This window comes from Hyperoodon ampullatus (assembly GCF_949752795.1).
Source record: "Hyperoodon ampullatus genome assembly, chromosome: 1".
Lineage (NCBI taxonomy): Eukaryota > Metazoa > Chordata > Mammalia > Artiodactyla > Ziphiidae > Hyperoodon > Hyperoodon ampullatus.
In genome coordinates, this window is record NC_136914.1 from 213,346,092 (window position 1) to 213,416,720 (window position 70,629).

The 70,629-nt window shown below is 50.9% G+C and overlaps 2 protein-coding genes across 11 annotated transcripts in view; one reads left to right on the top strand and one right to left on the bottom strand.

Annotated features, from left to right (window-relative positions):
- VWA2 (von Willebrand factor A domain containing 2) overlaps positions 1–189 on the top strand; it is a gene marked incomplete at both ends in the record, with an annotated part of 52,183 nt that extends 51,994 nt beyond the window's left edge. Inside the window, 1 exon segment of the mRNA XM_079712061.1 lies at positions 78–189. Coding sequence (XP_079568187.1) covers positions 78–189 — 112 coding nt within the window.
- A 4,583-nt stretch (positions 190–4,772) lies between these two features.
- On the bottom strand, positions 4,773–35,880 carry AFAP1L2 (actin filament associated protein 1 like 2). 10 transcript variants are annotated; one of them, XM_079717508.1, is made up of 18 exons: positions 35,814–35,880; positions 34,351–34,445; positions 26,833–26,923; positions 24,068–24,151; positions 21,141–21,346; positions 19,805–19,984; positions 18,969–19,058; positions 17,405–17,489; positions 16,791–16,895; positions 13,819–14,030; positions 11,769–11,914; positions 10,807–10,918; positions 8,344–8,583; positions 8,085–8,250; positions 7,635–7,790; positions 6,003–6,184; positions 5,752–5,874; positions 4,773–4,881 (listed from the first exon to the last, which is right to left on the bottom strand). In XM_079717508.1, the coding sequence occupies exons 1-18, from the start codon at positions 35,863–35,865 to the stop codon at positions 4,855–4,857; spliced, it is 2,352 nt and encodes a 783-aa protein (XP_079573634.1). In that variant the 5' UTR covers positions 35,866–35,880; the 3' UTR covers positions 4,773–4,854. The 10 variants fall into 10 exon arrangements, with proteins under 10 accessions (XP_079573634.1, XP_079573632.1, XP_079573630.1 ...); XM_079717506.1 differs by having other exon boundaries at positions 5,991–6,184; XM_079717504.1 differs by having other exon boundaries at positions 5,991–6,184; positions 8,085–8,259.
- Positions 35,881–70,629: the final 34,749 nt, after the last annotated feature.

Consider the following 70,629-nt stretch of genomic DNA (forward strand, 5'->3'; position numbering starts at 1 on the left):
GGGCCCTTGGGGCAGCTAGTTGGTTGAGAAGAGGACTCACTCCTCGTGTCCTCAAAGTTCGCTTCTTTCCCGGGGGCCCTGAGAGGAGACGCCCCCAAGGCACGTGGCCCCAGCCGAGAGCCTGCAGGAGGGCAGCAGCTGCCCCCCTCCCAGCTGCTACCAAGAAGGCCTGGGTCCCCTGGGCGCTGAAAGGGGGCCTGCCCTCAGCGGAGCATCCTGTCTCGTGGGGTCCTTTGCGTGTCTGCCTTCAGCCCTGTCCAGAACCCTCCTGCCCTCTCTCCTGACCCAGGGAGAAGAGAGGGCCCAGCTGCAGACGGTGCCGCCTAGGGACACAGTAGCAGCGGATTTCCTCCCTAACGAGGATGTTGAAAATTCTTCAAGTGTAAGTACTTACTTTGCTGACCTAGTTGAGCGCTGCTGAGCTGGTGTCATCTGCCACCTTTCCCCTGAGGAGGAACAGAGGGACCTGGAGACTTTTGATGGCCTGTTTGAAGCTCACTTTTCCCACAACAGATGCTAAGTAGAACGTTGCTGAGACAGCATGCCCAACAGAAGGCAGTGATGAGAGTGTCACTCGGACCCCTGACGTGGTGGCATTTCAAGATAGACAAAGGGTGGACCTTTAAACACATCTTTCTCCTAAGATGTCCTAGACGGATTCATTCTTAGTTTGAAAAGGGGCTTGAGTGGCATTTGTGACTTGTTTTGGTGACTGGATCTGCGTGTGGGAGTTGGAAAGGCCCCACACTGCAAGGTGACTGATTAACCAGCTGTTTGCCCTTTGGGGGGGGGGGGCGCTGAGTGTGCAAACGGCCCTGGTCTCGAGGGGCCACGTGAGCTGGGCCTGGGTACTGGGCAGCATTCCTTTCGAGGGGCTTCTCAGCCTTTACTTAGGAGGGTTAATTGTGGGGTGTTTCTTGAGTGCTTGTCTTACTCTGCCCTTTGGGGGCAAAAAGGAGTAGAATTCTTAAACTCAATATAGAACAAAGAAACTTGGAGGAGTTTTGTTTTTTTAGGCGTAGAGCTTATGCTGCTTGGTTTTAGGGGTTTTTTTTAGACCTCGTTTTGAAAGGAATATTTCAAGAAGTAATGTTGGTTATTTATTTAACAGGAGTTTTTGTACATAAATGGCAAAGAGGCTTAGTTGGAATATTTTTTTGGTGAACCGGATATTTCCTTACCCCACAGTATTTAGGAATCAATTATACCCCTGGGTGGTCGTGTTGGGAGTTGGGTTTTTGGTAGAAGCCTTTGTAGATCTCTGATTTAAATCCAAATACTTTATCACAGTTTTTATTTTTAAAGTAAATACCTTAATGTGATGTTTTATAGGCAAACATTCAAGGCTACCTTGGTTTAAGTATTGCTTAGCTTTAAGAACTTTAGGATTTCTGGTGCAAAAGTACTTGAAAGGTCATCACCATGGTTCTGTTAGACGTTAAAAAGTCCTGTGTGCCGAGCACTGTGTATGACAGTCACTTGCGTTCAAGGGATATTTTCATTCCTATTACTGCTTTTGCCTTGGCAGAAGGTGACATCAGAGCAGGGTCACATGCCCACCTGGCAGGTGCTGATAGGTGATGTCTGAATTTACATGAACCCCTTGTCTTTATATTAACAGCAGTTTAATCGTTTCATAGTGTAGGCTTTTTGTCTGGTTCAGGGCTGACATTTTGATGTCCCATTTGAATTGGACTTAAAAAACCCCCCACAAAACTGTGGTCCCTGGGCTTACATATCAAAGGCTTTACTGTTTCTATTTTTAGGTCCCAGCCCTTGAAACTTAACCTTTTCTAGTGAAGGTGTGAAGAGTTCAACCCTTTTGGGGTCCCAGTAGCGGCAGAGGGAATTCCTAACAAGATAGCCTTAAGTGATCTTTTCCCAGCCAACCCTTTTTCTTTCTTTTAAAATAAATTGGCTTGGGCTTCCCTGGTGGCGCAGTGGTTGAGAGTTCGCCTGCCGATGCAGGGGACACGGGTTCGTGCCCCGGTCTGGGAAGATCCCACATGCCGCGGAGCGGCTGGGCCTGTGAGCCATGGCTGCTGAGCCTGTGCTCCGCAATGGAAGAGGCCACAACAGTGAGAGGCCTGTGTACCAGAAAAAAATAAAATAGAATAAATTGGCTTTTAATTACACATGTAATATATAAATATGTTCTCCTTGGAAAAACTTAAACACTGCAGATAGATCATAATTCTTTTATTTTCTCCAAATGATCCTTATTCCAGCCAACTTGCTAAATGCTCTAGTTCTAATAGTTGATTATTTGATTCTCTTGCTTTTTTAGAAAGACAGCATTTACAAGTAATAACAGGTTTGTCTTTTCCTTTTGAAATCTTATACTGCTTTTTCTTGTTATCTTGCATTGTCTAGAACCTTCAGAATAATGTTTTAAAAAGTAGTGGTAACAGCATGCATCTGGTTCTTGACTTGAAGGGACTTTTTCATCATTATATGTTATTTTCTGTGGATTACTTGATAAGGAATGTTTACTTCTATTCTTAGCTTACAAAGAGTGTTTATTAGGAGTGTTGAGATTTGTGGTTTGCTTTTTCTGCTTCCTTTCAGAAGATGTTTTTTCACATTTAATTGGTTAATATGATAAATTACCCATTAGTATATTTTCAGTTGTTGAATCACCTTTGATTTCTTGGATGAATGCTGTCTGGTCGCAATACCTGATTCTTTAAGCACTGCTGAATTTCATTTGCCAATACTTTAAAGCTTTTTTTCATCTGTGTTCAAGAATGAGATTTTCTTTTGCAATGTGTGTTAGCATAGCTCTGATACAAAATTCTAACTTTCTAAAATGAAAAATATATAGTCCTCAAACTTTCAAGCTGCTATATTCATAGTGTTTTCTTGTAATTTAAAACATCTTGTCAGTATCTGTACTTAAGGCCTCCTTTTCAGTTCTGCCATTTAATACTGCCCTAGGCTGTCTTTTTATTGTATTCGCCTTTTCAATGAGCCAGAAATTTGGTTTCGTCATTTTTTTAAAAAATTTATTTATTTATGGCTGTGTTGGGTCTTCGTTTCTGTGCGAGGGCTTTCTCCAGTTGCGGCGAGCAGGGGCCACTCCTCATCACGGTGCGCGGGCCTCTCACTATTGCGGCCTCTCTTGTTGCAGAGCACAGGCTCAGTAATTGTGGCTCACGGGCCCAGTTGCTCCGCAGCATGTGGGATCCTCCCAGACCAGGGCTCGAACCCGTGTCCCCTGCATTGGCAGGCAGATTCTCAACCACTGCGCCACCAGGGAAGCCCTGGTTTTGTCATTTTTAAAACCAGCATGTTTATGCTATAAACTTTCTTAATTATTACTACTAAGGCAACTTTCCAAGTACAGGTACCTTTTTTTTTCCCCCAAGAATTATTTCGGAGTGTGTTTAATTTCTAGGAGTACTGATTTTCAGTCACTTATGTATGATCAGCTTCTAAAGATGTTTCCCTTGTGTTAATTTTACTATTAAGATCTTTTTTCAGCCTTACCTATGCTACTTGATTTAAGGAAGCTTAAAGTCTCCTGCTAAGATCCCACCTTGTAATTAATTCTACCAGTTTTTACTGCACATAGTTTGAAGTTCAGTGCATAAAGAACCATGATGTTTCCCCCCTTGAAGTAGAAGTCTACCAGGCCTTGCCCCACGTCGTTCCATGAAATACAAGAAAATCCAAAATACAATTAACATTTTATTAAAAAAAAAAAATAACTAACTCACCACTTGGGACACCAAGTGTTTATGACAAACGAAATAAATGCCCTGGGATTAGAAAGACAATAAGACTCAAAAGACCTTTAGTTCTCAAGAACCAGTGTTAAAGAACTCTGATTCAGAACCCCCAGAAATGAGGCTGAGAGATGATAGGTGAAATGTTCCAACCTGTGTTAACCAATGCCATCAGAAGAGAAGAACGGGCAACACAAAGAACGGCACTGGCAATTTTAAGAGAAGAAAGAGACCACCAGACACGAAATTTGCCCCTTTTTTCTTGGAAAGGGCCTGGACATCGAGCACAACTTAAAAAAACAGGGACTAAGAACATTATACTAAATAACTCTTCTCTTAAAAATCGCCTCACCACAGGACTGACTCTGTAAACACAGGGTAATCTTGTTTCTATGGTAATGTAAAATGTCAGTTAAATCTCAAAAGACACTTTTCACTGTTCTAAATTACAGGATTTGAAACATTTTTTTTCTATGTAATACAGCATCACTTAAAATTTTATTTAAAAGCAATTGGTTCTGGCCTGCTTTAGCCTGAAAAAAGTCCTTAATTTACTGGGAACAGTGCCTCAGCTTGGTCCCAAATGTTTTCCCCGTTACCGTTTCTCAAAAAACCATAGATGGTTTTACACAGTTGAAGACAAGGACAGTTTAACCCCTGACGCTGCTAAGAATCAGATAGGAGATGACAGCCAGGAGTTTAGACCTTCTCAATCACCAAAGCCATGTGATCAGAGGGACAGGGCCCTGCTACCTTCACTTCTCTTCCACCAAAGTCTCCACATCAGAATCTTTTCACTTAAAAAGCTTGATAAAGCAACTGCTGAAAACTTCAAGGAAGAGACACAGAATACCCCTCAATACAGCAATGTAATGTTTACAACCAATAGACTTCGGTCTCCAAACAAGTCTTTTTTGTTGTTGTTGTCGTATTATTTCCTTTGGCTCTGCAAAGGGACAGAGCCTCCTCTTAGCTGAAGTTTCCCTTCACAGAACCCCAGTCCTTCCTTTTGCTTGTAAACAGACTCACCCTTTTACAGAGTTGCTGCTTTAACGAAGACTGTAACGAAGCAGGATTGTCACCAAGGTCCATATTGACAGGAGAGTCTCTAGATGAAGTTTGTTTCCTAACTTGCTCCTTTCTTCTCCCATTCCTAGGGTACCATTCAAACACCAGCGTCCCCCCAAAAGAAGAAAGTTAGTTATCCTCTGTAGCCAACCTACGTATTCCTAGAAGAAGCTAGGAATAGAGACGCCAATTAAGTAAGGTTCAACCCCTGTGTGTCCCCCACTGCTTGGAACACGCGTTCAGAGATTTCTGAGGCCACGGAGCAGCAGAGAGGGAGGTGAGTGATGTCTGCCGTGGCAGTGAGGTGGCAGTGGCTCATGTGCTTGCATGGATTTAATACTTAGTCATTGGTGCAGGTGCCTCAAAATATCTCTTGCAGGTAATAAGCAGGATAAAAATAAAGAGCAGAGTTTGCCAAAAACACAGGCAGCTCTAGGCATGCTCTTGACTGTATAAATGAGTCAAGGATTCATAACACTTTTTGTCTAGCCCTCAGGCAAAAACCCAGCAATGGGCATCTGCTCCCTGTTTACGCCTTACTGAGCCTTTGCCACCAGCTGGCCGGATGGCTTTAGGCAAATCTGCTTCTTTAGTTTTCATGGCAGAAGTCCTTCAGAGTCACTGAGGTTTTTTTTAATTGGAAAACTGTCCAGCCCCAGTCTGTCTCTGAACTGCAGCTCTCCCCTGGACTCTACTGATAATCACGTGGCGGGCAGTGCAGGGATTCATGCGCCCTCAGGCTGACTCGTAAGGACACTGAACCAAGCGCAAGCACCTTTCTGCTTGGTCAATGCCAAAGACACAGCAAAGCCCCAGCCCCTGCCTCTTCCTGCTGAGAGCAGAGCCCTCACTCGAAGCAGGAAAGTGCCACCTGCATCAGAAGGGGGCCCCCCACCATAGTGACAGTTCTGCTGCCCACCCGTGGCCCTGAAGGAGACCGGGAATGACCGCTTACCTTGGCTTTCTGGAGGACGGTGCCTTTGCCCGTGACCATGACCGACAGAGGCCTGTTCTTGAGCGCAGTTGCGGAGTTGACTGGGGTACAGTCCGGGGCAGGAGTCGGGGTGGCAGCTTTGGGCTGTGGTGACAGGAGAGAGGGAGGGCTGAGTTCAGCGCGGGGAGGGTGACCCAGTCCCCAAGCCCAGTCCAGGAGGCCCTGCAAGCAGCTCAGAGGAACGCGGCTCCCGAACTCACTCGGGGGCTCACGTTCTCCAGGTGGGTGGTGTCTACAGTCGTGCCCAGCGTCACGGGCCCAGCCTCCGCCTTCTTCAGGCTGTCCTTCACCTCCACGATGCTGAGCTCCAGGTCCACGCGCCTGCGCTCCTCCACCCTGCACTCCTCGTCGATCTCCTTCAGCTTCTCCTCCAGGCTGGCCGCCGCCCCCTTGTCTGCAGAGAGAAGCCAGTCGGCTGCAGGGAACAAACAGCCCTTCAGCCAGAAGCCCCACCAGGGGGAGGGCAGGATTCGCACACGCTGTGCTGGAACAGGACCCCAAGTGGCCCTGGACCACAGGTCTGGCTCCAACACTCAGGGCTGGGATGGGCCTCTGGGTGATGGGCGGCCTCCCAGCCCAGGTCCTGTGTCTGCACTCTACAAAGGCTGGGGAGGCCCCAGAAGAAGAGCTCTGCCTTCACAAGAGGGCCCGAACCTGAGTCCTAAGTCGCTTCTGGTAGAGAGACTCTCAGTTGTTTGGATACCTGCTGTTGTGACAGTGACCCCCAAGGGACAGAGAAGCTTAATTAATGACCCTTGGAGGATGGCTGGGCCGTTGCAGCCTGCCCCACACGGTTCCCTCCATCCTTCTGGCGCGTGCTGCTTCCCTGGGCCTAGTGGAGCAGTGGTCCTCAGCCCTGGCACCTTCTCAGCCCTGTTTTATGCTTCCCTCTTCACCCTGGAGTTCTCAGGTTGGTCCTATAGCACCAAGAAATGACGACTTATGAAGAGTCAATCCTAGGAGCTCGCTGCTAGAGGAAAGGATGGTACCACGTGTTCAATATAGAATCCTGAGCATGAGCGCCTGCTAATGAGGAGTGATGAAAGTGCTCTGAAATGGACTGTGGTGATGGCTGCACAACTCTGTGAATACACTGAAAACCACCTGTAAATGGGTTATCGTATGGTCTGTGAATTCTCTCTCGATAAAGATGTAATATTAAAAAAAAAAAAACAAAAAAAAAAAACAGCAGGTCACTTTGTGCCCCCATGACCTTCCACCACCAATCATGCTATAAGCTTCCCAGAGAGCCCAAACCTGTTTGTTAGTGTGAGTCTGCAGTTTAAATATTAAATGAGCCCAGAGTTACTCTCTGAAAACGAAGTCAAATGCTGCTGAAAGGTCTTGGGAGAGACAAGGTGCTAGGAAACGGCTGAAGAATCACATGAGGATGACTTGGAAAATAATCTACAAGGATTCAGATTTCTTTCAAATGAACACAAACTTAAGGTGCTTGTAAAGAAATGACCAGATGAGGCATGAGGGATGTGGTTAATGTGGAAACCATGACCCAGGGCTCCCGTCAGCCAGCCCAGATGGCAGGAAAAGACCTTGGCACTGCATTAGAAGATAGGCCAAAAAATATTCATTTGTTTTAAGTGAGAATCAAACATTTCAGGTCTAAACACAATTTTTAGAGAATTTCCTCCTTTAACCAGCTTTTCCAACTACGTCCTGGTACAGGACAGCGACCCTTCAGACAGGCTGGAGGGGGAGGACTTTGCAGGGAGCATCCACCTGTGCCAAAGGCTGACGGGGCTGCAGCCCAGGTGCATAGATCCGGATTCTTCCCCCGGAAAGCCCAGGCCCCTCCGCGGGCCCTCTCTGCTGGGGGGCCCCCTTACCTGTACACTTCAACAGGGTCTCCTTCAACTCCCGTTTCTCCCTCCGGAGCTGAGCCAGGTGCCCCCGGATTTCTTCCTTCTTCTTCTCAAGCCTCTCCTTCTCCTCTGTGTACCGCTTCACCTCGGCTTCTGTCCTGTTCTTGCCAAGTTTGATCTCTACAGACCCAGAGAGGGGAACCCCCGGGTCAGCCAGGCTGGCCCCTGAGGGCTGTCCCACCCCACTCTACAGGCTCAGATGGAACCCAGGGCTTTGGCAGTAGATTAGAGCTGGATGCCAAGCCGGCCTAGCACAGACAGCAAAGGAAATGGGGCCCACCCTTTCTTGGCTGTGTGACGTTGGGCAAGTCCTTCACCTCTCTGAGCCTCTGTTTCCTCATCTGAAAGGGAGGGAATTGGGCTAACTTCTCCAAGCCCTTTCCAAAACCTTCAACTCTTATCTAGCACAGGCACCTGCACTGGTTGCCTTCAACCTGTCTTTCACAGGTGGGCTGGCCCCGGCTGGGGCGACGGGCACAGTGTCAGGGCAGCTCGGTGGGAAGGAGATCTTCTGCTGTTCAGTCTGGATTCTGACTGCCGTGATTCCCAGGGAAGGCTCCTCAGGTTCCTGACCCTCCTGCTGCATCTGCTTTGGGAGAAAGCAAACAGGACCCAGCTGGCTGAGGCACCCCAGAAGGTGAGGCCAGCTCACCTGCTGGGGGACCCCCTGTACCTGCAACTCGGGGTTCTCTGGAGACTTCACGAGGGGCTCATCGGGGGTGGGGTTCAGGTCTGCAGGGAGGGCCTCGGCCGGAGGGTCCGGCTGGGGCAGCGTGGGCGAGGAGGCCTGGGCCTGTGCACCACCGGAGCCGTGCAGGAAGGACTTGACGGGCGTGAGGTCCAGGTATACACGGTCGGGGTCAGGCTCACTCGGAGCGTCTGTCGCAGGAGCGGCTTCCTCAGGGGCCTCCCCCTGCATAGGGAAGAGACGGGGGGCTTTCTCCACTGCCTCGGCTCCCTGGGCTCTGGAGGGGGCCCTGCCGCAGGCCTCCTGTCCCCTCCCTTGTGCCGGAGTTCACAGGGCCTCCTTCCCAGGGAGCCTCCTGCTGAGCTGGAGTTAGAAGGCCTGGGTCTGCCATTCAAGAGCTGGGGGACCAGGAGACAGTACTTCATCTTCCCAACCTCACTTCCTCATCTGGAGAGAAGAGACTAGTAGTACCTCCCTATCAGGTGGCTGGGATTAAATGAGATAACCCACAGAAGCCCTGAGCACAGAGGCCCATGCCCAGTGAAGGAAACCTGCTGTCAGGGGGATTATTCCACCACAGCTGTGAGCCTCAAAGGCTAATGGTGTCTGGACAGCTACAAGTAAAAGAATGAGATAGAACATTTCCTCATACCACATACAAAAATAATCTCAAAATGGATTAAAGACCTCAGTGTAAGACCTGAAACCATAAAACTCCTAGAAGAGAACATAGGCAGAACACTCTTTGACATAAATCATAGCAGTATCTTTTTGGATCTGTCTTCTAAGGCAAAAGAAATAAAAGGAAAAATAAACAAATGAGATCTAATTAAACTTAAAAGCTCTTGCACAGCAAAGGAAACCACTGATGAAATGAAAAGACAGCCTATGGAATGGGAGAAAATATTTGCATATGATATGACCGACAAGGGGTTAATATCCAAAATATATAAATAGCTCATACAACTCAATATAAAAAAATCAAAAAACGGGCAGAAGTCCTGAACATTTTTCTGAAGAAGACATACAGATGGCTCATAGGCGCATGAAAAGATGTTCAGTATCACTAATTATTAGAGAAATGCAAAACAAAACCACCACAAGATACCACCTCACACCTGTCAGAATGGCTATCTTTACAAAAGCCTATAAATAACAAATGTTGGCGAGGATGTGGAGAAAAGGGAACCTTTGTGCACTGTTGGTGGGAATGTAAACTGGTGCAGCCACTATGGAAAACAGTATGGAGGTTCCTCAAAACAGTAAAATAGAACTACCATCTGATCCAGCAATTCCACTCCTTGGTATATATCCAGAAAAAGCAAAAGCACTAATTTGGAAAGCTATACACACCTCAGTGTTCATAACAGCACTATTTACAGTAGCCAAGATATGGAAGCAACCCTAGTGTCCAACAGATGAATGGATAAAGAAGATGTATGTATGTATTATATATGTGTGTGTCTGTATACACACACACACACACACACACACACACACACACACGGAATATTACTCAACCATAAAAAAGGATGGAATTCTGCCATTTGCAGCAGTATGGATGAACCTAGAGAATATTACGCTTAGTGAATAAGTCAGACAGAAAGATAAATACTGTATGATACCACTTATATGTGGAATATAAAAAATAATATAAACAAATGAATATAGCAAAACAAACAGATTCACAGATACAGAGAACAAACTAGTGGTTACCAGTGGGGAGACGGTAGGTGGGAAGGGCAAGATAGGGGTATGGGATTAAGAGATACAAACTGCTATGTTGATAAGCAACAAGGGTATATTGTACAGCACAGGGAATTACAGCCATTATTTTGTAATAACTTTTTTTTTTTTTTTTTTGCGGTACGCGGGCCTCTCACTGTTGTGGCCTCTCCCGTTGCGGAGCACAGGCTCTGGACGCGCAGGCTCAACGGCCATGGTTCATGGGGCCAGCCGCTCCGCGGCATATGGGATCTTCCTGGACCGGGGCACAAACCCGCGTCCCCTGCACCGGCAGGCGGACCCTCAACCACTGCGCCACCAGGGAAGCCCCTGTAATAACTTTCAGTGGCATATAATCTATAAAAATACTGACTCACTGTGCTGTAAGCCTGAGACTAATATAATATTGCAAATCAGCTCTACGTCAGTTTTTAAAAAAGGCTAATGGTGTTGCTGCTCCCCATCCCACCGCCACACCCCGCACCCCTGGCACTGACCAGGGTGGTTAACCAGCTGTTTTATCTAGACAAGTCCCCAAGCCAGGCAGACGGCACCGCCCCACTATACAAAATACGACCTCGTTGCGCCTCGGTTTCTGCACTGATGGCCCTGAGGGTGACCTGGAGTCCATTCCTCTTAGGCACCATCTAACGATCTCTGGCGTTGAGGCTTGGCAGGAAGAGGATGGGCAGCCCCAGGCTGCAGCCCAGCCGGTGCCCTTACCACAGCCGTCAGCTCCGACACCTCCACGTCATCATACAGCAGCTCCTGGTGATGCTGGCTGGGCAGGCCGTCAATGTAAGTGTTCGGCTCCGAGAACTTTCTCTGCATCAGTCTGGAAGACATGGCGAAAGAGGATTCAGGACAGGGTGCTAAAAGCCACCAGTCTCAAAGGAGTCATAACAATGAGAGGTGCAGAGAAATCTGTGGGCTGTGCAGGAGGCCTGGGGACTAGCTCTGACCTCATTTTAAAACAGATTATTTAGGGGTATCCCCTCCCTCTCTCCCCAGGGCCTTCTTACTAGAACTCCTGGTTGTGAATTTCTCTTCCCGAAAAACGAACTTCCCTCGCCCCGTACCCCTCCTCTTGGAATCCTTTTGCCATCTTCTCGCCCTGATTTCTCCTTTTCAGGATCTCCTTCCAACAACGACAGAATCCTTTCTCGCTTCATCTTCACAATACACTTGGCCAGCACAGACCAGATGCCTTCCCCATTTTGGCTCAGCCGGCTTCCACCCATGCTACTTCTACCCCCCGACCCAGGACCACTTCTCCCCGAGTCCCAGTTTGCTCATCTCGGAAGCAGAAGTACCACCCCTGCCCTGCTTATTCCAGGGTGTGCTGGGACCCAGCGATGGAGCCATGGGGAAGTGCTGCCTTCACAGTAAGGAAAGCAGAAGGCCAGGAAAGGCGCCAGCTCTGCCTTCAAGAGCTGGAGAGCGTCTCATGAGAACCAGGGATGCTGTGGCTGCCCCCGGGCCAGAGGCCTGGCTCAGCTCTTTGCTGGGCCTCCTGCAGGGCTGCTCCCTGGCCCTGGCCTGCCTGCTGCTGGGTAGAACAGGGCCCACCCTGAGTTCCCAGCTGCCACCCTGCTCGACTGACCACCAGAGGCCAGCCTGGGCCTCGGTCTAGAAGCATGGCTGGGAGTGGGAGGGTGCAAAGCAGGAGGCCCCTTAATACTCACAGCAGAGAGGTTTTGGCGGCGCTTACGATACAGGAAACCCTATCGGCATCCACATAGTCATAAGTGAATTCTTCTGGGTCTGTCTTGGAGCCCGACTCAGAGAGCAGGAGGCCTAGCCAGTGGCCCATTTCCTCGGAAGACTTGGCCTGGGAGGAGGCCGAGAGGGACATGAGCAGGGCTGGAGTGTGCTGCCTGGTGCCCCACCCCTGCCCTGATGCCCACCCCTCTCAGGGCAAGGCCTCTGAGAGGCCTCTGGGGCCATGCTCTTCATTTTCACTAGCATATCCCATCCCCCAGGGTCCCCAAATGATATTTCCTGCTACTAGTGACACTCTGGTGCCACCTCAATGATGCTGTGGACATTTGTCCCAAGTATCACATGTGATGTTTATAAACATGTATTTCTGGAAGGCTAATGGACCGGGAGAGGACTGTTAAAATGTATGTATTTTAGGTCAACACCTCTATTTTATGAATGATCACATTTCAGTTTACAACCCTAGTCCATTTATACAAGACTACCTGGATCCCTAAGAAATAACAAAATTCAAATTTATTTTTGTTTATGGTTTCAGTAGTCAAGATGTCTTATACACGTCACACCAGGTCAGCTGCCTCTGACAAATCGTGAACTAAATTCCAGTGAAGTTGGTGCCTGATTTTCTCCAGGGGACAATGCATTCTAATCAAATATGTATTGTTTCTATTAAAATGCCAACAGGGTTTCTGGGCTTTATAATGAGAAAGAACTGGGAATTCTATAAATACTACAGGTTTACTTTCATGAGGAAAAACAGTCACCACGCTGGCATTACACAACACCACTCTGCCACCTTATTGCTCTTTTCTCGCGATCAGAGGGGCAGCTAAAAGTGCAGTTTGACATGTAGCTGGTTTCCTTTCCCCACTCATTTTCAAGTGGATTTCTCAATACAGCTTTTCACGGGCTGCGTCTAGTTCCTGCTACCACCATCCCTGCCCTGGGCGATGGTAACAGCTTCCTAACGGGTCTCATTTTATCCCTTCCTGTCCCCTCTCCTCCGTCCCCCACCCAGCAGCTGGAGGAAGAATCTTGGAATCCAAATCTGAACACGCCACCCTCCCTTGAAACCCTTTAGGCTCTCCCACTGCTCTTAGGATCAGCCCCCACTTCCCTCCCCACCTTGTCCCACAGGCTCTCCCTACACCAGCCCCCATCCGCCCAGCACGCAAACTTTCCTACCTATCCATAGCGCCTACCCCACTGCTGAGTGATTACTAAGTAATCAGTTGGGCAACCACTGAATAATATCCCACTCTCGTACTAGCATGTAAGTTCCACGACAGGGAGTCTGTCTGGTTCACCCTATCACTGTGCTGAATAGGTATCTTATCAACAGGATGGATGGATGCAGGAATGAGTACAAGCTTGTCCCTGGGAAGCAATTGGGATGTGGCTCTTTTAGCCACCAGAGGGCAGTATTGGAGCAAAATCTGGATGAAGATCCCTGGATACAGGACTAGATGAACAGGGGTGAACGGGTGTGTGCTTAAGTGCTTGTAAAGCCCTCTGGCTCAGGCCTGCCCGGCTCATTGCAAGGCATGAGGTCACCTCTTATTTTTGTAAATATAACATCGAACAGAGGATGGGGAGTGGGAATAATGTAATTGTGTCACAAACCGTATTATTCCCCCCCAGATAAGCCCTAACAGTCAGCATTTTTACGTACTGGCCCCCATCTGGTGATACACAAACGAAATCACAAACCCGCTTTGAGTCCCCAGAAAGTTTTTCCAGCAGCTCAGAGTTATAAATACTCCTCCTGCCCTAAGTGCAGGAAATAGCTCATTGTCCCGTTCCTATAACACAACCACCCTGAGGTCAGAAAGGGAATGGAAATTTTTTAAAAATGCAAACAATCTCAGGCAAAGGAAGTAAAAATAAAGGGTGGCTAAGTTGACTCTCTCATTGTAGGACTGCGGTCCTCAGGACCTGCGGCAAACAGCCGTGACCACGACCTCTGCCCCGGCCGTGCCTCCCCACTCCCACCCAGCCAGAGGCCAGCGGTACCTCGAGCTTGGCCAGCTCTTCGCCATCGTGGAGGATGCGGAAGGAGTAGAGGTGGTCGGGGCTCGGGTCCGGCACCACCTCACAGCCCACCAGGCTGAGGGGCTGCTGGGCCGCCTTGCTGCGGTTCCGGTCCTGGTAGAAGTACAGGTGACTGTCCCTGACGGAGCACCAGCGCGACTTCCACTGGCTGTTCACCAGCACGTTCAGGTAACCTGCGGGGTGGGACGCGGCTTCAGGGCGGGTGGGTGGCTGAGGGCCGCCCTTGCCCCCGGACCCCTGGAGAGGCTCCTCCAGATCTCAGCTCCAAGGCTTGCCATGCTTTGCCCAAGAGACTTTCCTGCCTCGTAGAGGCTGTGAATTCTCCTTTGTGTTCGCTGCTAGATCCTTTGAAGGTGGGCAGCACCGTGCTACTGGGTTTTGAAAAAGGCCTGTCCAGAGGGAAGTGAGTCCAGAGGGGAGTGCCCTGCCTAGACCAGGCAGAGAGTGTGTGTGTGCGCGTGCGTGTGCGCGCGTGTCTGTGCATACGTGTGCGCGCGTCTGTGCATATGTGTGTGCATGCATGTGTGTGCGTCTGTGCACGCGTGTCTGCATGCGTGTGTGTGTGTCTGCGTGTGTGTGTGCAGGACCGAGGCTGGCACCCCCACCCCGGCCTCCTTGTCTCCCTTCCCCCGCCCCTGCCGGCCCAGGCCACCTGCAGGAAGCTCGCCCCAGCCAGGGTGTCCTGGCCGCAGGTGCGACCCTCTCACCTCCACAGCCTTAGCTCCCTCAGCTCCCCTGACACCTTGCCAACCCCGGTCACTGGGTCTCAGCCTGCAAAGGCCTTCCCCCTCGGCCAGCTCCTCCACGTCCTCCTAGAGATGGCTGGCCCTCCTGGGTCCTGCCCTCCCTGCTCAGTCGGCCTTCAGAACACTTGAGTCCTGGAACAGCGACATTCTCCGCGTCCATGTCAGCCTCCCAATGGGACACAGAGCTTGTCAAGGGCAGAAACTTGCCACGTTCGTCTCCAGCGCCTGGGTCTGTGCCCCTTGGCCTCTCCACCAGGGAGCCCTTCTTTCTCCACCGGCACACAGGGGCTGCCAGTGCTGGGGTGCACCCATCGTGTAGGCCTTCCTTGGTTTTAAATGGTTGCATGTGTTGGGTTCAGCTTCCTCCCCAACTTAGATGAATATGTACGGAGCTGACACCGTGTGCCAAGCACAGCCTTGTCCCTGGGGCTGGAAAGATCCGTAAACATCCAGTCTTCAGGCCCCTCTGCCTGCCCCACACACCGTGGGTTGACATCTCTCTGTGCTGCTCACCTTCCCACAGGCACTGGCTTACAAAGCGGATGCCTTCTCCATCCTAAGGGGCCAGCAGCTGCTCTGAACCGTAGCCTGGAAGAACTAGGCCCATGCAACAGGGTCAAAGTGCACGGCCACCTTCGCACCCAGTCCAGTGCTGGACACTCAGTGGGGATGCTGGATTTCTCAGGGCCACGAGACCATCACATCACAGTAGCAAAGTGGAAGAATGTGAGCCCAGGGCCCAGGAACTCTGGCTCGTTCAGGCAGGCGCCCCACTCACCCATCACAATTCTCTGGACCAAAGAGAGGCGGGGAGCTCGGACACCGAGTCCTGGGAAGGAGAGCATCTGTGTTCTCTCCGGCCCTTCCCCAGCCACAGGGGACAGGAGCATGCTTCCCTGCTGAGTAACTGCCAGCAAGAACCCAGCCACATCTCCCAAAGTGACTCACTGGGACCAGGCTCCCAGGCCCAACACCGTGCCCTCTGAGGCCACAGGGGCTGGCAGAGCTGGGCCGTTACCTGGCACCCTGGCCAGAGAACCAGGAGGCTCCAAAGGTAGGGCCCTGTCTGCTGCTGCCTTCCTATTCCTCCAGCCCACCCTGCCAGCCGCAAAACACAGAGCTGAACTGGGACTCAGGAAAAGAGCCCAGGGCTGGTACATGGGGTAAAGGTACACGAGGAAAAGGCCCAAAGATGGACAGTAGTGGCCCTCAGGCTCCGGGGGGTAAGTATAGCAATGAGCTTTGAGTTGGAAGCCAGGATGTTTCCTGGGAAAGGTCTCTCCCTCTGTCTCTCTCTCCTGTCATCAGTTTCCTCAAGGCCGAGTAAGGGCAGCAGAGATGACCTGGAGGGCCTCCCAGCACCCACACATTCCCTCTGTACCATCCCCTTAACGGGTCTTACCAGTGCCCCCTCAGAGTCTTTGCTCCTGCCCGCGGGGGCCATCCCAGCCCGTTTAGCTCCCACCCGGCCTTGGCGGCTCAGGCCCAGAAAGCCATCCATCTCTGTCTACAGAGTAAGAAAGGTTCTTTCTGGGCTTCCCTGGTGGTGCAGTGGTTGAGAGTCCGCCTGCCAATGCAGGGGAAACGGGTTGGTGCCCCGGTCCGGGAGGATCCCACATGCCGCGGAGCGGCTGGGCCCGTGAACCATGGCCGCTGGGCCTGCGCATCCGGAGCCTGTGCTCCGCAACGGGAGAGGCCACAGCAGTGAGAGGCCCGCGTACCACCAAAAAAAAAAAAAAAAAAAAAAAGTTCTTTCTGTCCCTGAGTCCTTGTAGCTACTAAGATGGCACAGTGTGTGGTTATGGGTATAAGGCCATCATCTCTGTTGAGCTGTAAGCTCTCAGGACTGCGTCCTCCACCTGCTTGGGCCCCTTTCCCTAACACCGTGCCTACCGTGCTCCATACACATCGATCAGATGAACATATAACTTTAAAGACCGTTAGGAGGACGGCCATCAATTACCCATCACTTCCGCACACTGCAGCAAGAGGGTCTGGTGAGGCATAAAGAGATAACCTGCGGCGAAGATCAGCGGAAACCGGGTACCGTGGGCTCACTTGCTCAAGAGGTGCTACAGCAAAACCCCAAATCCCCGTCCCGGCCATCGGAGCTGCCTTCCTGGAGACAGGCTGCGGCCCAGTGGGGGAGCCCGCCCTCTGGCCCAGGAGGCGGCTGTTGAATCTTACTGGATGTCTCGAAGGACCTTTCCGGAGGCTCCAGCGAGGTAGATTTCTTCCTGCCCAGGTTCATTAGGTTGCTCAGTTTGAGGCCAGCAGAACATTTCTTCTTGACTGTCAAGATGAGAGAAAAAACCTTCAGCCTTGCACACAGCCTACCGATGTGCCCTCATGGGAGACGGAAAAATGAGCAGACCTGTCGCTGTCCTGTCTGCCCCTCCCTGTGTGCGCACGCGCACACACGCGCGCACACAGGTCTGTGCCCCAAACTCGGATCCACGGGCCAGTCAGGTGTCTCTAGAGGCACACCAACCTCTCTTACAGAACATGTCAGCTCTGGAGAATCTTTACAGACTGAATTGGCTCAGAGAGATCTGACCTAGGGTTAGCAAACAAGAGATGAAAGAATATTCTACCCCCAGCAATTCATGAAACGTAACTTCAGTTTGGTCCTCCCTCCTTTTTTCCGGGATCTATCAGCTGTATACTTCTGAGCAGTTTAGAAACTGGAGGCATGCTGGAATGAGCTGTTAGAACTCTGTAGGGTTGAGCCAGACAGCCGAGCCTCACAGCCCGGGATACCACCCCTCCCAACCCTAGGCCGAGAGCCAGAGCGTTTGTACCGTCTTTGGTCTCTGGGACCTCAGGGTGGCCATCTATGGGGCTTCCATACTCCGAGGCTGACAGGTACTTCTCAGTTATATCTGGCTGTGGAAGAGAGAGAGACAAGTGGGTGATCTTGTCTGGGAATGGTTACCTGGGAGACGACAATTTAAGGGAAAATAATAGATGACTCTTGGGTGTAGGCTAGGGGTCACCTTGGAGTCCAAGTCACTGGTGGGACATGGCCAGGCTTCCCTGGGGCTCCCTGAAGGACCTGCCTTTGCCTTCCCTTGTGAGGTTCCCCACCCCATCCCAGAGCGTCGGTCCCTTCTTCAGGCCACCGCATATCCTTGATCATGAGTTCTCAAGATGACTCCTCCACTTGGTGTGACAGCGGCTCCGTAGCCAGTGGGCAGGGCAGGTAGCCAGCCCCAGGGTGCACGAGAGTCAGCATCGCAACTGAAGCTGGGACCCACCCATACCAGGACGTCTTTTGAGAGTTGACTGTACTACCAACGCGGCAGGCCTTGGAGAAGGGCTGGCTTGTCTTCACAGGGTCAGACCACGATTTGAATCCCAGCTGGAGCATTCTCTAGTGCGGCAGGGCCTCTCTGAGCCCCACCCTGTATGTGTATAAAATAGGGATAACACCCCTGTCTGCATTCTCAGGGCTGTTGGGGGACTAGAGACAGTCCCTAGAGTAGACGCTCAGAAGATTCCAATCAGGCTCCCTTCTAGAACCACTGACTCCAGAACACCTGGAAAACAAGCCCAGCGACTCCCAACCAACCAGGCCTTCGCTGAGGACCAAGGACTGCTGTACCTGGCCAGGGAATCTGGGTGCTGCGTCTTTAGGGAGAGGTCTTGTTTCTCACCCCAATGTGAAGGAATCTCCAAGTTTACTCTGACTTTGGTTTTCGTGTCAATGACCAAGGAATGAATAAGAATGAAAACATCAGCCCCTCTCCATCACTCTAGAAGGCTGTGGGTTTCCCCCATGGGGGTGGCCCGTGCCTTCCCAAAGAGCAGAGGGCCTCCTCCCTGCTCAAGGCCTCTGCCCACCCTCTGCCTTCCTCCCTGCCAGGGGTGGGGACCCCAAGATGAGCCACAGGGACCCTCTGTGCACAGCAGCGTTCCGGGCACCCCCCTGGGGACATGGAATGTGACCCCGCAGTGACAGCCCTCCCCTCAGCCAGCACCCAGCCCAACGTTTTCAACTTTGACCCTAAAGCAGGGGTCCCACAGCTCCATGCAAATCAGCAGTAGGGCCCTTTGGTTGCCCCTGAAATTCTACTGGGGACTAAGTGGGAAGGAAGAGCCTCAAAAAATAAATCTCCCTGCCCAAGAACGGAGGCAAAGTGACTTTTGTCCCAATAAACCTTCCCCCAAGCAAGAAAACATTGTAGGCTTCTATTATTCTCATCAGTTTCCCTGCCAAGCTGAAGCTACTGCGCTTAGCCAAGCACTGTACGTTTCTTATCAACTGGGCTGAAGTGCAAGAGCAAAGCTCCCCATCTTAACACCTTGAATTTTATGGAGACAAAAATGGAATTCAACTCTCTTTCAGGCAGGGTAGAGGCTTACTTTCGGACAACTCAGGCGCTGGGCATCTGGGGTGTACTGGCTTCCCTCACAAGCTCCTTCAGAAGGCAGGCCACTCACCTCCTGGATGACCTGAACGAAGAGGAAGACGCTTCAGGCCTGCAGCCACGGCCAGACCAAAGCTGGAGCCCTCCTAGCTACGTGTGGCCTCGGGACCCAGCCGGGGAGGGGGCGTGTTCCTGAGGCCCTGTCTCCTGCAGGCCCCCAGGTGTTTGGTGGTGTGCCAGGGAAGCGGGGCGGGGAGGCAGGGGGCAGGGTTGGCAGCAAAGCCCAAACAGGGCGCGGGCAGCCAGCCCTCAGCTCCTCTCACCCCATCCTGGGCAGGGGGTGGCTGTTCACTGCGGGGGTAAAAACCCACATTTGCCAGATGGCTCTCTGGCTCCGTGGCTCTGGCTCTGGGGGCCGTGGGGCTCTCTGTGGAGGGTCTGCATGCTGCCTGGGACTCCAGCCTGGATGCTGCCTTGGTCCAGGCCAGGCTCCCAGACATGCCTGTCACACTCCACCCCAGCTCCCCCGGGAAGGAGCCTTTGAACTGGCTGGCGATGCCTCACTGGAGGCCAGAAGGCAAGTGGATTTCAACTAGAGCCCAAGTCCAGATGGCTGGGAAGGTCACAGACCTAGCCCTGCGATCCATTTCCCTAAGGCGGACCGCTACCACCGACGACGCGGGAAGCCCTGTGAACTTGAAGGATCACAGACACCTCACCCCCGACCACGGCCATCCCTTTGAAAAGGCTGGGGAGCCAGAACTGCAGGAGCCCCTGGGAGCCCCAGAGCGGAGCAGGCCCACTTCCCCCGCAGCCTGGCGCCTCCCTCACCCGGAGCCACTGCTCAGCTTGGTCCTTGCTCTGCAGGCCCAGCACGATCACGTCGGCGCTCATCGGTGTGATCTTCAGCTTGTGCTCCTTCTTCCGCACTTGCTTCTCCTTGTGCACCACACTGCTGCCCAGCAAGTTCACATCCAGCTGAGGACTGTGGTCCTTGGAGGACTTGTAACACTGGAAGAGGGGAGAGGTGAGACGCTGCTTGGCCAGGTTCAGAGGAGGGGCCACTGGGCAGGGCAGGACCCGCTGAGGGGTGGGCTCTGCACGACACACCCAAAGGCCGGACACCCCTGTGCAAGTGCGGAGCTGTCACCTCCAACACTGGCACCGCGTGTCCTCGGCGTCAGAGTGACCAGGCAGCTGTCTCTGTCTCCCTCAAGCCTCTTCCTCCCGCTTGCCAGAGATGCCCCAGGGCCCTGCTCATCCAAGCTGCTCTAATCCCACTGCAGACCACGCCGCCGGCTCCTAAAATGGGTCCTCTGCAGGCGACTCCCACCTCTCCAGGGTGGAAGGCGCTCTTCCCAGTCCTCTGCCTCTCTGCTGCTGTTCCTTGCTCGGCTTCCCCGGTAAGGGGTCCAACGGGGATGAAGGCCAAGTTTATCATCCGATTCATTAGGAGATGATGTGTTAGCAGAGAAAGGAAGCGACTCTCTTCCCTACCAGAGGAAATGCATTACCCCTCTGTTTCTCACTTGTACAATGGAGGTTCTTTACGGGGCTGCTTAACAGGATTTACCTGAAAAACACCTGCACACAGCAGGGTGGGTTGTAACCAGTGAAGAAGCGGTGTTTATAATGACTCCATGGAACTTCACGTGGGGACATAAAACCAAATGTTAATTTAAAGTAACAAGAAACGGGGCTGTCGCCAGAGTACTATCTTCTCATTCCCTTACGGGTCTCATCTTATAATCAGTCATTCAGAATATTCCAACTTTTGAGAAGATACCAGTGGTTCTCATGCTGCACGTGAAAGCAAGAGCCACAGCTGGGGCTGGGGGCTGGGGGCTGGGCGGGTAGCCCTGCCTGGGCAGCAGGCTCCACCCCAAAAGGGCTGTAAGGAAGAAGGAGCCCACAGACCAGGGGACAAAAAGATCCCCGGAAAAAATATCTGTGGGATGGGATCGGGGGGGAGGGGAGGGAGCGGTCATCACAGCCCCCTTTGAAAGCCTGCTTCCTCCTTAAGAGAAAGCACGTTCATCCACGCACACGAAGCTCGGCATGGGATTTCGGGCTGCGGAGAAGTAGAACCCCCCTGACGCAACAGGCTCTAAGCACCTGGCATCAGGGACCACCCGCACCTCCACTCCGGGGAGAGGAGGACACTCACCAGGAGCCTGGTGTCCTTGATCACGCAGAGCTGCTTGGCCCACTGGCCCAGCCACTTCTTGCGCCACAGGAAAGCACAGATGCGGGCGTCGCGCATCAGCTCGATGCTGGCCTCAGGCGAGGGCCACTGGTAGGGCGCCGACTTGCCCTTGCTGCTCTCATCCTCGTCGTAGGACTCGTAGGAACTGCTCACGGCCTCTCCGTCCTCTGCAAGGAAGAGCCCTCCGTCACAGCTCCAGCGGGCAGGGGATGTTCCGAAACAGGCTTTGCTCCTTCGGGAGGGAGGGGAGCAGGCAGGGGCAGCCAGTGGTCCCCAGGCCACCCCGCCCCCTCCGTGCCCTCGGACCAGCCCACAGTCACCAACCACACACCCAGGCAGACTTGCCGGCCCCCAAGCCCCTGAGCAAAGCGCCTTGGAAGCTGCCTCCGGCCGCAGACACGGGGGACGTAAAACCAGGAGCCCCCCCTCTTCCTCCTCAAATCCTGTCGCCTCAGACCCCACGGAAACCTCTGACCAGACACGGCCCTCAGACGCCTGCTCTTGAGAAGTCCAGTGCCCCTGCTGGGGGCCTCCATTTCCTCCGCTGAAGGATGGAGCAGTGGGGGTGAGATCGCTTCTAAGGGCCCAGGAGGAGAGGGTCGCCGTCGGAGCCCAGAGCTGGGCGAGCCTCCAGCAGCGGCCCACTGGGCCTGCCCTGTCCCTGCTTCTGTCCCGGGAGCAGCAGGAAGCTGTGGCTCCGTGGACGTAAAAGATGAAACAAAGCACAGCAGGAGCTGGCCCTCCCGGGAAGGCGGCCACCCTCGCACTCCTAAAGGCTCTCCTCACAATCGCAGCCCTTCTGGAAGATCGGCTCATCTTCCACAGGCTCCGTTCTCTTTCCCTCCCCACAGAGCACCTCCCGTCACGAACTTAGCGTCTTCGGCTCATCCCCACCTGCTACCCTTCCTTTCTAGCCATGAGCCACCCTCACGTTTTTATTCTGTTTACAAGAATCCCAAAACGCACCAGATTGCACCCGATCCTGTGCCCGCTCCACAGGCCTCGGTTTCTGCCTCCACCACCCTGCAAGAATTTCTCTGTTCCCCAGGCCTCACTGCCCTATTTAAGGCCAAGAAAAACTAGGTGCAGAAAAAAATCAGTCAATCAAACCCCGAAATGCAGGACACGGAGAAAGGAGAACCTCAGGGTCCAGGTCCAACCCCTGGCTCAGCACAGGAATCCTGTCTGTCGTAACCCTGCCCCAGCCTCTGCTTGAATGCCCCCGTGGACGGGGAGCTCATACCCCCCGATTGCTGGACAATTCCTTCCATTACTGGGCAGCTCTAACAAAGTCACATCTACTTCCCTGTGACTTCTACAGACACGTTCTGTCCCCTTGAGTCAGAGTGAATGAAACCTCTCTTTCTTCTCCACAATACCCATCAGAAAAGAGACAGCCCATGGGGTCCCCCATCTTCTGTTCTCCAGAAGCCTCTTAAACTACCTGCATAGCTAGGTTCCTGCAATACTAAGAAAACAGAACCGCATTTGAATTAGAATGAGGCCACGGCCACGGTTACTCTGGCTACAATGCCAATGAAAATGTGTTTTATTTTGCTTTAATATTTCTAAAAGTAATACTTTGACTATTTTAATATCAGTCTTCTTGAAAAGCAGTGTGAGACTACTCCCCTTCCTGGCTTAATAAAAAAGTTGCATAGTTCACAATTTTATACCTATTAAATAAACAAAGATTGAAAATAGTGGTGCTACCCAGTAGGGGACCCTGAACTCCCTCATATGGCTGGTGGCAATATAAATTAACACCAGCCTCTCAGGAAACAACCTGTCAGCCTGTTGTTTCGAGAGCCGTAAAAACATTCATACCCTTTGACCCAATAATCCCAGTCCTGGGAGTTTATCCTAAGAAACTAGTTTTTTTAAAAAGGAAGGAAGCGGGGAAGGTTACATGCATTAAGATATTTATTCAAGTGCTATTGAATAGTCAGCAGAAAGAGACTCAGGAAAGTCCGATCTCATCCAGCATACCATGCAACCTACCATGCAACCGTAATCAGTGAAAGCTCTGAAGACTAGTCTGCAACTTGACAAACTCCTTAAGATAAGATGGTAAGTGAGAAAGCACAATTAAAATTACCTATGCAAAGAGAACAGTACCGAAAGGCTCAGAGAGAACTCAAGATAGTTGGTTTGATCTGGTGGTAGGATCCGGGTGATTCTGTAAAAAATGTCCCCCTTGTCAGCACTGCATTAGCTGCACAATAAATGAAATAAGAATGATGTGGTCATTGGGATAGCTCCTTCCGTGATAAAGATTAATAAACGAGGCTAGAGTTTAGTGTGAAGAAGCTGGCCGAATCCGCCCCCGCTCCTCCCCGCCCCTGGCTGTTTTGTGCTTCTGGGGTTGCCCCACATGTTCCATGGAGAATTCTAACATCTGCCCCTCTGCCTCCAAGGGCGACGGGGATGCTACCTGGAACAGCTTGGAGGAAATCTAGGGCAAATGTATTGGCCATTTTATTTATCTCTAGGAGTGATCATGGCCCAACCATAAATGGAGGGTATTCTTAAATAGGTACTTGGCTTCTAGAGGTCGCAGGATGAACAGGAGTGAAAGGCAGGATGCTCAGATAATTCCATACCCCTTTTTGCTGTCCCCAGGTAGAGACTGCACCCACTGTGTCCCGTGGCATGTCCTCGGGAACAGAGGGCAGGACAGCCATGCCACGCTCTGCGTCCTCTAGCCATCTGTTCGGATGCTACAGGCAGGGGTCTGCAGAGGGACAGCACACGGCGTGCGCATGCAGGACCCATGCAAGAGGATGGGAAGAGGGCGGCAGCCACCCTCAGGGCATGCACCCCGCCTCAGAGAGGGCCAGGCAGCAGACACGGGGTCACCGGCATTCCCGCTCTGGGACAAGCAGTACCCAAGGTGATCGTGGCATAAACAACTCCTTCAGGCACCTGCACCCATCTGGGGACTCCACTGGGGGGAAATCTGCCAGAATGATCTGTGTGGTATCCAGAAGAACAAAGGCAAGAGGAAGAGAGAGAAGATGAAGAGAGCGGCAGACCCGAATGCAGAGACACAAAGAGATGTGGCGACGCGGCTGCCCTCCCACCAGAAGTTAGTGCGTTCCCATCGGAGATGTGGGCTTGTCAGGTGTACCCCAGCCTGGCCAAGGACGTCATTTCCCAGCCCCTTCCCATCCAGAGATGTGACTTCCTGCCACCAATGGAATGTGGGTAGAAGCACTGGGTGTCACTCTGGCTGGTGCCTTTAAGGAGCACATAGAGGTTCTCCACCCTTTCTTTGTGGTGGATTCTGTGGCCTCAGAAGGTGACCAAGCCCACGCTGGACGGAGCCTGCTGACCAGTAACGCCCAGCTGAACTATTCTGTGAGTGAGAATCAGATTTGCACTGGGTTACTCTAAGTTGCAAGAGGGGTCGTTTGTTACAGCAGCTGCCGTTACTGATGTCTACTGTCTCTAGCAGGAGACACCAGCAATGCAGGAGCTCTACCTAATAGCTCCTGCACAGGCTGGCAGGGCACTTACTAAACTTGTTCAGAGAGAGGACCTGACCCAGGGAAGCAGTGAGTGGACTGCTGATAAAGCAGGCCAAGAGGCCAAGCAACTGTTCTTTTTCAGGAAGTCAGCAAAATTGCTGTTGGCCAAAGAAGTAGAGCGAGGGGCAGGAGTCCAATGGTCATTTCTGCTGTTGTGACCTGACCTGTGTGTCCCACTGGCCAAACAGGTGTGGGGGACAGCAGGCAGGAACCAAGGGCAGGCCGGCTTATGAGGCAGGGGAGGCCCCCTCTGCGTGGTAAGTATGACCAGCTCCCCAGAAGTCGTCCTCCGTCCTCGGGCTGGCAGGGGACAAAAGGCAACTGGGCTTCTCCCCACCCTCCTTGCTGACCTTGTGATGACCCCCTGGTTCTGGATAAAACCAATATGAACTCCCAGTCTAGAGACAAACACCGGAATCCTCTGACTGCTTGTTTGTGTCGAAATGAAGTGTCTGCCCCCACCAACAGGCCCCCAGGAGTGTCTGGGAGGCAGGCCCCGGCTGGCACGGACCACACCCCAGAGAGATGGGCTTCAGACACATGGAGGTGCTCCCCGGGGTGAGTCACTGCTCCCACCTTCCAGACGCACCCAGACAGCCCCACCGCGCTCTCAGCTCCAGTCTGAAATCACAGTCTGGCCGGTGACTTGGCAACACCTCACAAGCTAAGTGATGTCTGTCCACAAAGCCAGCCTCTTAGAATACAATTCCTTCGTGCCAAAGAAGCCCTCACCTCCCACACGGTTCCCGGGACCGCAGACAGTAGGTAAAGTGTGAAGAAAGAGGACAAGAATCCCATGTGGCTCCAAGTGACTGGTCCCATCTCATCCCAGGGCCAGTTCTTTGTGACACCAACAAGGTCCCCCTTCGGTCAAGTTCATTCCCACCACCAGGGATCCTTACCGCTGACATCTGCAAGTTGCTTTATGCTTTCAAAGACCTTTCACTTACAAAAGGAAGGAAAGAGAAGGAGGTAAGAAAGGGAGAGTGAGGGGACCAGAGTCCAGCTACCTGGGAGAATGGGGTCACAACCATCTCTTTCTTCCAGAACCTTCAAGGCCTTTCTGTGTTATAGAATCCCCACAACGAGAGCATTTCTATTTCTGATCCAACCTCATCAGGCTGAGAACCACTGGCCGAGGACAGATGACTCCAGCGTGAGCCCTGCCCCCATAGCAAAGGCCATCTACCTAGGTTAGGTCAGCCACAAACAACCCTCCCCTCCAAAGGCTAGAGAAAAGTCTATTCAGAGAAAAGCCAAAGTCGTTACCAAGGCCTACAGCTGCTTTCTGTGTCCCCATCTCCCATCTCTCTCCCCCAACCCCACCTGCTCCTGCCACAATGGCCTCCAGCCATGCCAGTGGCTCTCCTGCCTCAGGGCCTTTGCACGTACTGTGCTGTTTAGAAAGTTCTTCATGCAGGTATCAGCCCCACCCAGTTCCCACTCCATTTGGGAATCTGCTCAAGGTCATGCTATCAGAGAGGCCCTCCCTAATCTAAAATAAAATCCCTCTCCAGCCCCTGCAGCTTTCCATCCTGACAAGTTATCACCACCTGACACATCCTATGTTTATTTGCTGTCTGTCTTCCCTCACAGAATCTAAGTGCCGTGACCACTGAACCCCACTGAATCCTGCGTGCTGCTGAGCTCCTGACTCCTAGAAGCATGCTGGGTACATGGTGGGAGCCCAGTGACTCTTAGTCCAGTGAAAGAACCTGGAAACTGGGCTCTGGCTCAGCCTGACCACATTTCCATTGCTTATGGGGCCTTGTGCCTCTCGGCCAACACACCTCTTCTTTGTCACATTTCTGTGCTGAATCCAGCAACATCCAGGCAGGACCACAGAAAGCATCAGACACAGTAAACCAGCTCCTTGTGGACCACCCCGAGCCCCTCCTTGCAGGTGGGCTGGGTCCGTTGTAGGTCTCAGCACCCCCAGCAGACCAGAGGCCAAATGCTCTGTGGCCAGTTCTCAATTCGGGCCATGCTCTCTAGTAAGAGCCGCCCAGGCTGCCCTGTGTTTCTAGCCAGGGTAAGCGTGCCGGTCACCACCAGAGGAGCTGGCACTGGCATCCGTGCAGGAAGTGATCGGACCCCCTCCGAGCCCCGTCCCCAGGATGTACCATTGAGGGATGTGTCATAGGGTTCAGCCTCTTCATAGTAACCCTCTGGAGACTCGGTCTTTGGGGTGGAGAGCTGTTTCCGTTCTGGAATCTGTGGTATGAACAAATAAAACAAACATGTTCAGATACGATACACTGGGAACAACTTGGAAGTAACCCTTTGGGTGGAAGGAGAGGGAACCGGAAGAAAAAAAATGCCCAGCTTGGACGTCAAGCAAGTCGAGAGGGAGAACAGGGGTTATCGTGACTCCCATCAGCCACCCCATCCACCGTGCTTGGTTTGCATCCAGCTGGAGGGCTGTGGGCGCATAGCTTAACCTCACCAGGCCTCAGCATCCCCCCCGCCCCCTGCAAAATGAGGCTCCGATGCCCACCACACACACAGTATCATTGTACACATGACATAACACACTTGAAAGGCCAGATGGTGTCAGGCTATCGTGGTAGCTATGATGGCTTCTACATAGAAGACACTTTCTACAAAGACGAGGGCTGATCAGGGGTACACAGAGGAGGAGGACCAGGCTTCTAACTCCCAAACTTCTCCCATAACAAGTTCAGTCATTTGCTCGGCAGATACTGGATGGCTCCCACAGACTAGCTGAGGGACACATCCAGATGGTCAGGAGTCAGTCCTGAGAAAGTCTTAACTAGATGCTCACAGCTCCTTATCAAGTGCTTTAATAGACAAGGTCAAAGCTCCATGGGAGCCTGGAGAGTGTGATGAACATTTAGGACCAAGGAAGGATGCTCAGAGGACAGGACCACCCAGCATTTCTTACATGGCATGAGGGTGAATGAGTATAATTTGAATAGAATAAAAAACATATGCAACTGTGGAGAAGAACAGAGCATGAAAATCGTTCTCTCCTCCATTATTCCATCTGTAAGATGGGCACTAGACTATGAAGGTAATATCATAAGCAACAGCAGGGGAGAAAAAGAGGTAGACGGTGGCATGAATATTACTATATATAGGTCATGAACGTGTAAGTGTCCATCCACACAAGTCTCTGATGTCTTTCTGAATCACAAAGTCCCTGAAAAGGGCCAAGGGAATATTCATGATGAGAACAGAAATGGCAAAAGCTGAAGTGCATTCCCAGTCCTGGTTTTGAGAAGTCCTTGTGCTGGGTGTTCCACGTGAGGGGCAGGCCTGGACCTTCGGGGGGTGCCAAGTGAAGACAGAGGAAGGCTCTTAAGGTAAAGGGGGCGCAGGGAGATCGTAGGAGAGATGGGGCCCTGACCTCGGACGGACCCCTGGGCTGCTGGAGATTCCTTGCCCCACCAGGAAGAGGGGCAGGAGGTGGGGAAATCTAGAAACCTTTGCCTTGGAAAATGAGCTTCTCAGGGGGACCTATGACAGAGAGAGCTTCCCTAGTCCTGGCCCAGGTGATGGTGGGAGAACAGGCAGCGTGGGCTCACGTCCCCGTGGGACAGTACTCAGTAGGGACCACAAGGGTGTCAGTTCCCAGCTTCCCCCGGGGGCAGAGTAATGCTCCTGCAGCTGCTGCACAAAACCAGGCTCCCCAGAGCCAAGTCTTCTGTGGCTTGGTGACTAGATCTATTTCTATGATCTCTAGAGTGAATGTAACTAGGTTTGAATCCAGCCTTTAGGAGTCCATAGATTTAACCATGGGTATGTGACAGCCTCTCTGGGTCTCACTTTCCCTCTTCATAAAACAGGAATAGTACTGGAGTTGTCTTGAGGATTCAAGGAGACAAAACGTGATGGTGCTTCCACAGGGCCTGGCGCATATCCAGTACGAGGAGAGGCTGTTGTCACCGTTGTCTGGGGGCCTCCACAACCCAGGCGCCCTGCAGGAGCCAGGTTACTGGATTGCTGTCCAGCAAGCTGAGACAGGTCCACGTGAAGAGGGTCAGCAGAGGCCAGGCCACCACCTGGCTGCCATACCACAACCTTCGAACTCCATCTGGCCCGACACCGAGAGAGCTGACCCAAGTCCCAGAGGCAGGCTCTGAGCAGCCTGCAGCCCCAGCAGGTGCGACACGCAGCATGCAGGAAGGAACAGAATCATCTGCTCATTTCCTAAGCAGCCCAGCTGCGCTGCGGGCCGGCTGCGGAAGGGCGACGGCTGTGAGCAGTACCTCCGGCCAGGCTCCTCGCTGGGGCGAGGGCCTCGCACACGGTGGACACATCTGGTAGCTGCTAGTGGATGATCCCTCGCCTTTGCTGCCCCTGGCCTGGAGAGACGTCCCTGCTCCTCGGCCATTCCTGGCCCCTCGGTCAGCCAGAGGAAGGGCTGCCTCTGAGAGCCAGCTTCCTGGGGTCTGAGGGCAAGATGTCTCCTTACCTGGGCCCCGACAAGGTCTCTGCTTTTGGGTCCTGGGGCTCAGGCTTCCTGAGTGGGCTGGGCCTCCAGCTACAGCCTCCAAGAAGCCCCACTCCCCATCACGGGGTGTGGGAACCCTTGTCTTGGTGAGGACATGGAGATCCCATCCGGAGGGAAGCTCTGAGCACCCAAGACCTGGCTCTGGTCTGGATTCCCATGATTAGAACACAGGACAGAAGGGGACTGAACCCTCCTGCGGGAACTCCTGCTGGGTCATTATCCCCACAGGGGGCCTGCCCTCCCATCTCAGAGTGGAGCACCAGGGGGTGTTCCTTGAGAGTCTCCCAAGCCTCTCACTGTGAAATCATCTGTAAATGGATCTATACAGAGAGGCAGATAGGGCAGTGGGGCAGGAATCTGACCTTCGGGGCTGGGTTCGAATCCTGACACTGGCACATCGAGCTGTGTGACTCTGGACAACTGACTTGACCTCTCTGGGCCTCAGTTTCTTTGCTATAAAATGGGGAGAGTAGAAATACCTGTCACATGGGGTCACTGTAAGGATTAAACTGTGCTCAGCACTATTAAATAATAAATATTAGTGTTCACTAACCTTCAAAATAAGATATAAAAATATCAATCAAAGGGAGAAAAGGTGCATGTATGCATGTTTGGTGGGGGAAGAACAGGTGTACACTGGGAGGATACAGAGGAGGTATTTTGGCATGACCTGGATTATACCAAGCTCTACCGCCTTAAAGAACAGGACAGCCCCCGTCCTCAAGGCGGCCAGGGCAAAAGATAAGGGCCTGGGTCACGTTAAAGGACAAAACGATTCCAACAATTCAGAAGAGAGTCACATAATTACACAGGCGCAATGGCCTATTATCAGAGGAGCAAGAGATCCTAAACTCCCGGAATTAAGAATAAAGGAAAGTTACTTTATCATCATGATGATGAAGATGGTGCACATTCAACGAAGATGCAGAAGAGATGTGACTTCGGAACCTGAAATAATGTCCTGAGGGTTCACAGGAAGGGACAGGGAAGAAAGCCACCCTGCTCAGTGTGACTTGCCAGAGATGGGCAAACTTTACCCGTAAAGAGCCAAACAGGGCTTCCCTGGTGGCGCAGTGGTTGAGAATGCCTGCCAATGCAGGGGACACGGGCTCGAGCCCTGGTCTGGGAAGATCCCACATGCCGCGGAGCAACTGGGCCCGTGAGTCACAACTACTGAGCCTGTGCGTCTGGAGCCCGTGCTCCGCAACAAGAGAGGCCGAGATAGTGAGAGGCCCGCTCGCCGCAACTAGAGAAAGCCCTCGCACAGAAACGAAGACGCAACACAGCCAAAAATAAATAAATTAATTAAAAAAGAGCTGAACAGTCAATACTTGGGGATTTGCAGGCCATTCAGCGGCTCTGATCTCTGCTCTTCTACCGTGCTATTGTAGTGCAAAAGCACCCATAAATAATACACAAATGAACAAGCTTGGCTGAATTCCAGCAAAATGTTATTTACAAAAGCAGGTGGTGCAGGATTTGGTCAGGGGGCTGTATTTGGCCAGTGCTGATTTAGATGAGACACAGAGCTGAAGATGCGGGGTGGCCCAGGTGACCTGGGGCGTCCCTGCAGTTCTGGGCAACCTGCCCCAGAATGCACTGTGGAAGCTTCCAGGGTGGGGGCTAGCAGATTCAGCCTGAGCTCCCCAGATCAACCATGGTGACAGCCTTCCCTGCCCCCGCAGAGCAGCCTGCAGAAGTCCAGCACCGACGTGTGGTCAGGCCTCAGGGGGGAGGTGGGCGGAGATGGCTGCCCAGGCCAGGAGCACAACGGTGCCAGCAAACGTCTGTCTCTCCAAAAGCGACCGCCGAACCTGGCTGTGCAGACCGTGGCCTGGAAGTGCCACGGCTGCCAGAGTCACTGGCCACACCCACGAGGTTGCTCCAGACCCCTGGCTGCCCCCTCCAGTGTTGGATGGGCTGAGCCTGGGACAGAGGCTACACTCCCGGCCCAGCCCTGGGCACTGAGGACCCCAGACAGACACCCAGCTTGTGTTACAGCCACCAGAGAGCCCGGGGCCGGGCATGCAAGAGGACAAGCCGCCGTGGTGCCCTGAAGCTCCTGGGTCAGGGTGGGAAGGGACACGGCTTTCTCTGGCCGAGGAAGAGAGGTCACAGGGCCAGCCAGGCTCAGGCTGCCACGCTCCCTCCCTCCCTCCCTTCCTCCCAAACTACTTGCTGTTCTGGTTCTTTCTCTTCCCTGTGAGAGCCAGAAGACACAGCTGTTCCCCGCTCCGCCCTGACACCGCTCCTCTGGAGGCCTTGGACTAAGTCTTCAGCCAGACTTGACCAGAGAGGAGGCTGGAAGGGAGCAGGCGTGTGTGGGCAGGCGGGGAGGACCCCGGGTTCTGCACCCCCGCCCCCCTTCCTCACTCCACATCCAGAAGGCCCTGGGGTGGAGGTGGGCGACTGGGAGAGCACTAGGAGCGACCTAGGAAAGGTCCTTCTCAGCAGAGAAATTCCACAAGGAGCGGAGACTGCCAAGGCCGCTCGCTCTGCTGGAAGTCGCCCCACGGCCTGGAGTATGTCCACGGGAACCGTCACCATGCATCTGAAAGGCCACACGTCTCGGGTGGTGGCATCTTTCCAGTGCAGCAATAGGTTCCTCTCGAGCCTCTCCTGGCCCCGATGGCCCACAGACACAGCTGATGCCGGGAGTCGGCTCCAGGGGACGGCCACAGCCCTGGCCTTGCTCGGAGGCCCTGCGTCTCACACCCCCGGGCCCCTGGGGCCTCTGTGCTGGGGTCACAGAAGGCTGGCAAGGGAGCACTAAAAGCCAGCCAGAGTCCCGGGGCTGCCAGACTCTGTGACCACGACCCGGCCCCAGACCCTGGGTTCCCAGTCCGCCACCACGTTCGTCAAACACGGGCTTCCAGGGCTTCCCTGGTGGCGCAGTGGTTGAGAGTCCGCCTGCCAGTGCAGGGGACGCGGGTTCGTGCCCCGGTCTGGGAGGATCCCACATGCCGCGGAGCGGCTGGGCCCGTGAGCCATGGCCGCTGAGCCTGCGCGTCCGGAGCCTGTGCTCCGCAATGGGAGAGGCCACAACAGTGAGAGGCCCGCGTACCGCAAAAAAAAAAAAAAAAAAAAAAAAAAAAAAAAAAACACGGGCTTCCAGAGCGAGTCACCGCTAAGAGGCTCCACCAGGTGAACGCCCCTCCCATCTGGCGAGGACCCCTAAGCAGCTAGCTGCCCCACGTGGGGTGGGCAGTGGCACCCCACTGCACAGAGGCCAAAGGCACCCCGGTGAGAATCAGACATGAACTCAGGCGAGGAAAGTTGCAGCCCTGGCTCAGAGCAGCCACCTCTCCTTCCCCCCATCCGGCGAGGGGTGCTTGGGGCATAACCCGAAAACCACAACACCTCCCGTCTGCTTAAAACCAGCAGCAACTGGATGGGAGCTGAGAGGCCATGCGCCCTCCCCAAGTCCCGGCGCCGAAGTGAGGGGAGTCTGCAGCGGAAAGGGACACAACTTGTACCTTTACTTGGCTAAGAAGACGAGCTGAAGTCCGGGAGGCCGCAGAGTGGCCCAGAAACCAAGAAACTGCATACAAATCCTGGGCCCGCTACCTCCCAGTGATGGGATCTTGGCCAGTTGTTTTAACTCCCTGAGCCTCTGTTTTTTGGCAGGTGGTGGGAGGACCATGTTTGTGTGCACGGAGTGGGCAGCGGCTCAGAGCATGGCAGTCACTCATGGCATCAGCATATTGGGGTACCCAGGGACTGATGCTCAGTCCATCCAGTGTCAGTCAGCCTGAGATGAAGGGTCCCTGCCAAGCTGTCACCCAGCTCCAGGGGCTCCCGCAGTGGGATGCTGCCCAGACAGACATTCCAGGCCTGCCCTACCAGCTGTGAGAGTGGCGGGAAGAACCGTACTGCCCCCAGGAAGGCATGAATGAAGGGGCCAGTCTGGGGACGGGACCCCCTCAGTGGTGACCTGAGCCTACAGATCCAGGGATGGATGGCTTGGTGGGAGCTCAGTGACCGCGCAGTCCAATGGTCCCAGAAATCCTCCCCAGCCAGATCCTAGCGTGGAAAGAACTTGGGTTCAAGTTCTGCCACTTCAAGGCTGTGTGACACTGGGACATTATAAACCCGCTGATTCTCGGTTCTTCACCCATAAAATGTAAATACTACCACTCACCTCACTGAATACTGATGTAGTCTGCCACGCCCCTTGAATAAGAGGAGCTTAGATGAGAGATGTTCATGTTCCTTTCATTTAAACAACAGGAAACAGAGGGCCAGAGACCTTAAATAACTTGCTCAAGGTCAAGGAGCTAGTACCTGGCAGAGCTGGAATCTGAACCCAAGTCTGTAGGAGTCCATCATCCATCATCCATCCATCCATCCATCCATCCATCCATCCATCCATCCGTCCATCCATCCACAAACATGCGTGTGGTCTACTGTGTGCAGACACAGGACATGAAGCAGTAAATGAGACACAGTCCCTGATCCAGGGAGCTTACATCTACTCTGGGAGGCAAATAATAAACATGGAGGGGTAACTGGGTGGTGTGGCAGGCAGTGATGGGGGCAGGCACCGAGGTGGGATGCCTCACATGGGTAGGTCAGGGAAAGTCTGTCTAAGAATGTCTGAGACAGGAGGGGGCAGCCTTTGAGGGGCCAGGGCCCAGGGACTGCAGAGTCCCTGAGGCAGGACTGACCACAGGGAACAACCCAGGAACAGAAAGGAGGATGGTGAAGAGTAGATGCAGTGAGGCTGGAGATGCAGCTGGGCCAGACCGTGCAGGCCCTGGGGCCACGTGAAGGAATGTGGATGTTCTGTCCCAAGTCCACTGAGAGCTCTTGGTGGGTTTCAAGCAGGAAGTGGTGTGATGTGGTTTACATTTCTGAAAGGTCACTGTGGCCTGAGCTGGTGCCCATGTCTGTATAAGGCCCCGCTCACGGGGTGCTGCTGAAGAGCCTGGCGTAGCCTCGGACACACGGGGACCCTCATCTCGCACTGCCGTTCCTCTGCGCTGAGCAAATGATGTCACCTGCCAGCACGCTTACTTGTCTCCGTCCCTCCCAATGCCCCGGACCCCACAGACAACAGGTGCTCCGAAAATGCCAGACGATTGGTGGATTGACACCTGTGAGAAGCACTGGACCTTCACGGGACCCAAGTCAGGGAAATGAGGGGTCCCGGACCCACACTTACGATCTTGGGTGGCGGGAGGTCTGGAAGACTCTTCTGAGGGGCCGAGGAGTGCTGGCCGGGCTCGCCGTTGGTCAGTGGGCTCTGCTCTTCGGGCGCTGTGGGAAGCAAGCAGGAGAGGGCTTCGGTGAGGGGTGCCCAGCCTTGCAGTGGAGTCTCGGTAGCCAGGAATGTCTGGTCACATGAGCCCCGAGTTCTATTTGGGCAGGTGTTAATTACCCAGGCAGGCGGTCCCTGGAGCCAGTGTTGTTTTTCCTCCAAGAATAGGGTAGGTCGGCCATGGGCAGTTTCCTCAGGAGGAACTAGTTTGAGGTTTCTGGTAGGTTCTGCACCCTCTCCTCCACCAGCCCCCTGTCCAAAAAGCCCTGGCCACAAAGCTTCAGCGAGTGGAGGAGCTGCCCGTGGTCACTATATTGAGCTGCTCTCAGCACCGACCCTGTGATTACCTCTGTCCACCCCACGGTTTCCCCGGAAGGCAAACAACCTAGGGCCCAGGGGCTGCTTTAGTGCAGGGGACTTCTGCTGAGCCCACGCTTGGCAGTGGGGCAGGAGGTGAAAGCCACACTGGGGACCTTGGCCACCAACCCTCTGTGCGCTTCTAAGGAAAAGGCACCAATGGCTCTTCGGAGCCTGACCATTTCAACAGGTGGCCAAGCCAGCTGGGGACAGACAGGTTCAGGCAGATATGACCTTGGGGCTTTGCTGGCTGATGTCTTGAAGCCAAGTCTTTAACAGGACTGAATGTTTTGGGATGCTGTGTTCCCACCTCTTGCTAAGCCTCTGCCTTTGAGTCACAGGCTTGAGAGTTGGGAGACGGGGCTTCTAATCCCTTCTCCTCTGCAGCTAGGCAGCTCTGCAAACCTCTGGGCCTCCTTGGGGTCCTGCTGGACCCACTCCTGAGGGTTTTCAGACAAAAGCAGAGAGCACAACAGAGCAGAAGATTAAGACGCCATGGAAGACACCACCTGTGCTTCCAGTGGAAGGTAAGATGTTCTGCCAAGCGATCACCTTTGAACAAAACCTTCGATCGAATATTAAGGCAGCTGCTGACATCACCGACTCCCTGCCATCACCCCCAACACACACACACTCATAAAATCCAGACTTCTGTCAAAAGTCATAAAGCTGGGGCCGTGGGATCAGCACATATACAGCTGCTTTCTTAGAGCATCTGAATTACAACTTCCTATTCCTGGGATGGTGCTGGGAAACGCTGAGAGATTTTAGGGACTGAATCCTTATCCACGAAGGGGACACGAGACCTTTAAGAGGCAAGGAGGTGGCCTGATGAGACATCCCAAAATACATCAACCCCAAATAGCATCAACCAAAATGCGACTTCCAGAAATAACCCCACCAGGCCTGTCTGTGGTGCTGGCTGGGAGGAAGGAAGGTTAGGACAGGACCAAGGCTCACGCTGGCCCCCTTCCTGGGAGCTGGCCACGCCATCAGCGGGAGCCCCGTACCTTTGTCTTGGGACTCAGCATCCTGTTGCTTGTGGACCGTCACTTTGTTCATATAAATGTACTCCTCATCAGAACCTGCAGAAGGAGGATGGAAGACACAGGCTTCATGTGATTTCATGAAGGGAAAGGGCCTCTAGAGAGAAAGGATGTCCCCTCCACCCCTCAGAGACATTGTCATCAGCCTGGATTCCGGTAAAAGCATACAACATTCTGAGTTGATTGAAAGAGTCCATTATAGAAAGAGCTGACAGATTTCCTAAAAAAGAAATACCAAATGGCTGACTGTTCGTTTTCTAGCCTGGGGGGAGTGGAGGGGAGGGAAGGGAAGGGGAGGGTACAGAAGGATACTTTGGGAATAAAAGCCTTACGTGGAAAAGCACCCATACCTGAAGGATCTGCCTCATATTCCACCAAGCAGAGATTTCTCTGGGTTTCCTAGCGTCTTGTTTAAATTGTAAAACATTTCCTATCAATCATTCTCACCCTAGTCTGAATTACAAGCATGGGTTAATCAGAGTGAGGTCTATATAAGATAGGTCATATTCAGGATCTGGAAGTTTGGCTCTTAGGCCTCTAGGTGGGGTGCCACTGTGGGGGCCTGAGCTCTGGGTTTGGAGTGGGGAGTGTGCTGGGATTTGGACCTGCAGCACCAGCAGCTACCTGCTCTACCTGCAGTGGCACAGCCCTTCCCCTCCTTTAAAAACATTTCTGTACAGGCTGTCACCTTCCCCGTGCATGTCTAGGCAGAGAAAGGCTTGGACCCTTTCTTCAGAAGCCTGCAGAGGAGACTGATCTGAGTGTTTCTCCTCTTAGAAATCCTCCTGCATTTCTTTGTGCCTCTTAATTTGCATTTCCTAGAAACTTGCGGCTGATAAATTCCAGTGGTTAGAGATGGTGCTACGGAGCCAAGGAGCCCAATTCAAACCCCTGGCGAAGGAGGCAGTTCAGTGCCAGCCAGTTCCACACCACAGACCGCCTAGACTCCAGCCAGCAGGCCTGCGTCAACAGAGCCCTGAGAACCCAGAGGAACAGGAGGAGGATATGGCTAGATGGATCTTCCTCCATCAGCCCGTGGGATTGCCACCCTTGGTGCTCAGCCCTGCCAGAACCAGTCAGCAATGTCACCCCTATACCAAGGGCCGCAGCAGCTAATCGGAGGGAACTACAAGGTCTAAACGTAGTTACCCACAACTTGCACACTTCCACTGAGGGGCTGGGTCTGTGCCTTCTCCAGAGCATGGCACAGGAGAAAAGCACTCTGCCGGGGGAAGCAGGAGACAGGGTAGGGGATGGGTTGGGGGGGGTGGTCCTCAGCCAAGCTCTGCCGTTAACAGTAATTCTGAGCAAAACAGCTAACCTGTGTGCCTTGGTTCTCTTGCCTGCATAGTATGGAAAATAATTGTGATGAAATATTGCCTAGTTCTAGCTAACTGAAATTTTCAAATGTACAAAACTCAAATGTTAGGGAATTTGAAAAAGTAAGGTAACCCTGTAACTAACAAAGATTTAAAATGACAGCCTAGGGCTTCCCTGGTGGCGCAGTGGTTGAGAGTCCGCCTGCTGATGCAGGGGACGTGGGTTTGTGCCCCGGTCCGGGAAGATCCCACATGCCGCGGAGCAGCTGGGCCCGTGAGCCATGGCCGCTGAGCCTGCGCATCCGGAGCCTGTGCTCCGCAACGGGAGAGGCCACAACAGTGAGAGGCCCGCGTACAGAAAAAAAAAAAAAAAAGACAGCCTAAAACATGGGAAATATCTCAAAGACTCAATAATAGGAAAATGGTGAAAGAAACCATGGCACAGGGGCTTCCCTGGTGGCGCAGTGGTTGAGAGTCTGCCTGCTAATGCAGGGGACACGGGTTCGAGCCCTGGTATGGGAGGATCCCACATGCCGCGGAGCAACTGGGCCCGCGAGCCACAACTACTGAGCCTGCGCATCTGGAGCCTGTGCTCCGCAACAAGAGAGGCCGCAATAGTGAGAGGCCCGCGCACCGCGATGAAGAGTGGTCCCCACTTGCCACAACTAGAGAAAGCCCTCACGCAGAAATGAAGACCCAACACAGACAAGAATAAATAAATAAATTAAAAAAAAAAAATTTCCTCTCTAAAAAAAAAAAAGAAACCATGGCACATCAACATAGGTAACAGCAGGTCACCTTTAAAAGTAAATGGATTACCGGCACAACCATTTTGGAAGTGATTTTGGAGGATAATTTAATTTTAAGTGTTCATATTCTGTAACCCAACATTTCCGCTGCCAGAAACCTATCTTGAAGATAAACTCCAGCATGTAAACAAAATTTTATTTGAGGGTGTTTACTGAAATATTATATGAGTTTTTTTTTTTTTTTTAAAGAACAAAACTTAAATGCCCACGAATAGGGGGCTGGTTGAAGAGTATTGTTCATCCATCGATGGGCACTACCCACCTGTGAAAAATAACAAAGTAGCTCTATGTCTGCTGTTTACAAAGATATCCAAAAATTACAGTTAAAGGATCATGTTTCAGAAAAGAAAAAAAAAAGAAAGAAAGAAAGAAAGAAAAAGTATGCGAACTGTCAACAGAGGGAAATGTGCACAGGCAGCAATTCTAAATGTAAAAATAATGCAAAGCAGAGTACAGAGGCAAACCACAACTACATGAAAATATCCTGATGATACCGATGAAGATCAAAAAAGGAACTGAAGGAATGTAAATAGTGTTTAATGTTCATTTTACATTCCCCTTTTCTTTTTTCATACTGTTAACTAAGCCCACACTCCCATACAAAAGAAAAGAAAAGGCAAGATATTGTTGTTATTGTTTTAACTGTTAGATTCTGAGCAGGTGCTCCCCCGCAAGATGGTGATTTGTAAATTGCAGAGAGCTGGCACTGGCCGTGTCACGAGGCTGCATCTCCCTCCTTGGACACTCTGCAGGCCATACTTGACTAGGTGTTGATTCTCAGTGTTGCTAATCCACTACCATCCAGTTGGTAAGTAAGAGGCTCCCAGGACCATCTGCAATCCTGTGAACTTGGCCCTGGAAAGAGAAGCCTGATGAGCTGTCCCAGGTCTGGGAGGCAGCAGCCTTGGGTTGGAGAATTTCCATCCTTCTCTCATTCATTTTCAGAAGTGCACTGAGCACCAGCACTGTACTAGGTGCTGGGGATACAGCAGAGAACAAAACAGACATTGTCTCTGCCGTTGTGAACCCACCAGATTGGGGGCGGGGGAGGGAGGGGGAGGGGGCAGACCCAGATGGGGTAGTCGCACGGGTATGTGGGAAAGGACAACAGCTATAGGTACGGTGGAAGGCAGAGCTCATCGTGCTTTGAGCAAGTGTGCGGATCCTGGGGGAACGACCCTTGTCTGAAGAGGGTGGTGGCAAGGGGTAGGGAGGAGGGACCCGGACCCTCTCTACTACAGCTGCATAGGCTGAACGTTTGAAGCATTTCCCATCACAGGGGCAGCCCCTGAAATGTTCCCAGAGTCTCTGAGCAGGGTACTGGGGGGCCCTCAAGGTTAAGACAGGAGAAAATATCAGGCCCCCAATAAACAGACCTCAATCCATGCCTTGACCTTACCACCTAGACAAAAGGCAAAGAGAGTGGAATATTCAGTAATACACTGAAGATCAGAAAATGGACAATTCCATTTGAAAAGTGTGCGCGCACGCGCGCACACACACACACACACACACACACACACACTCATGCTCTGCCCCCAATGTGCTGAAGTAAACAACAGCTCAGCCAGTGGAGACCACAGCCTATCTTGAAATGATCATCCTGCCTCCACCTATAAGCCCCGTCAGGCTGAGTTAATTTTCTGGAAGATACACAGTGAGGCAGGCATGGGAAGCTGAGAGAAAACGACCAACGCTTTCCATTTAAGGGGCTTTGGATTCTATCCTGTGCAGCACCGTTAACCTGGTGCAGACTCATCTGGACCGTGGAGAGAGGAGGGGAGCATAATGGTTAGGTCTGCTGGCCTGGGTTCTGCCACGCATGGCCACGTGCCTAAAGTAACTTTCCAAACGTCAGTTCCCTTGTTGGTAAGATGGGGACAACAGCTCCCTCACTGCCTTGGGACGGGGTAAGATGACATAATCCAAGTCATTTCATTCATTAAGCACCGAGCACAAAAAGTGTCCACTGCTGTTATAACCACTCTGCCCTCTGAAGGGGTGCAAAGAGGACCAGAAGGGGACGTTCGAAAACAGTGGCTGTTCATCCGTGGGCACTGACCTGGAGAACGGAAGTGACAGCCAAAGGCCTTGGCACGGCTATGCGCATGTATCGGTGGTCTGGGTGTGCACTGGGGGCGATTCACACCGGGGGGCCCCCGACCTGTTCTCAGCAGCTCCTGCAGCCCTACAAGCTACAGAGACCAAGGGTGGGGAAGGCCTGACTTTATGAGTGCAGAACATACACACATCAAGGGTGAAACAGAGGTCACCCTACAGGAAGCCACACTAAACCACAAAGGGGACCCCACACCCGGAGCTCAGATGGAGTGGTGAGAACCAAGAACCAGGGGTCAGACGCCATCACGGGGGTGTTTCTCAATTCCCAACAAAGGTGTTCTTTATCATTAAACATTCTCAAGTTGGAGCACATCGAAATGGCCTGGGAGTGTGCTCTTTAAAGAATTCCACTGATGAGTCCTTCTGTGGAGTGATTCATCCCTCTGTAAGTTACCTGCTTTGTAATGGGGATTTCCCATCTGCTCATCCCACCTTTGATGTCAAGGCAGGTCAGCAGACGCTCACTGTAAAGCTAGGAGGAGCCTGTAGAGCTCAAAGGCAATGAAGGGGCTGCCGGAAAACCCCTCTGATGAAAGGCGAAGGGAGCCAGATTATTCCGACAGAAGAGAAGGCTGCCGGGCATACAGCAACATGCTTCAGCTTTATGACTTCTCTGATATTCAGACAATAGGAACTAATTCCACAGGGAACAAAACATAAAAAGGAAAAGGGACTTTGAAATGTAGCCCAGTGGACACAGGCTGGACGTCAGGGAGGAGTTCCTGACTGTGATGGCCAAAGCAGGTGCACTTCCCTCCCTGGCAAGGATCTGGGCTATTCCTGCTGTGAGACAGATGGATTAGATGTCCTCTTACTGTCCCTTACTGTCCCCAAAATATCACTTTCAATTCTCAAACATCCGATATAAAAATAAACTCGACTAAACTGTTATGACTTCACAAGGTTTTTCTTTAAAAAAAAAACAAAACCTGTGCTAGAAATGAAACCGTATGTCCACGAGAAGACTTGTACAAGACTGTTCAAAGCAGCCTTATTATTCATACTAGCCCAAATCTGCAAACAATCCAAATGTCCATCAACAAGTGAATGGATGAGCAGATTGCAGTATATTCACAGAAGGGAGTAATACCATTCAGCTATAAAAGGAACTATTGATACAGTCCACAGCATGGAGTGATAGGGACCAGACCCAAAGCACAAACCATCCAATTCCATTTATATGAAGCTCCAGAATGGGCAATGCTAATCAATGGTGGTAGAAATCTGAAAAATGGTTGCCTTGGGGTGGGGATAGGGAGGAATTCTTGCCCTGGGAAGGGGCAAGAGCGAATTTTCTGGGATGACAGAGATGTTCTATGTCTTAGTTTGGGTGGTGGGTACACAGGTGCATACAGCTGTCAAAACTCACTGAACTGGGCTTCCCTGGTGGCGCAGTGGTTGAGAGTCCGCCTGCCGATGCAGGGGACACGGGTTCGTGCCCCGGTCCGGGAAGATCCCACATGCCGCCGAGTGGCTGGGCCCGTGAGCCATGGCCGCTGGGCCTGCGCGTCCGGAGCCTGTGCTCCGCAACGGGAGAGGCCACAGCAGTGAGAGGCCCGCGTACCGCAAAAAAAAAAAAAAAAAAAAAATCACTGAACTGACTCCTGAAGATCTGTGTACTTGATTGGATACAAAATCTAGCTCAATTAAGAAGATAGAAAACCAATGAACTCACAGTTCTGTGATTTTCAAAGTCTTAAAACAATGTTTTCCTGTTTTCCCTGGGGCTGTATGACACTGGGCAAGTTATTTACACTCTCCAGGCCTCAGTTTCCTCATCTGTAATAGCAGCACCAACCTCACAGGGGTGTCTTGAAGATGAAGCCCGAGCAATACATGTGCAGGTGGGAAGTGCTCAATTAAGCATTAGCCATTATTATACCAGTTTATTATCCCTTCTCTACTTTCAACCATAAGGAAAAGTGCTCTTCGTGGGCTACTGTGTTGAGTGTTCAGAAACTCCTGGGGCGGCCATACACGTCCCATCACTCTCGCACTATTGTTACGGGCTGAACTATGTCCCCCTCAAAATGCATAAACTAAGTCCTAACCCTGAATACCTCAGAAGGGACTGTATTTGGAGAAAGTTGTCTTTAAAGACATAATTAACATTAAATGAGGCCACTGGGGCGGGCCCTGATCCAGTATGAATGGTGTCCTTATAGGAAGAGGAAATTTGGACACCACCATTCACACAGAGGAAAGACGGTGTAAAGACCCAGGGAGAAGGGGACCATCTACATGCCAAGGAGAGAGGCCTCCGAAGGAACCAACCCTGATTTTTAGCCTCCAGAACTGTGAGAAAGTGAGTTTCTGTTGTTCAACCCAGTCTGTGGGGTGTCATTATGGCAGCTCTAACACACGTACAACCATCGTCCTGCTTCCACGGGGACCTCTTTACTGAGGCCCCGGCCACACTCACTGCTGCTTTTGGTGTAAAGCCGGAGGAGCTCGGCCAGGCCACTCTTCTTCACCACAGCTGTGCTGCTCAGGTTCTCTTGGTCAAGAATCCTGAGGAAGTCATCCAGCTCTGTCAGCAGCTGCTCCAGGGCTAGAGACAGAAAACAGAAGAATCCCTTATAGCAGCTGCCTTCTCTCCAAAGGCCCAGCTCAGACACACCTCCGATCCCACAGCATCCCGTGACGGACCCTCCGGTCTCGAGGGGAGGGGTCCAGGGTGAGGCCAGGCAGCACATGGGGGGCCCAGCCAATAGGTGCAATTCCCAGTGCCAGCGTCACTGGGGAGAGGCAAACAGGCCCTTGGCTTCGAGATGGACAACCTTGGCCAAAGCTGCGAGGCTACCATTTGCTGGAGTGACAGTGGCCAAGGTGGCCCAATCAAGCCTATCAGGCTGTGAGAATCTGGAAACAGGATTTTATTCCTCAATAAAGGTCAATCAAAACAGCTCAGGGTCTGGGGAACTTGAACACAGATCAGACCCACAACCATCAAAAGAAATGCTATGGTTGACCCAGGTGTTAATCCTTTCCCCAAGGATGGGGAAACACAGAGTCACTTCAGGGAGATGAAACAGTGATTAGCCTGTCCCCGCAGGAATATGGACAACCTATCAAAAGCCACACTTGGACAAACAAAACCTTTCCCTGAGATTCTTCAGTGACTGAGCCACCTCAATTTGCCACTAGGCCAGCATCACTCCCAAGCTGGTTAAGGGCTGTGGTGCCTCGGATCTAGTTGTCAAATACGCCTCTCTCAAGGGCCACCGTTATAGAAGCCCTGGCCAATTTCTAGCTGGAAGCACATTGCAGAAACATCAGTGCAGCGGGCGACAGTCTAGGTGCAGGGCCTTCCCCATCACTGCTGTTGTTATTATTCTTATGACCTAAATCTCTATAAAGAAAAGGATGTGCATTCCCTGGTGGGGTCCCCACCTTGGTGCTCCCTGCCCAGCTGGCCCTCCAGAACATGCTCATTAATGGCAGGGGCTCCTTGAGGGTCTAAGCAGTGCTTTCCAACCCTGGCTGCACTGGAATCACCTGGAGAGATTTTTAAACTCCTGATGTCTAAGCCGCACCCAGGCTGATGATATCAGAATCTCTGGCAGTGAGACCCAGTTGTTATTAGGTCTTAAACCTCCACAGGTGATTCCAATATGCAGCCAACGCTGAGAAGCATTGGGTCTAAATGTAACGCTAGGGGCCACGCCTGAGGGCCCTCCTTCCAAGACAGCAGCCAAGACGCCCAGAGCCGCCCTCCACCACCTGCTGCTGGAACTCTGAGCGGTCACACGATCTCTCCAAGCTCATTGCCTCATCTGTAAAGTGGAGAACACTGTGTAGGCCCCCTGCCCATCACACAAGGTTGGTGTAAAAGACAAAATCTGTGAAGCTCTTCACAACCATGCTTGTGAAATGCTATGCTAACCACACAAAGAGCTTTGTCATCATTGTCTCCTCCCATCCTGTGACATCATTAGTTATTTCTTATTCTCCACCAGTAGCATTCGTCTCTAAGCTCCTCTTCAGAGAAAAACCAAAACCTTGCACTGTAACATTCCCTACCCTACCATGTAAGGGAGAGGAAGGACAGGAAGGTCACCTCCTCAGAGCAGCCTTCCCTGACCACCTTCTCCAAACTAGATATTTCTTATCACTTTCTAACTCAGCATCTATCTCCTGCTTCCATAGCCCTAATCACAACTGACTAGCAATATGAATATACAATTTTTTGAATACACAGTATTTTTAAAATAAGATTTTAAAATGAGCAATATCAACAATGAATGAAATAACAGCTTTATTTATTTGCTCATTTTTAACGTGTATTTTCGTCTTTCTCATCCTGGTCTAGTCTGTTAGCTCAATGAAAGTCAGAACCACACCTGTTTTGCATCTTTGGCACCTCACACTGTTATAACTGTTGAATGAATGTTTATGGAAATAATGAATAAATGAATGAATAAAGTTATTAGGTACCTACTAGCTCACAAGAACTCTAGGAGGTAAGCAACATTATGCCCATTTTGCAGATGTGGACCTGGTGGCCCAGAGAAGACCCATAACGGCCCACATGGCCCATGACAGAGAGTTGGGTTTGCTGCCTGACTCCAAGGCTGAGCTCTTGGCAACACCCCACCTGATGCCTCCATGTAGGGCCTTCTTCCAGCATCTCCCAAAGGCCTGGCGCCCCAGAACTGAACCAGAGCCCCTGACTATCCCCTAACCCCCTCATTATAGAAGCCCTTATGCTCCCCTGGTTCTGAGGGAGAGCCCAGTGTCCTGTTTCTGTTCAAACACCCCCTTGGTTCTTAGTGGGGTAGTAGCCTCTGACTCCATTCCTGAAAAACCGAACTCCCTGGAATGAATCTTGCCACTGACTGGGAGAGAGCTGGAGGAAGGGAAACGGGAATGAGGATGCTTATTTCGGAAGAAAGCAGTGATAACAGTACCAGCGCGTGTGACTGTCAGATCAAACAGCCAGCTCGCTCAGATGAGCGGGTGCTGCCTGTCGTAGATCAGAGCACTCTCTCCCTGCAGGGAGAAGGTCTGAGAGCACTGCAGAGAGAAACCTCCTCTCTCCCTCTTCAGTGTCCTGGTAAAGGATGAAGAATCAAGCGGGTCCCTGGGCTTCCCTGGTGGCGCAGTGGTTGAGGGTCCGCCTAACAATGCGGGGGACACGGGTTCGTGCCCCGGTCCGGGAAGATCCCACATGCCGCGGAGCAGCTGGGCCCGTGAGCCATGGCCGCTGAGCCTGAGCGTCTGGAGCCTGTGCTCCATGGCGGGAGGGGCCGCAACGGTGAAAGGTCCGCGTACCATAAAAAAAAAAAAAAAAAAAGAATCAAGCGGGTCCCACAGAAGTCTATGTGTCACTTCCCCTCTGGCTTGTGAAAAGCCAAGTGAAGGTAAAAGACACCTTCACATAGCCAACGGCCCAAATGCTACATGTGATACCTGTTGGCCCGTGTGCCTAGAGGTCGGATGGAAGATGCCCTCATCTCTGCCCGAGAAGAGATGAGCAGATGATAAGTGACAGCCAAGGCAAGGCAAGAAAGAAGCCACATTAGGTAGTTCTGCTTGGGAAAGAGCCATGGACCAACAGCAGAGTCTCCTGCCCCATCCTTGGGTATTGAGAAAAACACCCCAGGGAATCTCCAAAAGGCCAGTGGCTTCTGCCCAGTTTACTTAAAATTGATTAAACTTCTAACGGAGTGAATTTTGAAAGAGCACCAGCAAAAGCTCCCAGAGCCCACTGAATCGGCATCCGGCGAGACCTCACAGTGCGCCCAGCACTCAGCTGGGTCCTCAGCCTCAACTTACTGGGAAACTGGAAAGGAGACCTGGATGGCGTGGCTCCTGCCTTTTGCAGGCTTGTTGGCGGGACAAGACGAGCACAGGTGAAGTGATTAACACACCAGGGCGCACCACCAAAGAGTCAAGAGTCACGCAGCTGATACCAGACAGAGAGGTTTAAGGCTGGAAGGTTTCTGGGAAGAGGCCCTCGTAGAGTAAGGCCTTAGGTTGTTTTTTGTTTGGTTTTGTTTGATTTTGAACAGTTATTCATGAGTTTCCAGTTGGCTGCAGAAACTCAACAGGCTGAAAGCAATGAGCTTAAAGAAGTCAAACTGGGGGACTTCCCTGGTGGCGCAGTGGTTAAGAATCCGCCTGCCAATGTGGGGGACACGGGTTCGAGCCCTGGTCCGGGAAGATCCCACATGCTGCGGAGCAACTAAGCCTGTGTGCCACAACTACTGAGCCTGTGCTCTAGAGCCCGCGAGCCACAACTACTGAGCCCATGTGCCACAACTACTGAAGCCCGCGCACCTAGAGCCCGTGCTCCGCAACGAGAAGCCACCTCAATGAGAAGCCCGCGCACCGCAATGAAGAGTAGCCCCTGCTCGCCGCTCACACACAGCAACGAAGACCCAACGCAGCCAAAAATAAATACATAAAAATTAAAAAAAAAAACAACAAGTGAATTAAAACGAGACACTAGGGCTTCCCTGGTGGCGCAGAGGTTGAGAGTCCGCCTGCCGATGCAGGGGACGTGGGTTTGTGCCCCGGTCCGGGAAGATCCCACATGCCGCGGAGCGGCTGGGCCCGTGAGCCATGGCCGCTGAACCTGCGCGTCCGGAGCCTGTGCTCCGCAAGGGAGAGGCCACAACAGTGAGAGGCCCGCGTACCGCAAAAAAAAAAAAAAAAAAAAAAAAAAAGAGAGACACTAGAAAATATTTAAAAAAAAAAAAGTCAAACTGGGGGAAAACAAAGGATAAATGACTCCGAGGTTTGAACTCAGCTACAGTGGATAAGGAAAGTGAAAGGGCCTTGCAAAACAACCAGGATCTCAAGCTGCATTTTTCCTGACCTTCTGAACTCCACTGAGCTGTTACTGCTGCTACTTCTGCTAACAAAGAAAGAAAAAAGCACGAGAACTTTAAGTGTCTCTTGCTTCCACATCCTCAGCTATTCCCAAAAGCTGCCTGATTCCTGGAAAACAGCCTTGTTTATTTTTATGTGAGCAAATACATACCAAGCCAAAGGATGAAAAGCATCAATGCCCGGCTCTGGGGAGACAAAGGTGACCCTGATGGGGTCCCTTGCACTTCCAGGAACCCCACGCCTGGAAATAGGGCACCAGGGAATACACAGGATAGAAGTGATCCAGGGACATCTCCAAGGATCAGGAATGCACCAAGGAAAGAGACAAACTTTGGGGTTATCAGGGAGAGGAATTTATAAGCTGGCCATGCAGGATGAAGAGGAGCTCACCAGGAAGAGGAAGAGGCATTTCAGGAAAAGGGAACGATGCTCAGAAGAGGACTCAGATGCTGAAAGCACACGGGGTGTCTGAGAAGCCACGAGTAGCTCTGTGTATCAGGGCACCCAGAGCATGGGGGCAGGGTGGGTGGGCCTTGAAGGAGAGAAAGCGGGCTCTGCGGCCAGAACTGCAGACTTAGATCCTGTGGACAGATCATAAGGGCTTTATTTGCTTTGCTAGGGAGTTCGTGCCTCATCCTGCAGGGCTTCCGGGCAATGCGGTGGAGGAGGCCATGCTATGCTGCTCTTCAAGCAGGCTAGCTCTGCCAGCTGTGGGGAGGACGATGGAAGGGGACCAGGGGACAGGAAGGGGAGGCGGGGAGGCAGAGAGGCCAGTGAGTTGACTGTATTAGCTCAGCTGAGGAAGATGAGGGTGTCACCCAATCACACCGGCTGGGGCCATGCAGGGCGCTGCACCCCACCACCTGCAATTCTCCCAAGCACTCTGCAAGTGCACAGCGGGGGGAATGGGCTCCTGAGCCTGGGTTACAACCTAACTCAGTCACATCTGCCATTAACAGCGGCATTGGGGTTCAAGTCCAACTGTGAACAAGTCCAAGTGCTTGCTGTCTGCCGACGGCCCTGGGGAAGTCAGAGAGGTTGACCTGGATCATGGCCTCTGCTTCCCAAGGTGGCAGGGGATGGGATGGAGGGGTTGGACTTGAGACATGTGACAGGTAGCAGCCATGGGCCATTAGATGTGGAGACTGTAAGAGAAGATGCCCATGGGTGGCTGAGAGCTGCAGAATACCATCAGACACACAGGCCTGAGGACACTGCAGTTAACTGGGCATCTGTGGTCCCTGCTGCTGGGGAACTGATGGGCTAGGCCGATGGGAAAGATGGGAAGATGGGGAGTGCTGAGGAAGCAGATAGCCTCCTTTTCCTCTAAAACAGCTGAGTTAGGTGAAGGGTACGCACCAGGGCTGAAGAAACGCAGGACCGGGAACCAGAGGGAGTCATGAAACCCAGAGGTCATTTCCCTTCCTCTCTGGATCCACATCATCCTTCAAGCTCCATCCAGGCCCCGACTCCACAAAGCCACACCCATGACCGAGGACACTCAGCTCTCTTCCCAGCTCTTCCCTGGATTCCTCACTGTCAAGTTCAGTTGGTCCCAGTTGTCTCAGTCTGTGCCAGGTCTGTATTCTGGGCTAGGCCTGAGCCCTTTCTGGACAAGGGTCAGCCTTCGTAGGTTTGGGCCTCTGACCAGGCGCTAAGCACAGCAGAGGCCAGTGATGCTCCTGCCATCATACCCCCTGGGGTCCAGCTACAGGTTCCTCCGCTATCCCAAAGGAGAGCGTTCCTGTGAAAACTTTCGTAACCCGAAAAGGCATAAAGTGAAGCAGCTACTGTCTTCTTCTGGAAAAATGACACTCCTCTTTGGATGGATTTCAGGTAGCGCAAGCAGGTATTCATGTAGGCCTTTCATCACAGCCAAGTGGCGCGAAGCAAACTTTGGAAAAGCGGGGGAAACTGAGAGCTCAGGCTCTTGGAAATAACAATAAAAGCACGGCCCCAATTTGCGCCAACCCTGGTGACATTTTAAAGCCCTTAGAGCTCGGAGGGACGGGCCGTCCCTGGGAGGAATGTGGCCATTTCACTGAGGCTCTGGAACACACTCGTCCCACTTCCCTTCCCCCATCACCCCCACATTGCTCATTTTGGTCTCTTCCTCATCCTCCAGTGGAGGGAGGGGAAAATAAGTGTGCTGTTCATCGTGGAAACTGTAGGCCCTTGTGCAGGCTTTCCATCCGGGCTCTGTTAAAGTTCAGAGTTGTCTGCTCACGGGCTGACAAATCATCAATAAGATTCTTGTTCAGGACTTGCAAGGCCCACGCAGAGCTGGACGGGTCAACTGCTCGATTCATCGCCCTCAGCCCCGGCAAAGCTCTGCCTCCAGATGACCTCCTCCCCCAGTTTTTCTCATCCTGAGGCAGTCCTGCTTTTTGGTCACTAGGTTCCCAACCATAAATGTCTTCCCAACATGCCAAAAAAGCTGCTTCTCGTGATTCCCCTGCTGTTTTACACACAGTTTTATTTATTCAGCTGCGTTTGCTGAAGACCCATGATTGAGGGTGATTTTCCTTCCAAACGTGAAACTAAGCAGACCTGTTCTTTTAAGTATAAAGACATACATCCCCCTCCCTGCCCCAACGGGGTTCCGAACATTGAGCCACAGGGCATATTATTTGCATGAACCCGACTGCTGGGGACCAACCAAAGTTATGAAGCTGGTGAAAGTTTCTGTGACAAGCAACAGCATCAGGTGGGCTGCAATGAAGAGCAGAAAATGCCAGTAGATTCATCCTGGTCATAGAGAACCGTCAAGTTCTCAAGAATGAGCTTTGGGAAAACATGCCCCTTTACTCCACCTAAAAGGAGACCTCCCCCCACTTTTAGGAGGCCCAATCCCCCTTTCTCTAAAAGTCCCAAATGCCAAGTCAGCCTTTACCAAGTACCCGATGTACCGATGGGTATGTGCCAGGCAAGCTGATAGGAAGTGGGTTTCTTTCTTTCTTTTTTATGGTGGTAATACACACATAACTTTACATTAATTTACCACTTTAGCCACTTTAAAGCTTACAACTCAGTGTTACAATGCCATGCAACCATCACCACCACTACCTAGTTCCAGAACTTTTTCATCACCTGAAACATAAACTCATTAGGTTGTTGCTCTCCATTCTTTCCTCCCCCAGATTTGCGGCAACCACAAATGTGCTTTCTGACTCTGTAGATTTGCCAATTCTGAATATTTCATGTAAATGGAATCATATAACATGTAGCCTTTTGAGTGTGGCTTCTTTCACAATGCATCATGATTTCCAGGTTCATCCATGCTGTAGCATGTATGGTACTTCATTCCTTCTTACGGCTGAATAATGTTCCCTTGTATGGATATACCACATTCTGTTTGTCCCTTCATCATTAATGAGGAAGTGGGGTTTTTTAAACAAAAATAATTTTTTAATTGGGCTATAACTCACATACAGCAACATCCTCTGTTTTTGCTGTATAAAAATCTAGTGTTTTGACAAACACACTCAGCTGTGGCAACTACCACCACAATTAAGATACAGAACAATTCCATCACCCAAAAAGTGCCTTTGTGCCCTTCTGCAGGTGACCCCTTCTCTACTTCCAGGCCCTGGCAACCTGCAGAACCCTTGGAGTCTGGCTCCTTTTATTGAACATAAGGCATTTGAGATTCGTCCATTGTTGTTCCATGTATGAGAAGTTTGCTCCTTTTGATTGCTGTGTAGTATTCCATCCTATGGCTGGAGGAAGCCCATATGTCTCCATATATTAAGAGATCTCTTCTCTGCTGGGTGCTTCTGCACAGACACAGCAGGTTCCTGTGTCCTCACACCAGTTTCTCATGCTCTTGAAGGCACCCTCCTGCTGACTTTCAAGGGCACCCCTGCTTTCAGGACACCGAATGGAAGACCACTCAGGGCCATGCATACAAAAGACAAAGCGGTGATTCTCAGCAAAGGCTGCATATTGGAATCAACTGGGGACTTAAAAAAAATTCCTGATGCCTGGGTCCACCCCCAGAGCTCCTGCTGTAATTGCTCTGGGTGTGGTCTGGTCCTCAGGAGTTTTCAAAGCTTCCCAGGTGATTCTACTATGCAGCCAAGGTGATGAACCACAGAGATAAAGGCGTGATGATTGCTTAATGAAAAGTCTTTTTACTTTATACAATTACTTATGAGTCCTTAAAAAACAAATTTCCATAGTGCTGCTATATAACTCAATTCTGATTTCACATGGAGAACTTTCTAGGTTCATGCTGGTCATATCAAATCAGATACATTTGAAAATATCTTTTTTTTCCTCCTAACATCTTTTCCCTTCTGGACAGTGAGGGTGTGGAAGGCAAGAACCAAGATGTCTCTGTGTTTACACACCACTGAACTCAGTTCTTTGTCCTGCTTAAACAACTGGGAGCTCTTATCACTGGTAATCAGCACCCAAAAGGTTTGCAGGCTACTCCTCCGGTGGGCTGTCATTGATCCCGTCTGCTTGGACCTCTGGAGACTGAGCCAGAAATGTAAATAACTTTCTCCAGGATAAATACTCCAGGAGTTTTTCTTTATCTCCATCTCCAAGAAATGGCGAGGGGGAGAGGGCTGTGCTCCATTTACCAGCGCTGTGACTGCGCTTCTCCCCGCTGAGTCTGACCTTCAAGGTCAGTTTGTCATCCTTTTTGCAAGATCTGCTTTTTCTCACCTATCTTGGAGTCTCATCACTTAAAACACATCCCCAAGAAGAGGCCGCCGTCTGCATTCCCAGATCATCTGTGCGGGCTTGAAGAGATGGACAGATGCTTTGCTGTGGCTGCACTACTGGAAAAACAACTCGAGCTGCTCACTGGTGACCTCTCAGATGGAACAAACCTCCCCAAGAGCAGAATTCCAACCCCAGCTACGAAGCCAACTGGAACCAGAGCCGCTCAGACAGGGCCCCTCAGAAACTCACATAGTAACCACCAAAGACATCAAACCAAGCACAGCGAGGAAGAGAGGCCAGGTGCCTGCCAAGGGCCACTTCCTCTCTGCCTCAGCCTGCCCAGAAGCACCACCTGTTCATCCAGTCCAACAGCACAGGGACTATTACTTGGTGATTCTCCCATCTTTATTTTCTATTTGTCCCATGAATGCAAGTCCTTGGTCCCTAGTGAAGTTGAAGGCTCTGTGGAGGTAGGGACCACATCTTCTGGTTTGGTTTCCCCCACTGTGCTTAAACAGTGCTTTGCTCAAAAGTCAGTGCTTGGAAAACATCTGCTGAGCATAAGGCTTACACACACACACACAGCCTAAGGAAGGCTCCGCCTGAATTGTCTTGTAATAAAAGGATTACAAGACAGGCCAGGGGCTGGTCTGTCCAGTAGGCTGCGGCAGGGGGCTCACCAGTTACAGACCACAGTTCAGGTCCCCACAGCTAACAGCTCTGGAAGGACCATCCAGAGGCAGCCCCTAGCAGCGGACATATCTCACACCTGGGCAAGACTCTGGTGGGAGAACTTACTCAAGGGTGCAGGTGGGAGGGGCATGGAGGTGGCCGTTCCCCTGGAGACCAGGAACCCAGGGCCAAAGGAGCTCGACCCCCAGGGCACTCCAGCAGGTCAAGGGGCGCAGGAGGGCCGGAGCAAGGCACCCCAGGTTCCAGCAGCCACCAGGGTCCAGGCCAGACAAAGAGGCTTTGGGGCCCAGGGGGCCTTTGTCCCCGGGCTCAGTTAGGACATTCCTTAAATGCAATCTGCCAGAAGAGTGGCTTCATTCAGACTCAGTTATGCGGGTGGGAGGCGCAGAGGTTCAGCTGGGTGGCTCCCCGCATGGCAAGTCCCACAGCAGCTGGCACAAACCATTTCAGTCTCTGAACAAGAGGCTGTCAGGGGTCACTCAAGTTCACTTTGGAAGTTTGGGAAGTACTGTGTCTAACAGAAAACAAAAAGAAGGCTGGAAAATAACAGTGGTTATCTCTCGGTGGAGAGGTTCTGGGAAATGTTTCATTCCTGCTCTACACCCTCCCCGTTTCCGCAACACAAAAGAGCAGTGAGTTATGACATGAAGAGAAGACACTGCTCAGGGGCTGGTATGCTTTCGGTTTTGGCTGCAAATTTAGGTTTGTTCTTATTCACTTGCTATTTGTATTAGACAAAAAGGACACAAACTAAAAATGTATGGAAAGAAAAAACAATCACCGTACTGTTCAGATTTCCTGTTTCTTTCCAGCAGTTGGCAAAAGTAATGACACACCATTGGGCTGATGTGCCAGTGGGGCCTCTTCATCCTGTTCAGGCCTCCAACGCGAAGGAGGTCAAAATCAGCCCTGGCAATCTAAAACCACGACCCCCTTGACCTTGGAGTCAGCCGGCAGGAGGCTCCCCCCAGCCTGATTCAATGCCCGCCCTGGCCCACACAGGCAAGAGCCCTTCCTTGGGGCTCCAAGGAAGCTGGGCTAGAGGACAAAGGCCTCTTAGCCCCCCAGCCTCCTTGTCTGGCCTGGACCCTGGTGGCTGCTGGAACCTGGAGTTTCTCGCCCCTGCCCTCACACTGCCTCTGAACTGCTGGAATGTCCTGGGCAGGTTGTGGGGGGGGTTGTGTACCTTTTGCCCTGGGTTCCTGGTCCAGAGAAAGCAGTGTCCTTCATGCCCTTCCCCCCGTACCAGATTCTAAATTCCCACTGCTTAGGGACTTCCCTGGTGGCGCAGTGGTTGAGAATCCGCCTGCCAATGCAGGAGACACGGGTTCAATCCCTGGTCGAGGAAGATCCCACATGCCGCGGAGCAACTAAGCCCGTGCACCACAACTACTAAGCCTGCGCTCTAGAGCCCACGCGCCACAACTACTGTGCCCACGCGCCGCAACTACTGAAGCCCACGCGCCTAGAGCCTGTGCTCCACAACGAGAGAAGCCACCGGATTGAGAAGCCCGCATACTGCAACGAAGAGTAGCCCCCGCTCGCTGCAACTAGAGAAAGCCCGCATGCAGCAACGAAGACTCAATGCAGCCTAAATAAATACATAAATAAATAAATTTAAAAAAAAAATTTCCTTTGCTTAAATCTTAGTTCCAAATCGTGGCTCACCCTTGGCTTTACCACATACAGGCTGTGTGGCCTTGGAGAGCTGAATTAACTTCTCTGTGCTTCAGTTTCCTCATTTGTAAAATGGGGTTAATAACAGTACCAACTTCATAAGACTGGTGTAAAGATCACAAAATAATCCCATAAAGTACATACACTAAGGTAAATGTTAGCTGCTAAATAAAACCTAAATCTCTCCTAGAAGATGGATATGGAAGACCCTCCATAAACACACACTCCCACACACATATACATTGTAATTTTAGTAGAACAGTTTCAAAAAAGTGATTGGAAATATGCCTGTTTGGTTTTTGCAGGACTGCTACACTGTGTCCTGGCACAAGGACAGCAGAGGTAACTGGGGTGGAATTCGGGTTAAGCCCCTCTGAGGAACCACCTTCCTAGAAACACAGAATGTTGAAAATAAATAAGTGCAGGTTTTCCAAGCTTCCTGTAGCTCCCCAACCCAGGTCTCCATACCAGATACGCATGTGCAGAACGAGTCAATGGCAGGCTGTGAATTGAGACGTGGCTACCAGGTCCTGGGCTTCTTTTCCACCCTCTGCCCATCTAACCCCTGACCCTGCAGCACCACTCGCCCTACCTGCCTTGATAGCAACCCAGGCAACACTCCTACGGGCAAAGAGCACACCACCATTAAAAACGTTGCCTCAGGGCTTCCCTGGTGGCGCAGTGGTTGAGAGTCCGACTGCCGATGCAAAGGACACGGGTTCATGCCCCGGTCAGGGAAGATCCCACATGCCGCGGAGTGGCTGGGCCCGTGAGCCATGGCCGCTGAGCCTGCGCGTCCGGAGCCTGTGCTCCGCAGCGGGAGAGGCCACAGCAGTGAGAGGCCCGCGTACCGCAAAAAAAAAAAAAAAAATGTTGCCTCAGAAGGGACAACCCATGAGCATGTGCAGTGGATCCTATCTGCTGTTTTTCCCCCTTCCCCAGCATCTACCTTCCCTTCTTATTTGTACCCAATTTCTCTTTGGGAAACCCTTTTACCCAGCTGTATTTGCAGCTTGGGCGGGACTAGAAGCCCCACCCCCGACTCCATGGCAGCTACATGACCCTGGAGTTCGCCAGAGTGTTTCATTCCCTGAGCCACAGTGATTGGCTTAGGGATGGCCTCATGATGAGAACCAAGCCAATCAGCGGCAGCCGTGGGACTCTTCCTAGAACTACCTCTTGGTCTCCGAGCTGCTGGAATGTCAGCCCGGGGCCACCTTGGCCATCTCCAGGCACAGCCTCCCAAGGAAAGAAAACAGAGCCTGGAGACTCTGACCTTTCAAACCCCGACTCAAACGAGCCTTCTCCTATACCGCTCAGTTTTGTGCGGCCAGGATTTCCCATTTTTTGATTAAGCCAGATTGAGCTGGGTTCTCCCTTGCTTGCAAATGGAGAGTCAGCTACCACAGCACATTTTTTGAGCCTGGAATCTGGGCCGGGCAGTCTGCACACACAATTTCAGTTCATCCTGTGGGGTAGACATTATCATCCCCATTTCACAGAGGGGAGACCTGAGGCCAAAGGAGGGCCACAATGTAAACACCAGAGCTCCGAATCAACAGGGCCTTCTGGCCCCAGGCCTAGAGTTTACTCCATTAATCTGAGTCTACTTTACATTGGTAAGGATTTGCTTATTACAGCAGAGAGTAGAATTAAAAAACATTCTAATGAAAGCGAAGTGTGGGGAAAGATCCAGGAAAAAAAGTCCCTTGAGAAGCCTGGGATAAAATGTCACCAAGGCCTGGGATGAGGGCAGAGATACATGGGCAAAGGGCAGTGAAGATCAACTTCTGCCAGCCTTAGGAATACCAGCGGAAGGAAAACTGAAAGGGAAATTCCAAAGGCCCAGAGGGGAGAAGCAAAGCAGAGCAGGGCATGGCATTGGGGATATGGAAGGACCTGAAAGAAGACCTTCACTTATTCCAGGCAGAGCTGACAGATTTCAAGACAGCCAAGCCCTCCAGGGCAGGCTGATGGGAGAAACAATGGTGGCAGCTGCAACTCTTGGCTCAGGGAGCAAAAGAGCTGGGAGAGAGCATGCCATCCCCAAACCTCCAAACCCGACTCCCCAGACCCATAGGATGGAACAGAAATGGGAGGGGCCGGGGTTGTTCAGTTGTGGGAAAGCACAAGAAAGGGTCTTCCTACAATGGTCCTTAATACTAGGAGGACTGGAGAAGCAGAAGTCCACACAAAGGCGCAACTTTAATAAAGCCAGCAGTTCTGAACAGACAGCTCTTTAGCTAGACCAGCCCTGCCTCTGCTGATAGAACATCTCTAATGGCCGAGAACTGATAATCAGGCAGAGAGCTGCATATAATCCTGGTACGTGAACCTCATCAACTTGGAATCAGTCCCTTTAGCAGCACTGCAGGAATTAGGAATCGATAATGAATGGAAATTAATTATTTTTGGTAAACTTAGCATTCTTTTCCCCTTCTTTTGGTAATGGGAGGAACTGTTCCATACAGTTCAGATCTGGCGGGCCCCACCTGAGCCATGGGAGGTGGGGATGTAGCTGAGGACTGGCCATTCTTTAGGCCCCAGTGATGGGTTCAAGCAAGGCCAGAATTTCCCCTAGGATTGGCTCTACTGGCTTTGGGAGAAAGAGGCCTTTCCTGTCTTCAGATTATAAACCACGAGGATATATACTTGGAGCTGCAGCCGACTCTCCATCCTCCACGCCGCCTTCCCAGTCTGAAGATGAAGCCAGTGCTCAGAGGGGAGGAAAGCTGATAACTAGAGAAAGAGACAGAGCCCTACCCACGTTGCTAGAGTTCCTAGGTCCAGCCATGCCTGAAGCTACCTTTGAACTTGCCAACTACATGAACCTTTTTCACATAAGCTGGGTTTTAGTCACCAAAGACCAGAAAGTCCTTATTCATGTGTAAGTGAAGTTTGAACAAATGGTGGCTTCATGTAAACCACCCCCTTTACAAGGCATGCCTCAATTTCCCAAAGCTATAAAATGGCCCAATAGTAATCTTAATTTCCCGCTCCCTTTGAAACGTCCAAGCACAAAGCCAGGTAATTTTCTTGGATGACAAATATGGTGCCCAAACCACCAGAAAAACAGCTGACGATGGCCCACAAACACGGAGGGCACGGCTGTGATGGTCTGTGTAAACCACAAGAAGCATCAGGCCTAGGGACAGATGGCGGGGGGTTGCTTCCCAGCCAGGAACCCGGCTCCTCTCTTTTCTGACCGGTGTCCATGTCCTTGTGCTACTCTCCACAGTCCCCAGGACAGGGCCCACAGCACTGCTTTTCAAACTGGACACGACCCTTTAGCGGGCTATGCTGTCAACTCAGTGAGGGACCAGCAGCTCGGAAAAAAATGTAGTAGGAAATATCAGGATGCATAGCATCTAGTAAAGGAGTGTAATCTTTCATAAAACTTTTGTTTTTAGATGTATGTCCTGGCATACAACGTAAAATACATTTCTTACCACGGTCACAATCAAAAGGTCTGAAAAACACTACTGTAGGCCCATGATCTCTTATCTGAAACCCACAAAGGCAGAGGTGTTTTGAAAGTCTGTACGTTTTAAATTCTAGAAAAGGAACATGGTGCATAAAGTCTGGGGAAACACTCAGGAATAAAACTCATTAACGTTTCTATAGCAAAATACACAAACATTCAAGCTAAGTGGGCTTGATAGATTATATATCCCCTCACAGCATTTCAGATGCCTTCATATTAATTTGTTCCAACCTTACCAAAAAACTCCTGGCTTTCCAAGTTTGGAGATTTGGGAATTGAAGCGAGAAAACCGTGGACCTATGTAGGGATTCTCAGGACCTTTCTCCTTCTTCTGCCTCGAAATTAACTTTTAATTTTCCAATTTTTAAAAAAGACCTCGTGGATAATGGCAAATCCACACTAGACTTTTAATGACTTAATGCAAAACCGCAAAGTCTAAGAAATTCACAGGGCTATGGGAAGGTGGGCCTTTTAAGAATCCTCCTCAAATTAACTTTGCTTCTGAGTGGGGCTCACCCAGTGACTGATGGTGTAAAATGGCACCGTCCGGTTCTTTGGCCACTAGCCACAGGTGGCTGCTGAGCACATGAAATGTGGTTCCTCTGAACTGAGATGTGCCGTAAGTATAAAGATGAAATTTCAAAGACCTAGTGCCTCCCCCACAAAAAAGACTGCAAACTATCTCAACAGTTTTTTTCAATCTCTTGATTCAATGTTGAAATGATGGTAGTTTGGATATACGGAATTTAATAAAATATATTCTTAAAATTCATTTCACCTGTTCTTTAAGTTTAAACATACTTTAAAATGACATATGTGTTTTGCTTTATAGGTCTATTGAACATCACTGGTCTAAAATGTCTATCATAGGGCTTCCCTGGTGGCACAGTGGTTGAGAGTCCGCCTGCCGATGCAGGGGACACGGGTTCGTGTCCTGTCTGGGAAGATCCCACATGCTGCGGAGAGGCTGGGCCCGTGAGCCATGGCCGCTGAGCCTGCGCGTCCGGAGCCTGTGCTCTGCAACGGGAGAGGCCACAACAGTCAGAGGCCCGCGTACCGCAAAAAAAATAATAATAATAAAAAAAATAAAATGTCTATCATAGACTCAGAGCATTTTGAAAGCAAGAAAAAAGTTATCCCTCGGATGGAAACAAAACAAGGTTCAAAGAAAGGGACTTTGCCAAGGTCATACGGTCAGTTTGTAGAAAGCTTAATTTCCTATATCTGCCCTAGGCTTTCTAAACCTAAATTCAAGTAGTTTTGTATCCTAGAGAGTAAAGGAAAGCACAAGGGTCATTCTTTAATAAGAGTTGCATGGGAGCGGCAGAGAAGGCCCCAGAAGATTCTAAATGTATTGGTTGCGATTCACCAAAGTGAGAGGGGCAAGAAGAGGGAAGTTCTCGCCACAGAAAAACAGCTGTGACCCGGATGGAAAAGATTTGGTTCCTTGGTCCAGGCTGTTCTTTGTTTACATGAACAAGGGCCAGATATTCATCACAGAAATAGTCTAAATTAAACCCTTGAAGCCCTGTTATATAAACAACATAAAGGTATCACAGAGTTTTGAGTTGGATCATTGTTTTTGTTTTGACAAAATTTGTCAAAAGAAACTGCTGATGGACAATTTCTGACTCTTCCAGAGCATTTCAGTTTGGGGGAACATTTTAAGTTTGCATTTGGCTCTTTCTTCAAATCTCCCTTTCCCTCCCTGGCCAATCTCTTAGGGACCTCTCCGCTCCTTATCTCCATGTGCCAATGTCTCCAACACAGTGGCCCCCAGCCTCAGACACTGAAACTGTCTTCAGCCACCTTTTCTCTGCCATAGCCAAGTTCTCTAACGCAACACCCACACTCTATCTGAACTACTATCCCCTTGACCCTCAAACCAGGCTTTAAAGGCCCCCTAAGGCATGGTCAGCACTTCTGCCCAGCAGTGCGCCCTTCCCCATCTCACCGCCACCCTGGCCCTGTCTACCCATGCCAACTGTTCAGCAAGTATTTTCCGAGTGCCGGCTACACATCAGTGGTCCTTTTACAATGTAGTAAGCGCCTACTCTCTGTCAGGGCCATGCTAAGCAATACAATAGGGGAGAAAAATGGGCAAATTTCTATTTCTCTATTTCAATTTGCATATATTCCTTGAAATCATAAAACAAGAATGCATGCTGCAACTCTGTTTGCATGTAATGTAGTAGTGTTTCCTTTATTCCCTCCCTCAGCCACGGTGCTACTAAATTGAGGATGCTTCTTGTAACCAGTGACATCTTAGAATTAGTCATCCCTCAGTCAGGTCTTCCCCTTCCCACCACAGTGACTTTCCATTCACTCATAGTGAGGGCTATTTGCACCGTGTTAAGTTTCTCTGGACAAGTTACTTTCTAAGTGTTTTCAAGTCTCCTCAATGCTAAAATTATGTCTGTCTCAAATCTCAAACCAGATCTCTACTCTCTCGGAGTTCACTGTAGGCATCCCTGCACCTGGTAAGTACCTGGGTAGGTACCTGTTAGGCACGGGTTAGGCGCACAGCCCTGAGCAGGAGTTCACACATTTGATGACTAAAGTGGTGCTGGGCCTGGGTGAAGAACCCCCCTCTTCCAGCCCATGGCTCTGAAAATCCCTGTCCTTTCCATTCAGAACTGGTTGTTGGGACCCCATTCCGCATCTCCAGAACAATCCTAGCTCTGAATCCCAAACTTGGTTCAGGAGTTGCTTACTTAGAAATAAGGCTTAATTTTAAAAACCTGGGAGTAAAGGTGCCTTCTTTTGCGTTACCATTGTTCTGAATATACTTTGGTGTAAAGTAAAGCAAAAATGCAATGAACTCTAAATTCAGCAACCAGGATTAAGAGATTATATGGTGGGCAGTTTTCTACTGAAACTTGAACAATGAAGACAGAATTACAGTTAAATAAATAACACAAAATGCTACTCATAATAAGCCAGTAAAAGAGAAATATAAACCAAAAGAGGAAAACTGCTTTTATTAAGAATAAAGTCAGCCAAAAGACTGACAAAGTTTATCACACTGAGCTCTTAATAATAAACCTATACGGTAGACATAATTATCCCTTAGATGAAGAAACAGACTCAGGGAGGTTAAGTAACCTGCCCAAAGTCACACAGCTAGTACGTTCAGATCTGAATTTTCAAATCACTCTGGCCTCTCCCACCATAACCTTGGCTGGCCTCCCTTGCAATTTCTTCTTTCATGTCCAGACAGTACAACTTACAAAAAAGAAGAAGAAGAAGAAGAAAATCTGCAGCCATTTGAACATAGCGCCTAGCAGAACTGGCATACCTAAGAGAATATTATTGCCTAGATTTATATATAAATACAGAAGATCTCTGCTAGTCCATTTCAACCCTCCTTATTCATACAAGTTGCCAATGACCAAATCACATCCTATGAGAACAGTAACAGTAAAAGAGAACAGTAAAAACTTGGGAAATACATTTAACTCACAACAGGAGCTGAGACCACTATTATTAAAGTTTCTGGTGTGTGACATTTAGTTATTCAAATACCTGACAAGTTTACCAGTAAATCTTGCATGGTAATTATTTTGCTAATGCAATATCTGTTAAGCATCAGTAGCCAAATTACAAAAAGTATCAATTTTATTACTGGGTTTAAAAAGACTTTTGGTTTTAAAAAGACTAAATGCCTTGTAATCAAGTTAGCCAATAAAAAAAAATCCACCACTCAAATGTATTTTGTGAGCCATGCATGTAAACATGCCTTGCACTTGTCAACACAGCAACTGGGAAATGAAAAGTGGTGGGAAGGGGGCTGAGTGAATGTCCATGGACCGATCCTACTGGAGGTATTCATCCAAGTCCTCTGGAAATTAATTGACTTTCCTTGCCCCCTGCATAGCAAGTCTATTCAACCAGAGTGGATTCATGGTGGGGTGGGGGGCGGGTTATATCTGGTAATAAAAAGGGAAAGGGTTTGGTTGGCAAATGTGGTTTTAATCAAAACCTTCCTCTGGCTATTAGAAACAGGTTTCAAACAAGTGACCTGTTGGCTTACTGTAGACGTGGTCAAAGAAAGCCAGACACCTCTCCCTGAACTGTAATAACATATCATATCCATCTTTTCTTTCATTCATTTAAAAAGAAAAAAGGTACTGATACGGTCAGGACAAGAAGCAAAGGAAGCCAGTGGAAACTTAGAAGACTAAGAAAACATTCTATCTTATGAGCCACTGTTTTGTTTCCTGCCTTGGCCCCTGCACTCTTTTGTTTCAACTGAATATACCTTTGCCAAGGACATGAAAAAGGGTCATATCTATGACACTGCCACCTTACTAAAGCTAAGAATGAACAAATGCCACAGAGATAAAGTGTGAGTTAATTTTAGGGGGTCAATTTGACTGGGCCATGAGCGTCTATAATCACAGGAACCAATTCCTGATAATAAATCTCTTCCAATGGATGGATGGATAGATGGAGAGAGAGATCCTATTGGTTTTGTTTCTCTGAAGAACCCTAATACACAGAGCTTTTGCAAACCAAGGAGATGTCCCATTCAAGTTGAAAGACATTTAGAAAACAACAAGGAAAATTTCACATGGTTGGGAATTAAAACATTCACCACTGGGCTTCCCTGGTGGCGCAGTGGTTAAGAATCTGCCTGCCGGGCTTCCCTGGTGGTACAGTGGTTGAGAGTCCACCTGCTGATGCAGGGGACACGGGTTCGTGCCCCGGTCCGGGAAGATCCCACATGCCGCGGAGCAACTAAGCCCGTGGGCCACAACTACTGGGCCTGTGCTCTAGAGCCCGCGAGCCACAACTGCTGAAGTCCGCGGGCCAGAGCCCGTGCTCTGCAACAAGAGAAGCCACCGCAATGAGAAGCCTGCGCACCACAACAAAGAGTAGCCCCTGCTCACTCGCCACAACTAGAGAAAGCCTGTGCGCAGCAAAGAAGACCCAACACAGCCAAAAATAAAATAAATAAATAAATTTATGAAAAAAACAGAAGACTATTAAAAAAAACATTCACCACTATCGTCCTGAAACCTCAAATCTCCTAGGTACTTTTCTATCCCAAATTTATTCCATCAAGCATGGTTCAAAACCCCACAGATCTGGACAGTTTCTTGGGTGCTGAGGCTCAGAAGTTCTCAGAACTTTGAACATGCATTTTCTTTTCCAAGCAAAATTTCTGCAGCAGTACAATAATTTTCTCCATTTGCATATGTGCTATCCCTGTGAAATCATGGGACCAAGTGTCAGGAAATGAACCCAGGCAGAAGATGGTCTGTAGCATTCCTGTGATGTCTCAACCGATCCCAGTTCAGAAATATCAGTGAGACAACTGAGATTATTCCCAAACTCCTGGCACCTGACTTTTAATACAGACTTAAGAAAATCACTCCCATCTGACATGTGACATCTGAGCAGACAGGCTAGAACAACTCTGGTGCAAAGAGTGTGCAAAGTGATGGAACCATTTTGACTTTCTTTTGGCAACTAAGGGGTCACATCCCATAGGGGGGTGTTGTCCCAAGGTGACCGTGTCCTTATGCTTCTCACAGCTTCATTTCTTCAGGCATTCATTTATTCACCAAATATTTATGGAGTGCTTAATATGTGTTAGACCCTTAGATTCAACCACTAAATAAAATGAGTATGGCCCTCCTGGAGTACACATCAATACGTCTCAGTATAAATTCTTTTCTTATAGTTATGTTAGCTTTTCAGCACCTTTTGGATGAACATCAATACAAAATTCCTGCTATTCTTTTTTCCCCCTAATCCTGTATTGCCCCTCCCCCTCCCAGTCCCCACTGGTAACCACTAGTTTGTTCTCTATATCTGTAAGTCTGCTTCTTTTTTGTTTTATTCACTACCCAGCTGCTCCGTGGCATGTGGGATCCTCCCGGACTGGGGCACGAACCCGTGTCCCCTGCATCGGCAGGCGGACTCTCAACCACTGCGCCACCAGGGAAGCCCTCTCCTGGAATTCTTAATGTCCCAATATTCTTCTGTGATTCTTCATGCATGAATGAGTGGCAGAAAAACCTATATGCTTTTTCTATGGCTATTTTACGATGGTAGCTGTTAAATTCTCTCCCCCTTATGATGAAGGATGGCCCCCGTATACTGAAAGGAACTGGGTTGAAATTCAGTGGCTGTACTAACAAGCTGTTTGAACTTCAACAAGTTTGACAACTTCTTGGAACCTTTGTTTTCCCACCTACAGAAGTGGGAAGAAATGGTACCTATTTTGTAGGGTTGGTGTGGGGATTAAATGAAATAACATGTGAAAACCACCAGACACAAAGCATCATTTAATGAATGTTATTATTACCCCCTTTAGTGGGTTGAATACAGATCCCCAGAAAAATATGTCCAAGTCCTAACCCCTCGTACCCGTGCATGTGACCTTATTTGGAATTGGGCCTTTGCTGATGTCATTAAATTAAGGATCTCAAGATGAGATTTTTCTGGATTTAGGGTGGGCTCTAAATCCAATGACTGATGTCACTGAAGAAAAGAGAGGGAGCTTTAAGATGCAGAAACACAGGGAAGAAGGCCATGTGGAGACAGACTAGAGTGATACCCACAGCCAAGGAATGCCAGGCCCCACCCAAAGTGGGAAGAGGCAAGAAAGGATCCTCCCCGAGGGTCATCAGAGGGAGCATGGCCCTGCTGACACCTTGATTTTCGATTTCTGGCCTCCAGAATAAAGAGAGAATAAGATTCTGGTGTTTTAAGCCACCTAGTCTGTGGTAGTTTGTTCCTGCAATCCTAGGTAACTAACACACTTGCCTTCAACTCACGGAACTAGGACAGAATATTCGTACACAGCTTAGGAAGAAAACAAAGGGCCCAGTGAAGACTAGACTTACAAAAGATTTAGCCTGGTTGGAAAGCTCTGATCTTCCACTGAATTAGAAGAATCTGATTAGGGTTAAAATCAGGCAGGTAAAAACATCTGAATTTGAAAACATCCATTCTGGTAAAATAGAGCCCTTCATTTTGGCGATAAATGATAGTAAACAACTTTCACAAAAAGCTGAGCAGGTGGCGCAGTGGTTGAGAGTCTGCCTGCCGATGCAGGGGACATGGGTTCGTGCCCCGGTCCGGGAGGATCCCACATGCCACGGAGCGGCTGGGCCCGTGAGCCATGGCCGCTGAGCCTGCGCGTCCGGAGCCTGTGCTCCGCAGCGGGAGAGGCCACAACAGTGAGAGGCCCGCATACCGCAAAAAAAAAAACAAAACTGAGCGGGTGGTGGGCCCAGGGCTTCTAGGCCAGACCCTGACAGGTGAGGGCAGGACAGCTGCACAGGGCCCAGGGGAGAAGAACGAGCCCTGGATGCAGGCTCTGTTCCCCACTTGGTGCCAGTGAGGTCCAAGCCGCTCATGCCCCGGGAGCTGTCTTGCAAGAGTAGGTGCTGGACACAGAAGCAGTGAACTGGGAAAACAGAAGTCGGGGTGGGGCAACCCCTGGAACATACGCCAGACTCAGATTCCAAGTTATGGCTCCTGGAAGGTTCTCTTTAGCCCACTGGCTTCACATCCCACATACAGCCTGCAGTGTGTACACCACACGTGCCTCAAGGCCCAGAGTCAGGCCAGCTACACATTCTAGACTCAGCACTCTGGGCTCCCAGCGGCCCCCGTCGCAAGAATCAGGCTGAGCCCCTGCTCTGGTTCTGAGTCCTGGTCCTTCCTGTCCTTTCATATGAGCCCCCGACCAACACTGACAAATGACGCTTGCGTCATTTCAGTTCATCTTCCACAGTCTTATTATAGACTTTGTTAACCAATCTTAAAGTTGAGGACCCTGAGTGAAGTAACTTTCTTAAGGTCACAGAGGTGACCAATGGCAGAGCCAAAATCCAAGCTCAGATCTTTGCCCTACCATCCAGGGCTCATCCCCACATCGGGGAGGCCTTCCCTGATCAATCCAGGAGGCTTGTTTCCTCCACCACTCAGCCTGCTCTGTTCATGGCGCTAAAACAACAGCGCTTTCACCTGACGGCTGCCTTACCAAGGTGTTTACTCACAGTTTATCTAATCCTCATGACAATCCTATATGAAATATATCATTATCCCCATTTTATAGATGGGGAAACTAAGGTCTCCGAGAGAGACACTGCCTGGCTCAAAGCCACACAGCTAATGCGATGCAGAGCGGGATTAGAGCCAAGGCCCCAAAGTGCATGATCTTTCCCCACACAGAACACTGATCGAGCCCCTGACTTGATAATGAAGCCATAATGCTCAGCAGCTGTTGCTGTGGAACCACTGAAGGGAGAGCCAAGCTGTCACTTACACTTTTTGGAGTCCCCTTTTCCCTTGCTGACATTCCCCTCTGCAGGCTGCTACCTTGTTAAAAACTCAGGAAAGTCACAGTGACAGCTGCTGAGGGTTTGCCTCTGGGTTCCTGCTGCCTGGCATTACCCTTCCCATGGGCACAACCCTTAGGGTCTGTATTAGTGTCCTAGGGCTGCCACAACAAAATACACGGAATGATGACTTAAATCAACAGGAATGTACTCTCTCCCAGCCCTGGAGGCTAGAAGTCCAAAATCAGGTGTTGACAGGATCATGCTCCTCTGATGCATGTGGGGAAGAACACTTCCTTGTCTCTTTCTAGCTTCTGGTGGTTGCTGGCAATCCCTGGTATTCCTTGTCTTGCAGCTGCATTGGTCCGATCTTTGCCTCTGTCATCACATGACATTCTCCCTGTGTGTCTCTGAATCCAAATTGCCCTCTTCTTTTTTTTTTTTTTTTTTTGCCGTACGCAGGCCTCTCACTTTCACGGCCTCTCCCGTTGCAGAGCACAGGCTCTGGATGCGCAGGCCCCGCGGCCATGGCTCACGGGCCCAGCCACTCTGCGGCATGCGGGATCCTCCCGGACCGGGGCACGAACCCGTGTCCCCTGCATCGGCAGGTGGACTCTCAACCACTGCGCCACCAGGGAAGCCCTGTCCTCTTCTTATAAGGACATTTTATCCTTATTGGATAAGGGCGCATCCTAATCCAGTAGGACCACTGGATCTTAACTGGATTACACCTGCAAAGACCCTATTTCCAAATAGGGCCATATTCTGGGGGTTGGAACTTGAACATAGCTTTCTGGGGGCTCCACAAGAGGCCACATGGAAACCCAAACAAATAGATCTTCTTCTCTGAGCCCTCTCACCTGTGGCCCCAGCACTGAGCCCTTGCTTCTCAGCTCCATGGGGGCAGGATGGGGGGCCCTTTGGGGTCCTCCTGCTCCCCTTGGACCGTGAGTTTTGTTTTAATATCCACACCCCAGACCAAATAAGTCAGACTCTCTCTTGTTGGGTCCAAGCACCTGGAGGCTCCCCAGCTGATTCACACAAGCAGACAGGATTAAGAATGAGAGCCCTGGACTTCCCTGGTGGCGCAGTGGTTGAGAGTCCGCCTGCCGATGCAGGGGACATGGGTTCGTGCCCCAGTCCGGGAAGATCCCACATGCTGCGGAGCGGCTGGGCCCGTGAGCCATGGCCACTGAGCTTGTGCGTCCGGAGCCTGTGCTCTGCAACGGGAGAGGCCACGACAGTGAGAGGCCCGCGTACCGCCAAAAAAAAAAAAAAAAAAAAAAAGAATGAGAGCCCTGGGGTATAAGTTGATTAAATCACTGGTTCGAGAGGGGTGGTAAGTCATATGCAACGAATAACTGACACTCCTCTGCAACATGTTCCAGTGCTTCCAGACTCCTTCTATGATAACACGCCTGAGCTGCCAAGGCTTGTTTAAGGCCTGCCTCTCCCCAATTTCCCCTCAGTCTATAAGCTTCATGAGGAATAGTCCTCCATGTCTGTCTTGACCACTGCTTACTCGCAATGCCAAATTTAGTGGCTGGCCCAGAGCAGCTACTCAATACAAACTTGTTAAACGAACGAGTGAGCAAATGAATGAGTACATGAGTGAATGAACAAATGGACACAGGTACTGTGAAGGGCGTCTTAGAAGGAGACAAAGCCACATCAGCGGTAAGTTGAATCCTGCCATCCATGCAAGAGTTCATAACCCCGAAGGGGGGCAGACCCACCACCCACCACAACTCGAGTAAGAACGTGTCAAGCCTCCATGATTGCCATCCTGTGGGGGAGGAAAGGGGAGTGACAAGGGACGGGGGTGATCCGAGCGGGCAGAATGGTGCCTGGGCTGGGCTGTGGGGGGTTTGGATAAAGGGAGACGGGGCAAAGGCGGCGTTCAAGGAGGTGGTGAGAGTGATCAGAGCTTTGGGGGCTGCTGCGAGGGAACAGTGACTGCAGCCCGTGCTTCATTCAGGCAGGTGAACGGTGAGATGAGGCTCCCATGGGGGGGTCAGCCTTGCCAACCAGGTGGAGGTGTGTTCCCCAGGTGAAGCACCCAGGTGCTAATGGGAAATCATAAATGGCTTGGAGCAGAGAAGTAATGATGAAAACAGAATCATAGAAGAGTTAGCTGGCTGTGGTGTGTGGAAACCAGCAATCGGAGGCCCATCTCTGTTCCAGCCCAGCCACAAACTCAAGTTCCCAATGCAGACAGAGGCTGGGCATCAGAGGCTGTCTGATGAACATTACATACTATCCAGAAACTCCTAACAAGACATGTTTTACAAGGCCAATGGCTTGCAATCAGAACTTCAACGCTGAGGGCTTTCAATAGGAAAGAATTCTCTCCCCCTTTCTCTGTATACATACTTATCAAATCATTGGGATCCTTTTGGCAAAGAAAGCTAACTTCTCCGGGCCCTGTTTGACTCACAGTAACATAACAAGGCAGTGTTAAACACACAAAATGTGCACAAGTGTCGAGGCGTGTGTATTGTTCTCTTGCATTCTCAAGCTAACAAACAATCCAGGAACCTCCCCCCGCCCAAGCATAACCTTGTGGACCCTCCAGGGAATCCAGTTTGTATGAGTATTTTTGGTCATCCCTGGGCACCAACCTGATAGTAAATGTAACTGAGGCTATGAACTCTGAGTCGTAGGTAGCCATCCAGATGATCCAGAAGAGGCTTAAAATAATTTTATACATTATTACCAAAATGAAAATATAAAATTCAAATCATCATAGAGAGCTTAGAAACAAATATCTAGGGTTCAGTTTGAGAAAAGTAGTCTTCAATCAGATGCAGAAAACCATCTACAATAGCTTCCAAGGAACCAGTCCCCACCCTCCACCGCACTCCCCGCAGAGCTCATGACCCTCACAAAGGCCTTTCCAACCAAGTCTGTCCAAATCCAGTTATACAACCAGTTTAAGGGGCAACCTTTCTTTGAGCATCTTTGAGATGCCCATCACACATTTGTAACTATCTTTGGGGCTGAGATTGATGACAGAGGTATCCCTAGCAGGACTGTTTAGTGAGCAGATTCATTAATCACAGAGAAGAGCTGTGGGCCTCAGTTCCAAGTAACAAGATGCTGCCTCTTAGCAAAAAGGAAAGATTTTCAGACACTCGTGAAAGATGCAACGGAGGCAGGCCTGGGCTGTGAAAAGGCAGGCCTGGTCAGGATTCTGTCAGGAGGAAGGACACAGCCTCCCAGCGGGGAGGGCTGAATAGGGTCCTCAAAACCAAAGGACAAAGCGATGATGGATGGACGGGGAGTGCGGATCAATGCCTCTGAAGAGGTCACTTATTTGCGCCTGGTACGCTTCCTAAACGGTTTCTGAAAATGGAAACAGAAAACCAAAACCAAAAGGAGGGGAAAGAAAATGTACCCCAAACCTAGGCTAAAGTTGTAAAGAATATGAAATATGAGCTTTGCCTTTCAAGGTAGTCAAATCAGGTAAAGGAGGGGAGGCAATTATTCTTACCTGATCAAAGGGAACATACCAGTCCTTCGTCTTTTTCCTGATACTACATTGCAAGAGGGATTACTGACCTCTGACAGATCAAGGCTCCTCCAGTGTTTTTTCATATTATTAATACTTAGCAGCGGGGCCAAGCTGGTCGGCTAAGATGGCCAGGCCACACCACGCCCGTAAACAAGGCTCCAGATGTGTGGGAGGTGACAGTCCACACGTCACTTTCTGGCTGAGCCAAAGGGAAAATAGAGCTTTGGGTGACTTCCCATCTCTTCTGTGTAACGGGAGGCTTCTTGACAAAAGGCAAGAAGACAAATAGCCTTCTGGAAACACTCCGTCTGTGCCAGAGGGCAAAACATCATCAGCTGTTTGCAGACAGACATTCTGGGACTTAGACTCGTATCAGGCCAACCTCACGTTCTCCGAGAACGTGTTACAGAGAGTGAATTTCAGGGTGCATCACAACTCCAAAATGTCAGGGGAAAATGACTTGGTGATTCGGTCCACCTGTCTAGGGCGGCTGCCTCTATCTCACACCCCTCCCCTGCTTCAGCGCGGGGTAGCCCAATACTGTCCGGTACTAAAGGGACAGGATATGATTGTGGGCAGGAGCTAAACGTGAAAAGGGTTGTTTGCAGAGCAGCCAGGAACTGACCAGTAATGAGCCCCAGTCCCCGAAGCTGCTGATAACAGGAGGCCAGAGGCCACACTAGAATGTAACCTCCAGTAAATCACTCTTAATTGCCAGGGGGAGAGGAATGAAGGCTCTGCTTGCACTTGCAAGTTGATTTCAGGTCATTCCACAGCCTTCCCAGGGGCTCCCTGGCAAGGAGGTGAGGCGGGCAGAGGGGCTGGGAGAAACACTGCTCTCCACCCTTTTCTGTGTCCTTTTCTGGCAGCGGCCACTGCAAATGCACACACACACGGGAACGCACACACACTCCCAACAGAAAGCTTACTTCTTCCCACCCTTGCAGGCCAGGCTGGAGCATGGCTCTTGGAGTAATTAACTATATGAACACATTAACATACTCTGCTGCACACAGGGAGCAGAGACAAGAAGCAGGAGTCACAAGAGTGGGATTCCATGGGCTTCCCTAGTGGCACAGTGGTTGAGAATCTGCCTGCTAATGCAGGGGACATTGGTTCGAGCCCTGGTCTGGGAAGATCTCACATGCCACGGAGCAACTAGGCCCGTGAGCCAGAACTACTGAGCCTGCGCATCTGGAGCCTGTGCTCTGCGACAAGAGAGGCCACCATAGTGAAGAGGCCCGCGCACCGCGATGAAGAGTGGCCCCCACTTGCCGCAACTAGAGAAAGCCCTCGCAAAGAAACGAAGACCCAACACAGCCAAAAATAAATAAATATTAAAAAAAAAAAAA

What these genes read in the sequence shown, in the direction of transcription:
- AFAP1L2 (XM_079717504.1), bottom strand. Translation starts at nt 35,865, where the DNA reads ATGAACAAAGTGACGGTCCACAAGCAACAGGATGCTGAGTCCCAAGAC. An exon ending in AAGCTGAGCAGTGGCTCCGG is followed by an intron (nt 19,059 to 19,804) that starts GTGAGGGAGGCG and finishes CTCTTCGTTCAG; the next exon opens with GTCATCCAGGAGGTGAGTGG. An exon ending in TGTCGGAGCTGACGGCTGTG is followed by an intron (nt 8,584 to 10,806) that starts GTAAGGGCACCG and finishes TTCCCTATGCAG; the next exon opens with GGGGAGGCCCCTGAGGAAGC.